This window comes from Scatophagus argus, chromosome 1, assembly GCF_020382885.2.
Source record: "Scatophagus argus isolate fScaArg1 chromosome 1, fScaArg1.pri, whole genome shotgun sequence".
Lineage (NCBI taxonomy): Eukaryota > Metazoa > Chordata > Actinopteri > Scatophagidae > Scatophagus > Scatophagus argus.
This window is the reverse complement of record NC_058493.1, coordinates 15,676,805-15,748,893: the sequence shown is the minus strand read 5'-3', so window position 1 is coordinate 15,748,893 and position 72,089 is coordinate 15,676,805. Positions and strand designations below refer to the sequence as shown.

Sequence of the window (72,089 nt, the reverse complement as noted above, 5' to 3'; positions counted from 1 at the left end):
CTCAGGACTCCTTGAACTTCACAGAAGTGGTTCGGTGTTGATGAGTTTGGCAAAAAATTCTTTATACTTACATGTCAGAAATATGTTTTCAATGAAAACGTGACTTAAAAAATCATGGGCTTTAAGAAAGTTGCACAGTAACTTTTTGAGATGCTTCTGTACATTATATCATTTTTTTTAAAATTCAAAATACTGTTTAGAAAGACAAGGACACTAATAATGGATGCTAAAAAGGTAAATTGAGAATTGTACGTGCCTTCCAGAAAAACTGATACATTAAACAAAAGTTTACGGTTAACAGCACTAGGGGGCAATAACTTTATCAAGATTAATTTTTATAAAAATAAAACTTTCCCACGCTTACGCATTATGCTTTATGGTGTTTTTTTTTATCCCTGAAAACTCTTCAAGCCAGGTTTCATTGGATGATTCTTTTAATACGTTGGTGGGAATTGAAAGTTAGATAGATTAAAGTTACTGCCTAGGATTTTTAAACACATTAGTAGTGCATGGGAGTCCGGTGCATGAGGCTGCAGCTAAAACAAGGCTCCCAAAGAACTTTTTTTCTTTCGTTTTTTGAAAGTGCATTTATTCAGAATTGCCAGCGCTGCTCTTTCTACAGGTCTCCAAAAGACCGGTTTTATACTGTCTACACGCATTACTCCCATCGTCTGTTGAAGACTGATCCTGTCACCCACATCTTTCCTGCAGCCGGGCCACCCAGCCTGGATGTGCCTCCAACATGTCATCCCTCTGTGTGGTCCTTAACAAAAGAGAAACAGAGAGACAGAGGGAAGCACAGCAGTGCCAACCAAGAGAGAGATGTTTCAAAATATGACAGTGTCATCTCTTGGAAGGGAACGCAGAGAAGAGAAAAGGGAAACAAAGTGACAAGTGTGTGAAGAAAAGCAATAAACCAAGTGAAGCCTGAGGTAAGTTCAGTGCTGCTATAAGGCGAATTATGACCTTTTTACAGATTACAGCAAGAGAAGAGGGGTTCAATTTTATTTATGACCTGTGGTCTTATTGTTTCTTATGCAAAAACACAGTGATAAAGAAACAAAAAAATAGCATTACCTAACATGTGTTGGTGAGATAATCACATTTTGCTTTCAAAACAAACAAAAGCAACTAAGAAGAAGTGTGCGCCAATAAAGATATGAAACATGACTTTTTACTAAATGCCAAAAACAGTTTTGGAACCGGTTTTTCTTATGCAGTTGTTATTCATCATGAATTTATTACTGATTCTAAGCCAAAGAACAACAAAGACTCCTCTAAAAGTTTATGACAGAATGCTACAATTATATTACAACATATTTACAGTCACAAATTGTCAGAAAGACAAAAAACAGAAAGTGACCAGTGCTGTGAGCACTATGTAAAATTTGTGGTACCCTGTTGTACTCTTTCAATAGATTTACTGTTTTTGTGGTGAGTCCAGTGCATTTTGTGGTCCTTTGTGGTTGTTTCTGGTTGATTTATTTGCCAGTTGATGGATATTAAATAACTTTCACTGCCATCAGGCTTATTTGTAATTTGCAAGATAAAGATCTCCAGGTTGCAAGACAGATATCCAATGTCCTGAACATGTATTGCACTAGGGAACTGTTTTCTGGGCTGATTGATACCAGCCCACTTCTGTGATTTATATAATGCTACACTATAGGATGGAAAGATAAGAGTGGCGGAAACAAGTGATTTGCAGGGCATGTTGATTGTCCAGCTCACCATCTGAGTGGTAAGTCCATTGAATAACATATACACATGACATTCCTAACTATTACCAGTCCTCATTGCCTCATTTGGCCTTAGTTGAGCATTTGTTGTCAGCCATACCATTACTTAAATTAATAGTTTAGCACAACTATATTTCAAATTATTTAAAATGTATGATATTTTTTTATATTAATGTAACACCTAGGAAAAATATTTCAGAAATTATTTAATCAAATTTATTTCAGCTAACTCTTTGTGAGCACTTCACTCCAGTAAATCAGTGCTTTATATAACACAGATTTTGAGTAATTTTGTGGGGTGAAAAGGGGTCTGTCTGGAGGAAGAAGGTGTATAAAGTTTTGGTTTAGTGCAATTTATTTTTCTCAGGGCAAGGGGGCAGATTTTCTTGCCAAAGATGAAAAACAACATCTGACACATGACTTTGGATGAGGGGATGGAGTATCTGACAGGCTGGGTTGTCTCTTAATTCAGGAGTCAGCATAGGAAATAGACAACAGATAGTCTGTGTTGCACTCTATGGATGATATCAGCATCATTTTTAAGGCATCAGTGTACTTCAGAGACTCCTTCTCCTCAAACCACTCTGATGTCAGAGCAGGGAGATTGTGTCCAACAAATTTTGTTACTTTCCAAAAGCTCCCCAGTTTAATGAAATGAACATGACTTAATAATAAAAAAAAATAATATAATGTGCAGTTAGGAGGGTTATAAGTAAACTAGGAAAAGTTACCATCAATGACTGACAGTGTTAGCTTTAACGTCACAACACTAACTGGATCAGTTGTAGAACACAATGCAATTAATTTTCTGTGATAATGAAATAATGAAATAAAGGTGTGTTCTGTTGTAGCAATCAAACAGTTTCCACATGTCAACATGTCATTCAAATACAGTTTAAAATTTGTCTTCTTGACGTAAAGCATTGTACGGGCTATACATTTATTCTTCAATTATATGTTACTGTTATGTTCTATGTATGCACCAATCACCAAGACAAATTCCTAGTAATGTGAAACCTCTTCACTTACATGGCAATAAAGTCTTTTCTGATTCTGATTCTGATTCTGATATGTTACTGACAATGAAAACCACAACACCTGTTGCACACCTGGTCGGATTTAATATTGGCAACACAGAATATTATTACATACAGTATGTGGCAGGAGTTCATTCATCCATTTTAAGTTTCTTTTTTGCTCATCTCTGGAACTATACATTTGTGGCTGGCAGCACAGTATGGTTTTGAATCACATATTAATAACAGTATTCTTTTGTCTAGCACTGACAATGTTCTGCAGGACAGCAAAAGTGATCTCAGCTGTAACTGCATCAGGCTAGAAAACAGTAGCCTACATCATAGCCCTTTGTGAAAGCTTCTGTATGTTACAGCTTGATGGACTTAAGGTAAGATTTTCTATAGTTGTACACTGAATGAAATAGATAAAGAAGCACATCATCTGCATAGAACAATATTCTTGTCTTCTTTCTGACTGGCATTTATGCCACAGATGCCTCTATCTTCTGTTATGAGCCAGAGGCTTCCTTGATAAAATTTACCAGAGCTCAATACGATAATATTGTAATATCATCACACGCAAGATATTAAAAGTATTTATTTTTATGAGATTACAGTGTAATTCAACTCCCTGTCCACAACATCTTTCTCACTTCTTAGTATTTAGCCATGCACAGTTTTGGTTTTATCCATCCATGTTTTGAGATATTTGTTTCTTACTGGACTTGTCTGTGTCTGTTTCTCTGCACTCCACAGCTCAAAGTCTTGATGTGTAGAGTGTTTCATATAGAGGGTTTCATATGTTGTAAGTTGTTGTGTGTTGACATGTGATGGTTTTTGGAGCAGATAGGTTTTAAGGAGCTTGCAGCATGTGTGCCACACAATGAGCTAAGGATAGCTAGTACACTCCACAGGTGGCGATGCCTCTGGAACCCAAGGGTCTCACTTTCAGCTCGTTCTTTGCACCACACCTCCCTCGTTCGAGAGCACTGAGGGGCAAAGAAAAGGTATGTGATGTGTTTTTCTGGGCAGACTTGGAGGAGTCACTGTAACGGTTGGGGATTACTGTTAAATGGCACTCTGCTGAGAGAGAGGGAAGCTCTTAATTCAGTTTGTTGTCAGTGTGTTTTTGTTTGTTCTATTGTTGACATTTTTCTGATTTAATTGGATGAAAAATGCAATTTAAAGAGCACACCAAACATAATGATATTTTCATCATCTTCATAATAGGGCAGAAAATTAATCATGTTAGATGAGTAACTCGTTTATGATTTCAATGAGGCACTGATCTAGAGTATCCTAGTAGTGTACTGGCAACAATAAAATAATTTCACAGCTTGAAATTTCTTCACCTTTAAGTCCTTGCAGTCTTAGGGAATAACTTTGTTTGTAATGTGCAGGCGCAAACTACACAATTTGTTTACGCAGGACAACTCAGCCAAAGCCTTGCACCATATGTGAACAGCGTTTGTCACAGATAATTACTGCTGCTACATTACACAAAACAACACATTCAGTATGCCCAGGCCTAAAGTAATTCAGCATGTGGCAAACTCACACACAAGTAAGGACATGACAAAGTGTAATCATTACCATAATATGAAGACATTATGTTGAGCAGCTGGGCGACTTTGAGCCACTAAACAGAGCTGCTCTGGTCTGCAGAGATCCTGCTAATGATCATTCATGTGAACTCCACATCCTGTCCCCAAACATCCAGCCTATTTATCTCTCACACACACACACACACAGAGAGAGAGAGAGAGAGAGAGAGAGAAAGAGAGAGTCGTGTTTCCATCACTTTTGGGGACATTGCATAGACTTATATTCACTAACAATAAACATTTCTTGCCTAGTCCTAACCTAACCTAACCTTAAAGCGAGTCTTCACCCGAATATATAATGGTTTACATTGTGTGTAAGTAAGGTAAGCAGAATTTTGTCCCCACAACTACAGGAATATGTACACACACACAGACGAGAAAGTAAGTGAATACATAATTACAAGATGCATTCATAGAGTCCATTTAGAAGTCTATTTTCAGTCAATGCTTTCATTGTCAGAATAACGCAATCCACACATTTGTGAACAACTAACTACAAATGCCCAGCCTGCAAGAAACAACAGTGTGTTCCTCATCATTTGCTGTGACAACAGTCCCTCTGGTGGCCTCCCTGCCCCCAGCCTGCATTTTCGACACTGTAAATCATGATGAAATGGCTTGCAGGTGTCAGGATTAAAGAATATTCTCAAAGGACTTTGGGCCACAGACACAGTCACAGCTGCTTCTTTCCTTTTGCCAGGTCCTTTACTGCCATTTGTTTTCTGTTTAGTGTGATGGTCTTGTAGTACCAGACTGAGGTTGCACGAAGGGCCATCCTCCAAAGGGTTGAGACTACACGTGGATGGAGCTTTGCCAAAACTGCTCTGATATATATAGAGTCCTTAAAGCAAATAAATAAATAAAAAAACATCCAGTCATCCCAGAGTGTTTAGCATGTGGAAAGAGAGGAGGAAATGAAAAATGGATCATTGTTGTCTATGTGATTATGGTAGCCCATGTACTGATTGTCATAATTGAGAACGAACCTTAAAGTCTCCCCTAAGCATCTGCCTTCTCCTCTCTCAACATCAGTGGCAGAGAGAAAAGCGCAACCTTTTCTTTAAATGCTAAATTCTTAAAAGAAAACTATCATCAGGGCATCATAAACTAACATCATTTCTGTCATTTACGATAACAATGTACTCATTCAGTAAGTTTTAAGATCTGGAAAAGTGGCATCAATCTCTAAAAACAAGTCAGACTTGACTGAAAAAACAAACAAGCTGTTAAACCATAATACAGAGAAAACGAAGACACAGTTCTCTGTAAACATCGGCCATAGTTTACAGAACAACTTCCTGGTTCAGCTGTAACCTACCCTACTTGCCGTAGTTGTGCACAGTGATGGTTTATCTGTGTAATAAGAAACTATTGGCAACATTATGGAATCACTCACTTTTGGAGATATGTTTACAACCTTTATGGCCACTTGTGACAGCAGAAACACGCTGTGAACACTACACTGACCTATACTAGCCTGCTTTTTATGGTACACATCCAGCAAAAGAGGGCAACATTAGCATTCATTTTAAGCTGTGTCTGGCCACCTGATGACGTTAAATTTTCAGTCTTCTTACAGTTCTTTTCAGTTGCTGTGGAGCAACTGAATTTGTCTATTTCTTGTCTAATCTCATATGAGAAATAAGACACTTTTGGTCATATGGGTATCGACTTCATGGAAATACCTAAACCAGTGCATGAAAAAGAAAAAAAATCTACCTGATCGCACAGTGAGCACACATCTCCAACTGGAAATGATCAGAGCCGCTAATATAGATCTTTCTCACAGCATTCACTTTGTTTGTCAGGTGTAACTAATGACATTAATGGTGGCTCTGTTCCATTTAGGTGCCCCAGTAAGCCATGCCAGTGAGCCAGCATGCATAATAGAGGAACCCTGGCACTGCTGCAGCTAAATGGAACAGAGCCACAATTAATGTTATTCACTATACCTGTGTTTAACAAGTCAAAGTGCTGTGAGAAAGATCTATTAAAAACCATTAGTGATTAACTGAATGAAGAATTATACTATGAGATCTCTGAATAGCATGGTGAAAACAAAATCACCATGTATCAATGAGACTTGAAGGAATGTTTCCTTCAAAACCTCTCTAACACCAAAGTAGAGAGGAAATATATTAATACGCTGAAGGAATTTGGGTTAATATGTGGGTGTGTGCCAGTGAAATGAGAGTGTGCAGATCAGACTGCTGAGTGCAGTTTGTTGGACCATTTGTATATAGTGTAGAGCTGTTCCAAGCACGTACCAGCTACACTTCACATGCAAGTTTGACGTAAATTGAGTGTTTAGAGGGCCAGCCTTAGTTTTTATCATTGGGCAGCATATAGTTATAATTGCAATTACCTTGCACCTTGAGTCCAAAACCACTATGAGGTATTATGCTCTGAGGCTGCTGAGCACTGATGAGCACCACTTCTGCAAGGCCAGAGGGAAACTGGATACCCAGTGGGATTAGATAGGGTGAGCCTGAGGTTTCCTTCAGAATGCATTCCTCCAACAGCTCAGTCACCACAATAAAATGTTGGCACTGCACGTTTCTGGATGCCGCAGATATGTTAGTTTTGTACATTTCATACAGATCACATGGACATTTTTGCAATGTGTGTCATAACACACTCAGATTACATTGATATGAGATGACTTTCTAGTCTGGAGGAGGAGCGTGACAGCTGGCCGCCAAACAAGAGGTCGAGATCACTTCAACCAACAAACTGACTCATTTTAGTAACCACTGGGACATATTGTAGCCATCTTTGTGGCATCTAACATACATTATCCACAATGCAACATTACCACAGATTGTTTGGTCGGAGACTTGGCTGTGTTAAGTTAGTAGCAGCGTAAGCAGCTTGGGCTGCTACCCTCAAGAACAGATGAGTTATAAGTTACAAGTTACCATTACAAATATTAGGGAAACATGGAGATTTGAGTTGTACTTCATTAAGATTAGCCATAGTAACAATATGGGAAACATGGATAAGGTTATGGAATGATCATGGTCAAATAAAAATAAAAACACTGCTGACTAACAGTGTTTTGTTCACCCATTCATCCACCTGTTAGCTCTCATGTAAATGCCATCACGGCTTCAAACCTGAGCAGAGGTCCAATCAGCCCCCTGTGTGGGCCTTTAAAGCATTTCACACACAGAAAATCATTAGACCTTTCATACCTGTATTATATTTATACTGTATGGGTTGTTATAGGAATTGACAGAGGATTTAGTAAAAGATGATATTCAGCCTTCATGCAATCTGAATCAATGATATATATATCTTTCACAATGTGTTACGACAAATGAAACCCCCACTTTGGAGAACTAATTCCCAAGACATATTTATGACCAGTGACTCAGTGTGTGAGGTATAAAGGATGAACAAAATAATTTAAAAACTAAAACTTTGAAGTAGGTTACATTAAAATTACAAAGCCGATGACACAGCTGAGTCATGTTACATTCACTGTCTGGCATTCCCAGGATGTGCCAGAGCTGACAGTCATCATCCCCAGATCCGCAGGTTCAAAAACACAGACAAAACGTACTGGCACACAGTACACAGCACCTGCTGTGAGACGAAACTCACGCAAAAAACAAGGACTTCAGAGTAATCATGATATCAGTCTAACGCATCCATAACAAATTATAACACACTTCATTAATGCGGTTTGTCATAAGCAGGTTTTTATGATTTTCACTTGAAAAACCTCATGCATGCAATGGGAGATGACAGTGACAACGTGAGCAACGTGAGAAAACATCAGCTACCAAAGATCATCATCCAGCATAATGAACAAGATTTTTACAAAAATAACAGCCATTTCATTGGGTACACCTTCACTCTAATGTGGTCTGACACAGCAGCTCTGCCATGATTTCTGCTTACACAGAACTTCTACATTTTCAGTTTTTATTGAAGAATTACATTTACATACATGGGCAGATCTGATTTGATTCTGACAGGTTTGCATTATATTGTACATTCGTACCTAATAAAATGGCTACTGAGTGCAAATAAATGAAACATTTTTTGCCTGTTTAGTATTTGTATGCCAGTAACTCGGTTTCCATAATTGTCAGTCACCACATGTGATTAATTCCTAATGGAAGGAAGATTTCCTGATGTGATGCCCAGTATCTTTGGGCTGCAAAAATTCCTGTTTGACTGGCAGACACAAAGTCAGTGGCATATTAGTGTCAGCATGACATTTATATTTATGTATGTATATCATGAGTACAAGCATTTTAAAGGTATAATATGAAGGATTTTTGCATTAAAAATGATTCCACTTGTGTTTTTTTTTTTCTTGAGTTGTGTACTTATTCCATATACTTCCAACAAATATTTAAACCCAGAGAAATCTGTGATTTTGTTCATGATTTTGGTGCAATTCATTTGGTCAATGGTGGCATGTCTGCTTCCAACGAAACATGAGATGATACAGCAGAGAACCCTGTTGTTTATTATTGTGTGTATTGTTCACTCATGATTATTGATCGGCATTGGACGTAGACAAAGCTGCCCTCTTAAAATGCAATCATCCAGGTGAACCAAACGAGCTAAGAAGATTATGGGACAAGATGAGAAGGGAAACAAGGGAAAATGTTGCCGTGGCATTTCCAAAATGGCGAGAGCATCATGACAAACTCATGTGACAAAGACACGCTCATCTCAATGTGTGTTCTGTGAGACAGGTAAGTACCCATTTGGCAAATGTTACCCAAATAATTATGGTTGTTAAACAATGAAGACAACACTTCCCATGACCCCATTGCACTTCACAAAACATCAGACTCCATCTCTTGTTATTGTTTTGAATGAAAGATCTCTAGCAGGCAGAAACTGCATACTGCGCGTTTAAAAAACGAGTATTAAAAAAACATTTTAAAAGCGTTGTGTGTTTGATGCAATGTGTTTTCCAAATCTGTACATCCCAGGTACTAATAAATGTTAAAAAGAGACTGAATAAGGGCATGAATGTTATAGCTGCATTCAGACTCTCAGCACTTTCCTGAAGAAACGCTCAATGCTGCATGTAAAACACGTCACACAGGAGCACCATCTTATTCCCTCCTCCACCTCTTACTGCATCCATGACTACTCCACCCTGTGCTTTTTTATTACTCTGTGCGACAGCACCTGCAGGGCCTGAGACATGGAGGTATACACATGTCTGGACCAGGAACATCTGCAGCCTGTAAACGCTTGCCAGAGTGTGATACATTCTTCATTGGTCATGGCCTTCGTTATAATGTTGTTATGTTTTATGCTGACAGAGGAGAAGAAGGAACAGGAAGACAAACAGCTTTTATGAATTTAGTTGAGTGACAGCATTGATGACACTGTACCCTAAATAAAAATGAATAATCCTCTGCACGCCATCACACATATGTTTTCATAATGTTGTGATGTCTGCAGAAATGTAAACGATGTCGATTTGTTTCGAATTTCAGTATTTGATTGTTAACTTGGTGGGACATTTATGATGTAAAGAGATTTTTTGTTTTTCATTTCAAATATCACAAATACATTGATCTTTGCACGCTTTACTTTAGGCTGTTACTGTACTTTGGATGACAGTACCACTGACAGTTAAATGTTACTTGTAGCGTGGTACATACTACATACAGGCCTAATTGTTTTGTGGCTGAACTTTGTACATTGCTAGTTTTTCAGTGAATTCAGTGAAATCAGTGAAAGATTAAGCCAGGTATTTCACAAACTTTGGCTTTATGTGTAAATCAGTGGTTTAGATATAATAAAAACTGGGAGCTTGTATGATTGGGTTATTTTTTCTCAATTTGACTCTAACGGTGTTATTGCAACCTTACACATCTGCAAAACTTGGCAAATAAATTGTTGTTATAATATATAGGAATGTAGATAAGACCGAGGATTTTTTTTTTTTTTTTTTACTCTGTCCTGGCTATTGAAATACTACATGAGATTTGCAATTCTCTAGCTAAAAATATATGTAGGGTTTATACAACTTCTCTCTGAAGTAGAAAGATAACCACCAGAGGGCGACACTTTCGCATTGTCTCCCAACAGCTAACGCTTTCTCTTAATCATTCACTGAATCTTTTTAATTTTGTACAATGCTTAGAGGGGGATTTTGACTGCAGTGTGGTGTAGTCTGTCACCAGTCAGTCTGACATCTTAGGGAACAAAAACCAGCACAGGGAAGTATGTTGGACAACCGCTGAGAGGGAAATTCTAAGGTGTGGGCATACACAGCAACAATCATAACTGAAACATACAGAAAAAAATTATAGATTGTTTAATATGGAGTGAGAGTGAAGTCACTGCTGTGTCTACTCTGTTATGTTTATCCCTCTGAAACAATGATTACACTCTTTCTACCATAAATAAAATCCTGTGAAATAAAATCCCATATTGTCCTAGACTGCAGTCTATCCAAAACACTTTACACAGTGAAATGTTGAATCTCAGCTGGAATATATTTACACAGTGAAGGAAGTCATCAAATAAGAGGGTGTAGCTGCCTGTCTGTCTGACAGCTTCTCTCAGAGAAAACAAAACATTAATAAATAAATAAGAAAAACAGTCTGGGCCTCCCACTCCCACTCAGTCTCCTCTGGGTTATCATACTCGTATCCAACCATCCTGTGGGGCCAGAGCTGTGCTGCAGAGTCTGCGCTCCAACGTGCTATACTGCAATCAAAAACACCTGGCCTCGGGGCTTGGAATGGTCAAAACATTACAGCATATAAACGAGCCAAATACTCTATATAGAGGCCCCATAATTGTTGGACTGGAGAGGATTTCTGCTTTTTTTTTCTACTGCACGTTTTTACTATTGTTGTAAGACACAAGACCCAGAGCCAAACTGTGCAATACAGACTTTATGAGCAGAATTCTACAAACAAATAGAAATTACCCAGAAAGCTGTACCACGCTGATCACCAGCACTCTGACATTTTGCCTGGCATGGAAAATAAACCAAACTGTCCTTCAGTTTTAAGTGATTTTCAATCCCACACATTTCTGTTTCACACCTGCAACACACACACACACACAAAAGGATTTGGCACCAACACTTTATTTATTTATTTTTTTGGATAGTTTAGTTTGTAGTAAGTTTGATTTGGCAGGACACCAAGTAGCTGAATTTACAGTTCCAGTGCTTGTTATTTGATGTGTTCTCAAATCAAGGGCCATGATTTCACTCAAGCAGTGATGAAAAACATCATTATGTTGTTTTCTTCTGCTCTTGTTTCTGGACAGCTTTAGATTGATGTCACAAACAACACTGGCCAAGAAATTATACCTCAACACACTAGTGCTCTGCTTGATTGCCACAGCAACATTACCCTGAGTGTTACAGTCTTTCAATCAGGTGATTATGGAGCAGGCATGCAATACACTGAGACAATCAACTGCGTTTGTGCATCAGCTAACAGGAAGTGATGGAAGGATGTATCAAAACATGTAACTTTAATTTGTACAAGAGGTACTTCTATGACAACGTGGAAGCTTTTGAGGTAATTTACAATTATCTAGGGCTCAAATTTCACCAGACACAAAATGAGGGGTGAAAACAAACAAAACACGTGTGTAAAAATGCTACAGGAATGAAAAAAAAAAAAGTTGGACAAAAGTGGGTTGTCGTTGTTACATTAATGGGGATACAAGAATAAGAATTTTCCCCCTCATTATGACCAAGCTGCCGGGCAGGGTCTCTGGTTTCTCCCCCCTGCCGTGCCCTGGCACCCTCGCAGCATCCCCACAGAGACGGCTTCCTTGCCGTGATGAGCTTTTGACAGGCCCCAAAACAGCCTGCTTAATGCTGTGCCAGGCCAGACATGGAGCGGCTGGGATGCTGGCAGCTTCTTGGCCCGCGCCATGCATCACGGGCCTCAACCCATTTTACCCCTAGTTTCCCTCCCCTCTCTCTCTTCCTCTCTCTCTCCCCACCCTTTCTTTCTAGTGCCCCGCGATTGTTATGCAAAGCTTTCCAAGCAGAGATGTGGGAGTTCTTTCGAGCACAGATGTATCCAAATCATATTTGTACAATCTCCTGCTGTATTGCGAGAGCTGTAGGTCTGATCTGAGAGCTGCTGTTATCTGGGCTGAGCAGCCAGGTGCGAGGCTGTTGCCTCACCTGGGACGTGTACCGCACCTCTGAAACACAGAGACTCACTGTCTGGTACCAAAGATTAATTTTAGCTCATTGTTGAAAATAACAGCTGAGCTGTTGATCTTTCACATCTCCTGAGAGGAGGTGATCCTTGTCCAACAATCTAATCGTTTGGTTGATGTACGGCTGCATGGCTATTCATAACATGCACAATGCCAAATTACAAACATCCACTGAAGAGAGAAACAGCCTTGATGATGTCTCTTGTATCAGTAAAACAACTGCTGCAAACACAAAAAAACAAAGATACACTCCTGCCATCCAGTGTTGAAGTACAAGTACTACCTGCAGAGAGTAAAAAGGAACATGTAGTCCATCTGCTGCAGGATGTGAGTACACAAGGATAGTTCATTGCAGGTATACCACGCCTTTTCCATTTGTGGTCATTTTTATGGTTTTTGAACTGTAAACATTGTTACAAGGAAAAGAAAACACATAAGGCTTGTGTTGGAACACTGAGGGTTGCTGTGCGTACATTAAACAGAGTCTGTTAACTATTGGGGGGAAAAGTGTTGGTGGAAAAATAAGATGTAAACTCTGTCTCGTAATCAGAACAGCAGAGTGTAAAATAAAATAACAGCATGTGCGCTTTTTATTGTGCTTTTCAGATTATTGGAAGCACATGTACTCTTTCCAAAACAGAGAAAATCAACTTAAAGCTGTAATTCCTTACTGATTACACCTATTATATCCAATTCATTATAAGCGGATGGAGAGGAAGACAATTCTTTTGAGGATGTGAGACTGTGGGCCTTTACTTGAAGTAAAGCTACTGAGGCTTTCACTCAACAGTTTACCACGTGTAACAACAAACACACACACACACACACACACACAATGGAAATGGCTGCAACTTTGACTGTGTTCACAGTCTCTGCGTCAGTCTGATGGAAATGGAGGGACTTTGACGAACTAGGACAACAGAAAACTACTAACCTTATGTACACTTTAATTTATAGTAATTAATCTGTTTATGATACATCACATGTAAGGTACAAATATGATATGTGCAACTTTTCCTTATCCAGATGTGGAACAAAGTGCATTTACTGAACTGCTATACTTGAACACAATTTTGTACTACCTTGGTGGCTGCCTTTGTTTTTCTGAGACCTGAACTACTATGAGCTGGTAACAATGATGAAAAGAATAAAATAGCAGGTACTGCACAGCAGGATGTTATAGTGAAGAGTGAGTCTGTCTGGCTGGTTTGGGTGATCATCTGTTCTGCTACTGGAAGACCATTTGCAATTTAGCAAATTTCTGTATCAAACTTTCCACACAGACATCTTAGTGAAGAGGAATCGACAAGATAAAAATTGTTAGCATCCTTTCTGTGGAGAGCATCCACACCGACATGCACGAAATGTCTGTGAAACAGCTGCTACAGTTCTGCTCCTAATAGGATGTAACGTATTGTACAAGCACAGTCTTTAACAGACAAGCAATCACAGAAAATAGCTGCACTCTAACCACACTCATAGGCCATAAACGTGCCCTGCCTGGTGAACATTAAATAAAAAATAAAAAAAACCCCTTAATCTTAAGAATGTGAAAATGCAGTAAATCATTCCCACGACCATGTTTTCGAACAGACACTCAGTTCAGGACACCTCTGTGAGACTCACCCACCAGTCAGGGAATTCTCTCCTATCTACACGGTGAGACAGCTGCAGGACTCCCATGAATCTTGAAGCCACATATCACGCTTCCTCAGGCAGTCGAGAGTCATGACACGAACGGCGTGCGAGCTTCCTCTCTCTCACAGACGCTTCACAGTGAGATAACTGGAGACCTCAGCGCAGTCCTGTCAAAAAACTATTACGACGGTACGTTCTTTGTCGTCATGTCAGGAGAGCACAAAACATCCACGTGCTGAAGTCACACGAGTTGTTTGTTTCTCGTTCACGGCTTCTTTGCACATAAAACATTTGTTCAGCAAAACACATCTCAAAATATCAATGAATTACTTGTATTTTACTTCTATTTTGACTCCACTGTATTTCACAAGAAAACACTGTGCTTTTTACTTCATTACGTTCATCTATATAGTTATTAACTACTTTTCAGATTAAAGGAATAGTTCTCCCACTTACTTACCCCTTAGTTTCTTAGTCCAAAAAACATTTTTGAAGCTTCACAGTATTCTCCCAAACAACTGAAGAAAAAAAAAACAAAAAAAAACAACAGAAATAAAAATGGCTCTATACAGCTTGTTTGGTGCAACACGAGTTTCTCCCCAAGATCCCAAATTAATTTGAAAAGATGTTATTTACACCCTTGTTGGAGCCAAGACTTTACTTGAGCTGCTCAGCTAAAAGTCAATCTCATATTGCAGCACATGTTCATCATAGGGGATGATACATTGCTGATATTAGATAATTTAAATACATTTAGAGGGAAATACATTTCATACTTTTACTTTACATAAGGAAATTCTACATTCCTTTTATTTAGTAAAGGATCCAAGTGCTTCTTCCACCACTGGTTCTGGTTCTGGTTCTGATTGGGATGAGGAGATAGGCTGCAACCTTATCTGCAGAAAGCTGCTGCATTATTTCATTCCTTCATGTGCCCTGAAAAAAAATATGACAAAAACATCAGAGAATGGAAAAAGCATGACCTCAGACTTTGTAACCTGGCAGATATAATCCAATCATTGTGCTGAGGGCCTTACTCGTGTTTAACGCCAGTCTATACATCATACTGTATATCTAATTTAGGCTGGGCTGACTGCTCTTTGAAGAGGCAGTTTTGAAATCACATTCCAGTTTCCCCTCCCAAACAGCAAATTATTTCTACTCCCGCGAGACGTGTGATTTCGGACTCAGAGTTGGAGCAAATCACTTGCAGACTACTTCATGAGGAGCTTATTAATCTGAGACAAGGGGTCTGGGATTCAAGTTGAAGTATAAACAACCTCATCATCAATGGACAACACAAAAAAGCTTTGACTACAGAGTGTGTGTGCTTGGTTCCACCTCAACAACATCAACATACGTTCAGAGTTAGGTTTGAACGCCAGATACCACAGAGAAAAGCTAAGGCAAAAATGTGCCCCTTAATTGGTAACAGTCTCTGAATTTCTCTAAGCAAGGTAGGTTGTAATTAATCCCAGCACAATGAGGATCCTCTGTGGAGCGTGCTCATGGATCTGTTATTGGAAGTCACCACAGGGCCACTCTGGAGCCGATCAGATACAGTGTCTAAATACACAGCAATCAGATGGCTTAAAAACTCTCTCACCAGTGCCTCAACAAAAATTACCAAAGGTTATCAAGGAGCATCTACCACCAGACTCTGACCTTCATGAACCCACCCTCATTTCCTCCAAATCGTGCCTGAGCGCCTTCTGTCATCCTCATTACAGGGCTCTTACACATTTTCCATTTTGAAATTCCACACTTTTCCAGACTCAAATTTCCAAACGTATCAGTAGATTTTTCAGAAATATCCATCTCGGAACAAATAGCCAGACATTTATTATGTAAGTAAATGATCTTAAAATCCGACATTTTATGTGGACTTAATGCTGCACACTCACTGCTCTATTTTTAAAAAACGTTTGTATTTTAGAAAATAATGGCAAAAGTCTGGAAACATAAATATTTTTTTCATATTTATCCAGATCTGCAAATTACTAAAACCAAATTCCATATAGGAACGTTGTCATCAAAATCCCTGCATCAGGCTGTTTAAATTAAGTGTGGCCTGCAGTCTCCTGTGAGAGCTGGCAGAGAGATGATGGGAAAGGCTGTTTGGAAAGATGCTGAACTTAGCTGGCACTTCTTATCTACCGCATATCGGCAAAGTTGAGAAATGGTATTTGCCATGTTGCATTAGCCTGCTGCCATCCCATCATCGCCTTCCTTTCCCAGCAACAACACGAGCCAAATGCAGTCCAGATGTCTCAGCCATCAAGCTCCAATATTTCACGAACCCTGCATTAATCTTATCAAGTGTGTCACAGATCCCTGCTTGATAACATCTCACAGGATTTTAGAGAATCAGTGCCTGCAGCTGACCACAGCTTCACTACAAGATGAAATTGGTGTCAACTTGCAGAAATATTTCGCACAGAAATAAACTTTAAAAAAAAAAGCTGGACTCAAGAATGAAATAGTTTGCATCCATTTGATACAACCGCATGAGAGAAACAGTGCATAACTCAAGTGCTGTACTTCAAGTACGATTTTGTGGTGCATTAGACCTTACATTCAAGCTCACTCCTTAATGTAAACTGTTATATTTCAAGGGGGTTTCAAGTCTATTTAATATAACATAGTGCATACTATAATAATTCAAATAGTACACAGTATCCCTTCTCATTATCAAAACCAATATATATAGATAACAACAAATCAGTACTCACAGATAAAGTATCAGTGCAGTAACTGTAGATTACACACTGTATGATTTGTATTTTTGACCAGGTTCAGTTCGGCCCTCATATTCCCGTCTGCTCATGGGTCAGTGCTGCATTTAAACTTTCTCTTGATGATACATCTCCACAACACCGCTAGAAGCACCAGCCCTCTGGTAACAGCCGAGTACAGCAGAGTACAACGTGTAAGATACACAGACGGAGGTTGTGCTAAATAAACTACATCAGGGCAGGTAAGCTTAACACTTGGATAACCAAAACCACTTTCCTGATGCTCTCACTTGTGAGCAGTTATAGTTCTAGAGCATACAAGTGAACAGAACTCGCAGAATATCATTTAGAGGCTCATTTTCATCCATACCGAAAAAGCTGAAGAGGTTATTCACAACAGCTCTAATCTGGGGGAAAAATAGATTGACATTTTACACAAACACGGCCATTTGGGAAATCAGGTCTATTTATTCAGTTGTGTTAGGCCTTCTTCTGTACCGACTGAATGTGACACAACTACCTGCAGTGTCATGTTTATTTTACAGACATAACTGTTAACATAGTTGTGCCAAAACAGTCCGCATCACAACCTGATGAGTTTTCAATGCACATAATGATTAACACATCATCATCGGTTTCAGCAAACATTTCTCTTGTGATACATGCTTAAATTTTTTCATTTAAAACTCCTATTCAGCAACTGAATTAAATGAACCCAGTACGATCTGAATGACAAATAAGTAAGCTAGTTTCTCAACCATTCAGTTTCCTGAGCTGAGTCTGGGCTACCAACTATGCCTTCACTCCGTGCAAAGACCCCTTTTCCTCTCTCAAGAATTCTTGTCCTTGGAATGAAAATCCTGTTTGATGGGTCCTGATTGCGAGGTCCAAAGCCTGCTTCCCTCAGGGCCAAGGTCACACTGGTTTCCCCAGCTTTGGCCTTCCAGGATCAGTCTTCCTCTGAGGAGAGCTGGGCTCCTTCATCATGAACCTCTCTGTAGGCTGCCATGGGGCCACAGTCAGGAGTGTAGCTCCCCATAGAGACCTTCAATCCCTCAGACAGTTTCTGGGCTGCCAGCTTGGCCTGCACCTCCTGAAATTAAGCACAACACAGAGACAAAGTTGACATGAATAGGCTGGTAAACAGAAAACTAGCACATTATCATAAAGCAGCACAGCCATAGCTGTTAAACCCTCAACAAAAGTAGGACTGATAATAAGCTTAACAGTCCTCTGCAAGTCGACAGCACACTGTTTGACGTTTGGCTCTGCAATCATTACTTTGGATGTGAAGTGATAAATGGTGCCTACACTGCCTCAACGCTGCCCTCCAGAGCTGATGGTGGATATGACGTGTAAAATTCATCTCTGGAGTCAATATCAATTAATTCCACAATTTTGCATCTAGCTAAAATATGAACACCACACTCAGTACTACGAATCAAATTAATTTGCTGTAATCATACCCCAGTAGGAACAGAGTTGCCATTTTCATCTATTACATTACAAATTGTGATTGTGGCTGGAATAATTTACACAGCTCAGCACACAAAGAAAATAAAGAAGTAAAACTTCTGGTCAAAAACTGTTCAAATAAATAAAAATCTTTACTGTTACAGTAGGATATCACCTTACGTGTGTGAAGTATGTCATTTACCATATAAATTTAAAGGCCCACTGAGAATCACTGTGGCAACAGCAGACCTCTTGTTCATTTAAATTAGGTCAGTCCAGGGGTGCACCTAGGCTGGGTCACCCAGCAAAATAGGGGAACCTGCCACGCTTTTGTTAGACCACAATGCATCCTCATTCGGCAAAGAGCTATGGCAGCCAATCAAAAACACCCAAGAGCACATTCTGGCAATTACCTTCTAACATGAATACTGCATTTCCACACTTACGATAGCTGCAGTGAAAAATGAAATGATGCTGATACTACAGCGAGTGAGCAACAGAGTAGTAACATCCTTTTCTCTTAATATGAACACTGTGTACTGTTTTGCTGTCCAGTAAGTTCTCAACATGCATCTGCCACTCAAACTGGATTTTCTGGATTATCATTTTATGTGTCAGCAGCACCTGTAGGATACTTAAACCCGGGACCGTTTTCGGTCTGAAGAGCCACCAAGAGTTGAAGAGCCTTACTCATTTAGCTTGCAAAAAAGGCTAAATTTGCTTTGAGCAAGTGGAAATTTCTGAACCTTTCAGTCTGTCTACAATTCAATGCATGCAACATATGTAAAAAACAAGTCTGTGGAGGACTTAGTTGCACTTACTTGTTGCTTCTTAGTTTGTTCCTTCAGGAGGATGGCTGACTCTTCCAGAGACAGAAGCTTAGCCGGACTGTGATGAAGAGGAGGGAGTTTGGCTGCAGTGATGTCATCCAGGTGTTTTCTGTCCCGCTCTCTCCTGGCTTGTGCCGAAAGTGGCGATGAGCCTTCAGAAGACTGGCTGGGAGATGAGGATCCTGATGAAGAGATCTCAGTTCCGTGGGGCAGCCTGAAAACACAGTTGAAGAGATGTCATTTACAAATAAATGAATGAAATCTATATAATTATCAAAGTATTTTTTGTTATAAATGTGTACAATCATATCATTAAACAAAGCCCACTTACTGATTTGGTTTGAATTTTTGTTTCCTGGGAGCTGGAGTCTTCTCTGTTCTTTCCAGAACAGTTACATAGCGGGGCTTTTTTGGTATCTGCTTTCTGAAAAAGTAATTGTCTCTTGCTGTGCTGTTTAATGGGCCTTTGGACTCACTATTGAAACCAGTACTAGTTTCAGACAGTCTGACCCTTCCCAAGGCCTCCACAAGGTCTCCCTCTTTTGTCTCATCAGAGTTCAGAGAGGCCCCAGCAGCAGATGTCTCCATGGTTTCACCAGCAGCCACTCTGGAGACAAGCTGGTCCTGCTGCTCGTCCAAAGTGTTGTTTTCCTGCACATGTGCGGCAGGTGAGGTCTCCCTCTCCTGCATCACATCGCTTGCAGCACCCTCACTTTGCCTGTTTTGGTATGATGCTACTGGTGTGATGGGGACAGCACGTCGCTGCTGCACGGTGAAAGCCTGCTGGTACTTGGACTGTAACTCTGTCCTGGCAGCAGACACCAGGCTCTGTCTCCTCTCCTCTTCATCATGGTGTTCAACGGCAAGGCGAACTTTCTCAGCAAATTCTTTGATCTTTTTCCCTTTGTCAGGAAGAGTCTGTACTAACTTCCTGAAAACAACACAAATCCATTATTTCATGCTATATTAAAAAAGATCAGTCAAGATACAGATGACATACATTAAATTAAAGCAGCATTAAATGTCTTGGACAGATGTTGTAGATAAGGGTAGTCAAGGGTGGATACCATTCTTCCAAAAGTTCCTCACTAATGTGGTGTTGTGATTATGATGGTGCATTCACGCCAAGAAGAATCAGCTTTATTGACAGTATATATATTTTTATATACACACACTGAATTCGCCTTCTGCATTTGACCCATCCTTAGTTGAACACACACATGCAGTGAAACACACACAGGAGCAGTGGGCACCATCAAGCGTCCGGGGAGCATATTGGGGGGGTTGCTCAAGGTCACATCAGCCGGCTAATGGAGCGGGGGGAAGCAATTTTCGCAATAGTCACTACACCACACCCAAATTTTTCCTGCCCGTTGGGGCAATTGACCCTCCGATCACAAGGATCTGTATTTGTTATGTTTCTCCATTCATGATTTCTGGTTTTGTTTTTTTGTGGCCTAAATAATTCCAAATGCTACAGCCATCATTGCATGAAAACAATAAACAAATATATTCTATTGGTGTCTAATGTACCACTACTACACCATAAGCATAGCAGCTGCATAGTAGTTAAATGCATAACTATTTTCACCACATTCTACTTTGTCTATTTTAAAATGTTTGAATGGCTTGACATATTATTCACTCTTGAATTTCCCTCGGGATCAATAAAGTATCTATCTATCTATCTATCTCTTGATGGCTTGGGGGCCGACATCTATGTAATAAAACTAAATCATCCTAACTGTATAGCACATTGAACAAAAAGTCTATTTATATAAAAAGTTTTTTGTACAGTTAGAGTTAAGTGTTGTATAGCTGCAATCTGATCATTTTACAGCATGGTAGTACAGACTCATGATGAAAATCGTAACGTTCTGTAATATTTTCCTTTTAGAAACATTTTTACCATCATTTGGTCTAAAACTGACTTGGGCTAGACTAGCAGTCACTTTGTTATGAACATTGTAAATGTTACGTAGCTGTGGCCTTATGCTTAGATACAGCAGTGTTTTAGTTCACATGGTGGAGTGTAAAGATGATTTGCTCATTGCAGAGGAAAGCCAGACCTCCTGTAAGCTCTGTGCTCTTTTAACTCAGTCACGGCGGAGTCACCATGGCTCTCCTGTGTAACTATTACCAAGGTTTCAAAAGAAGCTATTTTGACAGTGAGTCCACGCCAGGAAGTGCCACACTGACACACGTACGAACATGCCCACAGTTTGTAGCCTCCGCCTCAAGTAGAGAAACTGTGGCTAATACTGTGAACTTACTTGTTGGAGAGTATCTTCTCCTGTCGCACGAGAAGTTCTTGGAGCTCTTCTTTGCTCTGGTTTCTCAGGTCTCCCACCTGCCCCTGACGCTCAGTCCACGACGAGAACATCACTGTTAGCTAGTGACAGCTAGCTTCAAATAGCTGTACAGCCATTCACAAACAGCAATAACGTCTCAGTTTAGCATTGTACATTAAAAACTATTTTCACACGTTAACAAGCTCAAAACGCCATCTGTTAACTGACTCTTTAATCGTTAAGAAACTTCGGAAACCTAGAAGGCGGCAGGTTCACTTTTTCAACATGAGACAACAACATTTCAAAGTGGGATTCATCGTCTTCTTCTGCGGAAATCAATCATGTAAGGGTTGCTCTAGCGCCCCCACTGTATAGACTTGTGAATTGCACATCTTCCTTTGTCTCAACCAATGAAGGTGCTTTGCTGCCCTCTTCAGGTCAAATGTGGTTATCGGCACTAAGTTTACATTCCAGGGTTTCCGTCAGAAAACTCACGCCCCTGACAGTTCTTTATATAGGATATTTATTTCTTTTCCTTTAACCGGTGCAGTCAGTCTAAACAGGCTTCACAGTCTCAGATTTTCCGTAGCTGCATTTCCCATGCAGATGTTTCCCAAACCCTGTGCCAACCAGTTTCTCACACAGCTCAATGAACAATGACCCAGCTTCAACCATGAGGTTACAGCTGTGTCCTTTCCGTTCCCTCTTAGAGTTCAAAGACAGTTTAACTTTTGGCTGTAGCTGTACAGCTGGAAAACAATCTCTACAGACTTTATCCAAAAATATATTTTTCTTTTGATTCATAAGGTTGCAACTTTCTCTTCCTTATTACATGCATAGATGTGCTTTGATTAATATGACTTATGAACTTGTGACTGCACACTCTAGATGTTCAAGTTCTTCAAATCCTGATCATAATTTTGTCAAATGTCCAATTTCACCTTTTTGTCTTAATGATTGCCAACTTTGGAGACACTGAAAACTTATTGGCAAATCTACAGATTTGTTTGCATCATCACTGTTACCAACAATTGCCTTAACACCATGTATTGCCTTACTCTGCACATATGAAAATTTCAAGAAATGTAACAAATATACAATTCAGTGAAAAAGCTGAGTTATTTCTTGTCAGCTAGAGGTTTGCATAATCAAACCTACATAAAAATAGTGTAAACGCAATGCAACACCAGATCTGAGAATTCACTGAACCCACACCCCGCAGTAGTAGTGAAGTAGACACACGGCTTCAGGCTTTAGAAAATGTTGCTCATCCAGTGAAGTCTTTATTATCCAAACATATGCTGGCCGTTGTGTCGTAGTATGATATGTATCGATAAGGAAAAGGCACCTCATAAAGGTTTTTCAAACACAGTTGTGGCAGTGCAGACAACAGCTGGATAATACTTGCGCCTGTGGCTCAGGAATGGCAGTCACCCTAACGAGGTCGTTACATTTAAAGTGATTGAACAGTTTTACCACAGATCATCACAGCAATGTGCTTTATATTATATTATTATATTACCCTGTTGCCAATTTAAAGAGATTAATTTCCATCACCAGTATCAAATATACTGTTTACAAAGGCACAAAGCGTGTAAATAAATATTTTGTACATCATGTGACGATAAGAAAATAATATTCATTAAAATTGTACAGAGCCAATATAAAATAATAGGAAAATAAAAACAATAACCTCATCGGCCTCATATAGGACTGATTGCAAATAGCTCACTGAGCAACATAAATGGGCTATATCACCTGTAAACAAAACAAATATAATCCTTCAGCATATTATTTACAATTATTTTACAGAGCATCAGATTATTTACACCCAAGAGCAAGAAACATTTTCTCATCATGAATAGTGCTACATGCAAACACAGGATGAAAAACTCCAAAAAACCTTTAACATCATAAACCAGAATCATATTCTGCAACACATAACTGATGTGCATGTGCCAATTTTGATTGTTCAAAAAATGAGATAATAATGGAAACCACCAGCAGTAAATAGGTATAAGACTGAAGACAACAGAGTTTTAAAGGAATACTTCAACATCGTAGGAGCTGTTCTTGCTGGTTATAATAAATGATAAATGCCACTCTCAGGACTGGATTGTAAATATGTAACTTCATATTTACAACCAAAAATGACAGTGACTCCATAAAATTCTAACTTCAGGATGGATCTATGTTTATCTTTGCTGTTAATTCCATAAGCTTCATAAACGGCGAATAAACTTGAGGGGCTCTTGATCTTGGCTGGGCAGAGGAAAGGGATGAAGCGAATTCCTCTGCACCTGATTGCGTGTCTGTACTTGTTTCTCCATCCACCTCATCTCTCCCAGATTGGGCTGCGCTCGCAGGAGGGTCAGATTCAGATGAAGGGGTGCAGGAGAGCACCCCGCTCTGCGCTAAGGGGCTGGAGTGCAGGATGCGGCTGTATTCGAGAGGAGTGTACCTCAGTAAACTGGACTCCAGCCTGCTGGGTGGAGGGTTACTAGCCTTAAATGTCCTTGGTTGGGTGGGTAAGGTCAGGTACAGGAATGGATTTTGAGAAGGAGATGTGGGCGATGAGGATTGTATGGGGGATGAAGGTTGTGTTGGAGATGAAGGTTGTACAGGGGAAAGAGGTCGTGGGGGGGATGGAGGCTGAGTGGGTGATGGAGGTTTCACTAGTGATGGTGGATGAAGGGGTGGTGGGGGGTGTTGTATGGGATGGAGATGACTTGGTTCACATTGAGGTTCAACATCATGCCTTTGTGCTTCACTTCTGCAGATGCACAGTCAGACAACAGAGTGAGAAACCACCTCCAAAGGAAGCACCAGCTATAACCTTATGCTATTAAATGTGTTCCTCTGACTTTGCTTCTTACCTGGGGAGCAGATCACAGCCCACTCCTATCTCCCTGGTTTTTAAAACCTCTCGCGGCCTATTCTGTATGGACATAAAATAGTTGAGCTTGTCTTCTAATTCATTATTCTAGGAAAAGGAAAAGAGGAAACAACACTGTCAGGTCAGATACATGCAGAAGACTGAAGTCACTTGAAAGTGATTTGATAGGCGCAGTGACACAGACATTCCTGCGAGTTCAGCACTCAGAAGCCCAGGCAATGACGTTCAGACATGCAGCAGATTACCACACCACGCCATGATCAAAACAAGCCGTAAACGCACGGCGACACATTTTTCTTACCTCACACTCCACTATTGCAATTCTGTCCAGAAGCTCCGAGATGAACATGTCTTTCTGAGCGACTTGAGCTCGCAGTGATTCAACCTTCACAATTACAAGAAGACAACACTTAATTAAAATCAATTATTAGGTGTTTTCAGTCACGTATTTCCTCTAGACTATTTTAAGTAATATTGTTATCTTAGTGAGTCTGTAATTTCCTGATTACTTTCTCAGAAGGTTCCTGGAAATAACTATAATGTGTGATTAATTTCACATTGTTACAAGCTGACCTGCTGTGCACTTACTGCACGACTGTTCAAGACACACCAGCAATTCCTTATTAACTAGAAGTGTACTAATTGAACACTGCCTGTACTTTCCCTACATATACTATATAATCACATGGTTATTTTCGGGAACATTCTTGGAAATAAGTCATAAATTACAGACCTTTGATTTAAAGCATCACTGTTGGCAAAAAATCATCCGTGCAACACAAGAATTAGATGATGGAGATGGAGGGAGTATGAACACAAGGAATAACTTTTTTTGGGAAAAGATGGGCTACGTAAAATAACAATAATAATACACTCTAATTTCTTTAATTTATCTTCAAATTATCAGTATGCATTTTAAGCACTAGCCCAGCACAACATGCCATCCTTTACTGACTCTGGGTGGGGTAAGTTATATAATCTTTGTGCACAACTCATCCATACTACTAAACAAAGTTCTGTCACTTCAGCTGACATATGTGTCTCATCCACACCCACAACCAAAACACTAGTGGGACAGAAGACCTGAATGCACGTGAGTGGACGGTATTTACACACAGAAAAAGCAAACTCTCCTCACCTCTTCGATCATTCCTTTGACCTTCCTCTGCTGGCAGAACACCATGTCGTTCAAGTGCTTGATCCTCTCACGGAGATCCACAGATTCAGACTGCAGATCTTTGGACCTTAACAGGAGAAACAACCACTAAATCCGTTAAGTCCCTTGAAATGGAGCTCTTCTTGCTTATTCCAGCCAGGACAAGGATAGCAAGCATTAGAGAGACAAGGGACTGCAGCGCACTGACTGATTTGCAGCCTTTGTCATTGCAAATTCTTGGACACTGCTGTGAGTCAGAATGTCAGAATCATTGCTCTAGCTTCTGTACTGGACTTCCATCAAAACAAAGTAATGATTTTTTTGGAAGGATGAAAATGTACTCTTGACCATGGAAAACAATTTCAATTCCATGAAAATCCTGCACTCCAACAGCTGATGAAGTCTGTGTGATGCACCTGAGAAAAGCTAGGAAGTAGACTTTGTGTTTGGAATTGTTTTGTCGTACAGGTGCTTGCTTATGTGAAAATCCTTTCTGTACCTTTTGGCTACAGTTGCATCGGTCGTGTCTGTCAGCTCCAACAAGCGTAGACGCTGTTCACATTCCTGCAGCTTCTTTTGGAGTTGACTCTTTTCCTGCAAAAATATTTTTCCTTACAAAGTTTATCTGCAAAAAGTACAGCTAGCTTGATATTTGTCACATTAAAATTTGCCTTACCTTTCCCATGCAGTCCAGCAGACGCTCCACTTCAACGATCCTCTGGTCCCTCTCAGCAATCTTGGCCTCCGCAGTCCTGATGTTTCTCTCTGCTTCCTCTAACCTCCTGATGTACTCATCGAGTTGGGCCTGTGTGAACGGAAAGACACTTCAGTTTAGATAGTTTTACTGCTTTTATGGGACATCAAATTATAAAGAGTGCAGTCATTCATCTGCATTGTTGGCCAAATATTAAACTGAATATGCTTCAGGAAACATTTTGCTGTCACACATCTATCCTTTTGTTGACACACGTGATTTGATTTCTACTGGCGCTGAAACTGTGTGTGATGGTGAGTTGATGAAAAGGGGTGAAGCATGCAGACCTGCAGTTTTTCAATCTCCTCTCTGTGTTTCCGTTGTTCCTCCTGCAGTTTTTCCTCGTACTCCTGCTGTAGTTTAGCTGACAGCTCCTGCAGCGCCTGAGTGTGGGCCTCCTGTGAAGACTCCACCTGGACAATTGAAAGCACAGCAGAAATTAAGAGTCCTAACTTTCACCACTATTTTGATCACCACTTCAGTTTTATGTTTAACCGTTGATTTTATTCTAGCCTACTGCTGAAATTGCAGAGACGGAAGACAGCTGAGGTGTCAGGTAGAGACTATTCATTTCTACATGTTTCTTTCTTTGGTAGCCACACGTCTCCACTCATCAGACCACTTTGCAACAGGCCATTTGAGCACACTCTTGTCGCACTAGCTGGGTGACCAGTATCTACAAAGTGCCAGATCACTTCTGTACTGCTCTGAAATTTGTGGATGCATAAGGGTGTGAGAAAGAGATGTGACTGCAGGACTACCTGTAGTCTCAAAGTCTGGTTTTCAGCCTGGGCAGCAGCCAGCTCCAGCTCCGTATCTCTGAGTTTTTCTTGTGCTTTCTCACAGGTGCCCCTCAACGTCTTCAGTTCTTCTCTCCTGTCCACTCTGCTCTGACAGTTCGCCAGAAGGGATTTCTGCAAAGGAAACATCATTTACTCATCCTGCCAACCTTTTCTGCAATGGCATGCAGTCTCCAATGAGCAGATTTTCACAAGTTCAGTGACACTGATTTTGTTACCTGCAGACCAATGTTGGCAGCTATCAGAGAGCTGTTCATCTGATCAAAGCTCTCCATGGCTGACGTCCGGATCCTCACCTCCGACTCCAGACTCCTCTGATGTGCATTGGCAGCCTGCAGACGCACACGTTACATTGCATTTTCAGATCTGTTCACAGCCTCACAGTCTGGAGTTTGAAGAGCACACACGTAGTGATACATAATTCATTACCACGAGTTCTTGCGAAAGCTTCTGCATTGATTGCTGCATTCCTCCAAACTGCCCGTACATCCGCTCTCTCACCTTTTCCAAAGAGTCTCTCACCTGAAACACAGAACGTACAGACAGTGTCTCCATAGCATCCCGCACAGGCGTGCATACAGTAGACAACGTGATGCTGAAACAATGATGTGTTGTGTTGAAGGCCCGGCTGCTTGTTGTGTTAGTTTCCACTCACCTCCCTGATGTACTTCATCTCATCCTGAAGGTGACTGACCGTCCACTCACGAGCCATCACCTGCTGCTGTCTGTCCGAGCCCGTCCTCTGCACAATGCCGTACACTTTAGGCCCATGATGCTGCAGAGAGGTCTCTGGCGCCCCATTGGTTATGTCTCCGAGGTGCTGAGGGAGACAAGATCGCCCCGGTCAGGTTTCTGTAGCCACCCTCCACTGAGGCTGACTTAGGCTTTCACAGAGTTTGTGTTTGTTTGTGTGCAGACATGTAGACTCGCAGGTGCATCACACGTGTTTGTGCGTGTGCGGATGAAAATGCCTACATATTTACACTCTATCAGGTATTTCCAGCACGGCTGCTGCTGAGCACTGGAAACAGGAGGCTGGGAACGAAGGACTAAAAAAAGTGCAGGGTGTATAGAGGGTGTCAAGTTTCTGCAACCCAGTACACGAGCTGCTGCCGTTCCTGCCTATTGTACCACTAACAGACGGGTGCCTGCACAGGCAGAGAAGTGCAGCACTTTAAACAAGGCAATAACTGAATAACAATTACAATAATAGCCATGGGTACAGATAAACTACAGCACGGAAACTTAGAGATTCAGTTTCTATAAATGTTTCAGTAGTGCAGTGAGCCTACATATACATACCCTCTCTCTCTCTCTCTCTCTCTCTCTCTCTCTCTCTCTCTCTCTATGTATATATATATATATATATATATATATGAGACATATATATATATGTATACAGTGTATGTCAGGCACACATTTTGTTATTGTCATCTACAAGTATTTGCTCTTGTTGAGTCCCTGAATACATTATTAATGACAGCCTGAGGGCGTATGCACAGAAACGTGTTTTACAGGAGGATGTCAGTGACACACATGCTGAAGCAGGCATGTGCGTGGCAGTGTCATGCCTATTACTCATGCCGTGGATGTGGATGTCTACCTGCTGAGGTGACTCCCTGCCAGCTGGCCTCTCTCTTTGGATGAGTCCATTCTTCTTCTTCCATGCCCCGCTGACATCTTTCTCGCTCTCAGTCTACAGGAGAAAAAAAAAATTCAAGTTTGTTGCTGTGGACGATTCACTTAATTCCAAGAGTAAATGTTGAAAATTCAAAAAAAAAAAAAAAAAAAAAATGTTCAAACATTTGTATTGCAAACATTTACCAGCACCTTCTGGTTAGTAACATTCCTGCTGCAATAATGTCCTCCACTCTGTCATTGTTGCTGATTATATGTAGAAGCAAGAGAAAAGGCAAGAAAACAAACCCTTGCATTTTTTTTCTATTTTATAACATTTCTCTTTACTTGTTTGTTTCATTCTGTCTTGCTCTGAATATGTTTGCAAACTAAACGAATTATCTCAATTCACAAGTGGAAGTGAATCCTGCTTCTACATGGTGTGTGTGCAGCTGTGCACAATGGTGTGTTCACGTACAAAACGAATAAAGTCTTTCCACTTTTGTACTGGATTACATAAAAAGGCCAAGATGCTGGGCCACAATAATGAATCAAATACGCAAAATTCAAATTATGCGCATTATTCATGTCATTCGACTGAGCTTAGGATATTTGAAGAGTGTTTTCTGGTGAAGACAAGTCTGGGGACAGCTGGGGGGACAGGCAGGGGAATTAAGAAAGATGGGAGTAAACGGGAATCTCTTGTGCGTGTTGACTTCAAACACATGTACAGTAATCCACTGAAAACAAATAATTCCACAATCAAACTCGCACCAGTAACCCAAGGCAAAAATTCACTTTGCTCTCTATGTGAACACACTACGGGATAACTAAGTGGCTCAAAGCACAAGCCCACCGACTGAGGCCAGGAGGCCAATTCAGACTGAAAGATTCACAAAATGTATGTCTGTGAGTCTGATGTGCTATTTTTGTTTGGGTTTAAAAAAAGTTAAAAACAAATGTTGTAGATAGATAGATAGATAGATAGATAGATGACAGACTAAACATTCAGTCAGGACCTATTACCCAGAGAAAGGGGCGTCAGTCTCTCACAGAGATAAGAGTGAGGAGGAAGCAGAACAAAGATCCCAGTGTTGTCTTGAGAACAGAGCTGAGCCTCACATTTCTCCACCATCTCATCTGCAGAGGACATGCTGTTGAGAAGCAGTGAAGGCTAATAGGCGGATGCGAATTCCAGCAAATGGGAGGGGAGAACAGCCGACATCTTTATGTTTTAACAATGCTGCGGCCTCCTTCTCTGACAGCTCAGAATAACAACGCTCTTTGTGCAGCTTTGATTTTACAATACCAATGTTTGACCACACCAGAGGACGGTGTTTACTCGCTCCTTGTAGCTCAAAGTGCAGAAGGGTTTGTTTGGTTCTGCTGTTGTGAGGGGGCCTGACCTCACTGATGTCGCTGGCTGATTATGTAAACATGTAAAAACAACTTCAAGACACTGCTTTGAAATAATTACAGGTCAGTGCGTTGTCAGGCATTTTACTGTGCAATTTGTTGCATGTGAACTGACTGCTCTATCGCATGAAGGCATTGTGAAGTACTCGACTGGCTCCTTATTTCCGACACCAGCATCAAAGTAGTATTTGAAGTCAGAGCACAAAGATCCTCTCATGTAGCTTGTTGGACTTTGAAGAAACTTCAGGCCATTGTGAAGATGAAATCAATGTTGTAGGTGTAGAAACCTCTAAAAGTAGCAACTGTGTCCAAGTCTTTTGGGTGTGTCATGGTGCACATGTATTATTTCTCATGTAGGCCATCATGTAGTCAGTGGTTGGATTCTGTCCGTGGTGTGTCAGGTTGCAGGATACACCCTTTCTAATTTTATGGCGAACTACTTTAACCAGGCCTTCTACTTAAACATAACATCAGTTAGAGGATGTTTCCCTCATTTCCTTCCTCCTTGATAAGCTTCATGTCTTCCCTTTTTTCCCTTTTTTATTTTTTCATCACAAAGTCACAAAAATATGTGCTCAAACAGATGCAGCTGACCTACATCTGGTCTTGCCAACGGATTACACCTAGGATCAAATAATGAAGAACTTCAGGGAGAATTTGTTTCTGCACATGTAATAAAAATTCCACTGGATCGAGCCTCCTCAGCACACATGTCACTTTTTGTCCCTGTGCTTGAATTTGAATTAAATGTTGTGTTAGTTGTGTGTCACAGCATTTACAGCAGCACCTGCACAGAGCTCTGCGCTCAGCACTGAATACACAATGAGCAGACTCAGAGGACACAGAGAGGTGAGTCTTTAACCTTTTCAACTGGCCAGAGTTTGAGTTTGAGTTTTAAACACTATGCTAATGTTATATACAGTGTGGTAGTGATAATATGAAAGTGTTTTCAGGCCAGCACTGGAAACCACTGCTGTCCATTTTAGTCTGGTTCTGTGCAAAATCTGTTCTTCTAAAGTTGAATGATTATGAATAATCCTGCCATAAAACAGCAAATTATTATTCTTAGTTTACAGCATCTATGGATTAAACAAACAAGATACACCCTGCTCATTTAAAATGCTGATAAGCTGATTTTGTTACCTTTGGACGGTTTGTGCTAAGCCAGGCTAACAAGCTGCTGGCTGTAGCTTCATATTTACCGTACAGACTTATCGATCTTTCTATCTAACTGTCCGGCAAGAAAGTGAATGAGGTCATTTCACAAAATGTTTTTCTTCCCTTATTTTATTTTATTTATTTATTTTTGCCACTGTCACTCTGCTGTCAGAGCTGCTGCTGTCTGCCCCATGAGAGTGAGCTGCAGGAGTGCAGAGTCCTGCCTCTTCTCTGAACACACACCGAGGTACACGTCATCACAGAGCACATGTGTGTCTTACTCTGTGTTAACTCCTGACCACCCTGTCCTCCGTCATCAGGTCCAATAGTCACGGTCGCACCCTCCCCAAGGGAGGGACATTCAGAGATTAGCAGTGTGCTATCAGTATGAGGAGAACTAGGGACACCACACTCCTCAGCCAAAGATCATAGAAAACATACCACCATGGCTGTTTGTACACAAGGAAAAAGATCAAAAAGCCTCTTTGTGCCAACAATAAGTGAAGTCACACTCAGTTCTCACACTCCTACTATCAATCTCTGGGATCAGCCTCTGGACCACAAATCCTGAACACAAACAAAGACAGGGGCAGAGCCACTTACAGCTAACACGTACACACAGCCTGCAGCGTACAATAATAATTCACACGGCCACAACGTGCACTAACACACACTGATGCTGTACAGAGTGTGATTCTGCTCTTCAACAAGCGACTGCCCTTTCATGAGCCCTGTTTGTTTGGTTACCGGGGTTGGTACTGTTTTAACTAAGCTCCCAGGTGTCTCAGGTGTCTGTTCAGCAAAAGTATTCGAAATATGTTCTATTGTAAGGAATAGATTTACAATACAGAGCCGGAGCTAAGCTTTGAAGTAAATGTGAAACAGCTGCATGTGCATTATCACCCGCACACACCCTCCTGTCATGATTGTGTAACTGGTCAAGATGATAAAAAACAGATAAATCTCAGCAGCTCCACCACCTTTCTTTCTAATTATTTGTATTTTATGATGAATGAATCTTGTACTTTCAGTGCCTATTAATTCTCCCACATTGCTATTTTTAAGAGTACATCAGTGGTTAAAGTGAGATGCACACACACACACAAATTCAGTGGGCTTGTTGAATCAAAGAGGGAATTTAAAGTTTAATTGAACTCTTTTTATCAAACCTTTACCTGTCTAAATAGAGCTGTCAAGGAAGACTTATAGGCAGGATGTAGCAGGGTCAATTGCATGAATTTCAATGAGAGACTTACTGTGTCTGAGTCTGCAGTTTTTGGCTCCTTGTTTTCATTGTCCCCAGCATGTAGAGTTAACCTGAGGCGCCTGATCCTCCTCTGTGAAAAACAAACAAGCAAAAGGCAAATAATTGATGTTCTGCTGTAGGCAAATGATTTTTGTGTGTGTTATGTCATCATGAGAAAAGATAGGGAAGAGTTGACATGAACGCATCACTGAAACTGAGGGGGTGGACAAATCTCACAGACCTCAACAGTCCACCAACAAGTGTTTATTTATGGACCCCAGCAACAGGACTGCAAAGTTTATTCAAATACTGTGCTGCAGTTACATCCATTGTGAGATTTACACCACAGTGACTGCTTTGTTCGGTTGCATAGCAAACATTGTGTAAAATCAGGTTTTATCTTGCGATATTATTCCCTGCAGTAATGAACCCATGTCATATCCAGTTTACATATTCTGTCTTCCCTAGAAAACAATAACTTTAAAGGCCTGGGGAGTACAATGGCCTGTTTTATCAGGGAGCTGTTCAAATAAACATGACAGTCCAGCCTGATGCACACTCAGCTCCCATTACACACTCTCGTGAGTGAACACATCCTACAACACACTCTCAGAGGATCAGGGGAAAGAAGATGATCAATATATATATATATATATATATATATATATATAAGCAGTTATGAAACAAGTGGCTGCAGAGTTAACGCAACAAGGGACAAACAGACGATGGAGGGAAGGAAAAAACACAGGATTCCTTGCAAAGCAGAAAGAAGAAAGGAGAGAGCAAAGAGGTGGGGGGCAGAGGGAGGGTTTCAGTGTTCCTCACTTCTCTGGGACTTCTTACCTCACTTGAAGACTCTGGGGAGTCCTCTGTTGTTGTGGTGGCAGTGGTGGTGGCAACAGTTCGTCCTGAACCGTAGCGACGCATGTCTCCGCTTCTGTCCACTCCTCGCTTCTCTTCCTCTCCCTCTCTGGACCTCCTCCCACCCTTCCTCTCACTCTCCTTCCTGAGTTCTGCTCAAACTCTCAGAGCGACCATCTGCCCGCGGCTCCAGCCAGAGAAGAGGAGGGGAAATTCCACCCTGTCACGTCTGCTGTCGCTGGTGGTGGTGGTGGTGGTGGGAGTCCACAGGAGCCCCTGAGGTTTCCTCCTCGGCCAGTGAAATGATGAGGTGTAAACCAGTTCCCTACTCAGCAACACAAACACAACTATGTCATTGTTTTAATTCTGGCCAGACTGCTTCTAAATACACCTGGCTGACAGGCTTGTCTGTCACTCAGCAACCTCCCAGGCTCTCTCTCACTCTCTCTGTGTGTCTCTGAGTTCCCATCAGACCTGTCGGGCCACATTTCAGCTGCCGCCCTGATCGGTGCCTCCTGCACTGAGAGCAGCTCTTTCACAGGGCGGGGCTTACTGGGGCTGGGACAGGTGGAGCACTTTTGATCAACCCAAGGTGGCTACTAGGAGGAGCCGGTTCTTACTGCTCGCTGCACAGTTGAGGAGTTTATCTTAGTCAAACCTGTTTACGTGCAAATATTTAGACTAATGACTGCTACATGTATTTCTGCTTTAATATAACATGGATCTGTTTATGGTTTGGATTAGCAGTAGGCCTGTGTTTCTGTTTTGTCTTGTTTTTTGTTTTTTTTTCTTTTATTAAAGGTTTGGTCATAAGGTGGTATTTCTACTTTTACTTAAAACTTAACTTAGTATGTGGGAGTGAAAACTTTCGGTTAAATAGAGTCAGAAACTGGTTTATAGTAAAGCTAGGAGAGGTGTAACTTTAAGTCAGTAAATTATTGATACTGTTGGCAGTTGATAGGGAAAAGTAAGAACCCAGCGAGCATTATTTTTTAATGTCATTGTTAACTTCTGTCTCAGAACTACAACATCACTTGGTTTAATGAACCGATGTTCGTCAGTTTGCACTTTGTCATCAGGTTTAAGCATCTTTAAGGAACAGGCAGACAATCATCATGACAGCCAGATCACATTCCTAGTATGAATGGCCTTCAGGCCCTCCCTTTTAATTCAAACCAGAGACGCAGAAGAATGGAGAATCAAGTTTAAAGTCTGAAGCTGTATTGTCAAAATACATCAGTAAATATGAAAAGAACATTTTTCAGAACAATATAAGAGGCTTTTCCACACACTGGAGTTGTTAATTAGTAACCAGACATTAAACAAAGGGTGTGGCTTCTGCAATCAGAGAGCCAGTCACACAACCAGACCTCTGTTCAAATCCAATGTCACGTGGAGACCCATGTGGAAATCCTCTCCCGTAAACATATCACATGCACTTCCTGTCGTGATTGTGCTCTCACAGTTTTGTGATTAGATGTCAACTTAGCGTTGGATTGATTCCACAGGGCCGGTCTGTCAAGAACATCTACATGTCCATGGAGCACATATGACGGAAACAGAGCAATTTGTTGGCCTCGTTCATTTAAAAATACATTTTCTACAGTTCAAAGGAAAGTATTGTACTTTTTATCCCTTCACAGCATCTGACAGCTATAGTTACTAGTAAAACATATGAAGAGTTTGTAAAACATGAAGCACTGTGATAGATTAAACTGTCTGTTAGATCTGAAATGATTATTCAATTAATCGTCATTCCAGCCTCTTGAATGTGATGATGTGTTGCTTTTATTTGTCTTAAATTACTGCAAACTGAGTACTTTGGAGTTTTGCAGTAGCGTGTGAACAAATCATCAGCATTGTGATGTTGCCAGTTTGGGAACTGTTTTATGACTTTTAACAGACCAAACAAATTCTCCAGAAAATAGCTCAAAGTTGGCTCCAGTTCAACCAGCTACAGCAATTAAACTGCTGCTACTTCAAATACACTTGACAGACTTTAAGAACAACACCTAATCAAAAGTAGCAACGCCAAACAATAAAATAACCCCATTACATGTAAAATCAGGCACTGAAAGTGTGACTGACTGGTTCAGTCAGGAGTTTGCTGTGCCTCGTGGGTTGTGTGTATCGTTTGTTGCTGCAGGTTGCAGTGCAGGTGTTTCTTATGTGGCAGCAGTCGCTTATGCAGGATTTTACTGTTGCAACCACCAACAATAGCTGTTATCTGTGAAACATCCCTGCAGCTGTGGAAGTCAGGCTGATTTGTGCTTTAGTGATTGCTCGATGGAAAAGAACCATTTCAAGTGTCGACAGACAAATGTGCTGTCTGTGATAAGGTGACACAGCTTCACAATGATGCACTGTTTTCAGAAATGTGCGGCAACCTCAGGGAGAAGCTGACCGTCTGAGGTGTGGTTCATGAATTATTTCAGGGCTTTTACTCATATGGATCGATGCTGCGAAGAGCACTGGGGTCACATTTTCTCAAGTCTGTCTTAAAGCAGCACTAATATGTTCATGTGTACAATGAAAGTGTCAACCAGTTCCCTAACATGAAGCTGTAACAGTTCAGTTCAGTTCAATTCAATTTATTTATATGGTGCCAAATCACAACAAAAGTTGTCTCGTGACACTTTCCAATTAGAGCAAGTCTGGACCAAACTGGACCAAAGTTACAATAAACAGTGGTGGAGGGACGGTAACACAAAGAGAGTAACTGGTACTACTAACAGTACACCTGGAGGAGCTCTACTTGATTGTCTTCACCGTGGCATTATTGTTTGCACAACATGAGAACTTTTGGATTTTGCCACTGCTTCAGGAAGGCAGACAGGATGAGCAGAAATAACAATTACAGCAACCATTTGCTCTTTCAGTGTGTATCCAGGTCACATTCGGTTTATTCAAATTTGAAAAGAAACACACACTTGAAAAACCTTTTACTGTAGCAGAGAGAGAAATTACAGTTCACAACAGCAACAACAGCTCAGTGGATTTACGACAGTCTGTGATAAGTCACTTGTTGAGCGAGTGATTTAAGTGACTTAATTCAAAGAGGAGGGACATGTTGGACGGGCTGGCTGCTGCCGTTTCTGTGTCACACATGTTACGAGTGGATTTATATGTTTACAACAGTAACTGAGTGACAGTGAACTTTTCAAGACCTCATTCTGCCTCTCTGTTATCTTTTTTCATAGCTCAGACTGAAGATAACTGAGACTGTGATAACGCCGTGTTCAATATTTGTAAGATAATAAGAATAATCCCATCATTTTTGAGGTTGCTTGATTTGAATCTATGTCGCAAGTTTCTGTGCTGGAAGAAGTCCTTCACATAACTCTCTGAACGATATCTTTCTTTGTTACTTTACAGAAATGGACTGTGTGTAAAATACACGAGTTCAATAGTAAAACCATGAGATGATCTTTCAGGAACTGAGATATTTTATTTTTGTAATGCCAAACAAACAAGCCCTTAAAGCAGGTCTGACCTGCTGTGCTGTATATACTGTCTGAGGCATCTACCTGAGTAATACTACTAGTATTATGTAAAAGTACCCTGAGGCAAAGTCCAATTCATGCTACTGATCTCTATAAATCAAAAAGAGACTTGACTTACTTACAAACATGACAAGATGTTATGTGTGTTAACCTGAAAATAAGGTCTGGATAATGTCAACTGCCGTTTATCTATATGCTTCATTCAGTGCATCGCGCTGCGTACATCAGCCATGAATTTACATGTCTTATAGTGAGCTATTCATCAACAAGATGGAAGTATTTGGGAGTTATGTGGGTTGTTTGAGTGGGAGACTTCCCCCTTTAGTCTCTCTGGGTCTGCAGAGGTCTGACAGCTCAGCCTGGTGATAAAAACCAGCCACCACTCCCACTTAGAAAGCATTTGCTGTTTACCGCCTCATTGTTAAAGCTCATACCTGTGGGAACATGATGAAACACAGAAATAAACCTTTCAGCTGTGAGCACCTGAGTTTAATGATGAAAAAAAAAAAGTTTCATTTCATTTATTTTGGTTTATTCCTGATCTTCTATCACGTCTCAGTGAAAGCTCTAATCTCTTCCATCACCACAGCTAGGGGGCAGCATGGCACTGTGTATTTTTACAGAAATGATCACAAGATGTTTCACTTTGTTTTTTCAGCCTGCCTACACTGAACCACCAGAGTTGTTTCCAGCTCCCTGTAAGACTTGAAAAACTCGTATGCTTCATATTTACACCTGTGAAATAGCGAGATCCGTGTGACAGAGCTCTAAATCCACCACTTTGCATTAGAAAACACCCACAGCTCCCCACGTGGCATCTAATACTGTCTCATTTGTCCACCTCCTCGTTACCGTGCAGGTTGAAGTCACTCGAGCACATAAAGGAATCCCAAGAATGATCACCTTGTTAAGCATACACAACTTTCTCCTTTTAAGCCGTCCAGCCTGCAGCCCCTATTAGTTTACTGCTTGGCTTGACACAAGAGGGGGAGAGATAATGCAGTGGCACTCAAAAGGTTGATTTGCTTGTTCCACGCAGAATAGCAGCACATGAAGGTCATGCCCTGCCAACAATAGCCTGACAGCCAAAGAGAGTAAGAAAACCCAGTCTGTTCACCTCCTTGTTCTGCTGTAGACTGGGACAGACTGGTGCACACACCACTCCAGTTTTCTACATAAAAGTAGATCTAATGTTGGGTTTTTTGACAGGGATGGACAGCAAGGAAAAAAAAACACTTTTAAACATCAATGTAAGAAGAGATCTCTATGAAACATGCTGGGCTGTGTTCTACAGCAGCTCCACACCAGGAATCGTTTTTTTGTTTGTGTGTTTTTTTCAAAGCTGAGACTGAAGGAGGTCAAAACTCTGCACTGAAAGGTGATTAGAACTAAACACAGGATTCATGTGCTTCATTTGTTCCAGCAGGAAAAATACCGACCTGCTGAGCACGAAATTAAAGATAAAGAGCTGCTGTTGACACAGCTGCTTTGACCCCGCGGAGAATTTGTCAGAGGACGAGAAGTCAAAAACCTCATCCAAAAGTCAAAACCAGCAGTGGGAAATATGTTTACACAAGTATTGTACTTAAGTATAAAGTAGTAGAAAGCGGAAAGATTCAAGGCACAGTTACCTCAGAATCATACTGCAGTCCAGTACATTTCAAAAGAAATATGGCCTTTTTTACTCACTCAATGTATCTGACTGCTGTAGTTACTTTGTAATTTACATTTTGCTTGGTACATGCTAATGGTATCTCTTGAGTCCTTAAAGTTATTTTCTTAAAAGTGAAAAAAGAAAGCCACTGAGGTGAGCTCTTTAAACCTGACTGAACAGTTAGAATAAGGTAACATTTTTCTTCTATAGCAGCACAATGTCTTATTCTGTTTTCTTTCAAGATTTTGTCACTCATTTCTAAAACAGCTTTGAAGATTATTATACAAAATTATCATATTAGACACAAATTATTATTCAAAGCAGAGTATGTTATATGTCTGGCAGAGGATATTTAAAGGTTAACATTAGTTGCCAGGAATTATTCAACAAGGACAAGGCAAGTGAGAGTAACTGGAAGTAACTTTATTTTAGTCTCAGCAGGATTTCTGAACATACAAATGTGTACAGAGAGGTAGCGGCAGGAATTTGTCTCAATCCATCCTCCCTCCACAGGCTTCGGATTTGGGAATATTCAGCACAGAGCCAACAGAGAGTGCAAAATATCACAGTGTAGCAGAAAACATCAACTTCCACTGTAAATTCCCTCATGCAGTTCAAGGAAAATTACAGATCTACATCTTCTTTGACAGGCATTATAAGGCCTCAGTATGTACATGCCAACACACTTCATATCCACAGGTATGAGGTTAAACAAAAAGACTTAACCGCATTCAGGATCAACCCTGCCCCATTCGCAAAGAGAGAAATCACCAGAGAGTGAAGTTAAATCAAAGTGTTTCCAGTATAATAATTATCTTCAGAGGTGAAATGGTTGTTTGGTTTACTAACTGCTGGAAGTCTGATTCAGAATCAGTAATCACAGAAGAGGCTGAAGAGAGTTCACTTAGATATTTTCCCATGATTGCATAAAGCAGCCTCTTCCAAGGGCACAAGCAATACTGTGATGTCACTAATATTTGGAGTAACATGTGTGATAAGATTACAACAAATGCCTGCTGAAAACATTTTCATGGATTTGTCATCAAACCTTATAAAACTGTATAAAAATGAATGTGTACAAAGTCCCTCATTTACTGTTCCCTAAACCCTCACTGAGCCAGGAGTTTGTAAAGTCGACTGAATAAATTAAAAAAACAACAAAAACATTCTCGCACTCCTCACTTCATAAATTCGGATTTGATCTTCATTCTTTAAAAAGGTAAATATATTTTATTGGAATGAATGATGTAAAAATTAATATTCAGATACTGTGTGAAAATATAACATATTTGATAGGTATAAAAAGTCAGGATTAATAACTTCATGTTATCCACAAAAGGCAGTACTGGTTGTCTTGTTCTACAGTGCATTTAAGAGTGTGTTTCTAAGTTCACTACTATCAGAAAAATCATTGACAAGCAAGTGTGATCCATTTGTTAACAAAGGAAAATACACAAATTTACATAAGACCACATATGCGAATGTAAAATTATTCAATTAAACAGCATATACATTTAATTTCTACGGGACAGGCTAAATCATTTCAGAGCTGCTCAAATAATACTGAGTGAATTTAGGAACATTAAGATTGTACCCAGAAATAATCCTGGAAGAATTATGTGAGCTCTGCTGAAGTATGGATTTTCCTAAAAATACTTCAAATTGTCTGAATATTAGCTTGAAAGATGTTTCTGTGCAGAATCTCCAGTTTGGTTCAAATGCACAAGGCACGAGCCTCTAGCCGTCTGGTCCACCACCGATGAATTTACAGCAGCTTCATCCTCGACCTCTGGCTTGGTTTACAAAGTAAAGGTGGACAGGATGTTGTCCTGACTCGAGGAGCGCTTGTAGCCTGATGATGAGCTGAAGTACGTCTCCCCATCGGTGCTGACGTCATCATCGTCATCGTCATCGTCGTCGTGCAGAGTGCTGAGCAGCGGGGCAGAGCTGCTCTTACGCCTGGATCAGACACAGCCGTGTTACAACTAGGACACTCACAGTGTCAGTGTTTTATTTTTAAGTCTTTTCTTTTTTTGTTTTGGCTGTTTACCTGATCTCACTTCGCAGGGCTTTGAGCTGGCTCTGGAGCTGCTCGTTGGCTTCCTGCTGCTCATCCAGGTCTCTCTGCAGCTTCTTTTTGCTGTGCTCCAGTCGGTCAATCTCCTCCTCGGCCTCATCCATCTGCCGTTTCAAGGCCTTGAGACGCAGGTTCAACTTCAAGAAGAATCAACACGCGCAGTATTAAAAGGGTTCGACAAACAGTGACCAACAATCATTTACACACAATGACTGAGTGACAAACTATTAATTTAATTAAAAGTTTAATGAGCATGTCTGAATGTGAGAGTCTTTTATTACATACTTGGTCCTTTTGATCTTGCATCGAGTGATGTTCTTCTTCACCCTGCATCATCATCTCTTTTACCTTCCTCTCTAGCCTGCGGTTCACCAGCTGTAGGTTGGCACGCTCCCTAAAACACATGCAGCACGATGCATCATCACGCATGCATCCTGCAGACTAAGCCATAGACTGTATAAAACACGGACACAGTCTCAGTCGAGCCACTGCTAAGCTCAGGGTGGTGGCTCTGGCTGTTGCCATCTTGGCACTGCGTGACTCCACTCAACTTCTGACTAATACAACAATGGGGAAAGGAGTGGAGCAGGTTCCTTGGACTGTCTGTCCGGACAGTTAACCACACAGTGAGCCAAATTATTTGGATGATATTTGGATGAAATGGCACTAACAACACAAACACGTCCAGGAGGTCAAGTTCAGTGCTTCAAGTTAGCTCAGGTGATGCGCAGCAGACAGATAACAGCTAGTTGTCACTCAAAGTAGCCAAGCAGCCCCCCCTCCCGAGAAATTAGTTGTAGCAGGCCATAAACATGTTTATTTCTGTTGTAAAGTTAGGCATCTTAACATATTGGTCTGGTCTCACTTTTGGAGCCAGCATCAAGCTTGGCATAAACTTTAGAACTAAAAGAATGATGAAATGGTCAGAGTCTCTGCAAGGTCTGAATATCCAGAGAATACCCTCTGTATAACGCTGTGATCTAAAAACTCTAACTTTCATCTGAAACCAAGAACTCAGTACCTGGCTGTCATACCCAACCTATTGAACTGCTCTAATTTTCAGTCAACCTTTCCCCTAAAGCTTTGCTCTTCCATCACTTTAACCACAGAACACCTCATCTCTACTCCCAGCCGGAGCCTTCATCTCACCTTTCCTCCCCCTCCAGCCGCTCCTCGAGCTCCTGTATGCGCTCCTCCAGCTGGGCTACCAGGCCCTCTTTGTTGGACTTCTGGGAGCCCTCTAGATGAGACACTCTGCTCTTCAGGTCTCTGTTCTGCCAAGGTCAGGGAGAAGTAATGAGGTGATTAACTGGGCTAATCTTCGTTTATATCAAAATCATGTCAGTGTATCAAAAACGAAGTGGAAATTGATGTGAGAAAGGACACAATCAAATGAAAATGGCAGAATGATATATGGATGAAATGAGCTGGTGTTTTGTCGTGCGTTTGTTGAGTACCACTGTGTGTGTAGTTGTTTTCCTCCAGACAGGAGAGTGTGTACCTGTCTCTCCAGTGCAATCTTGTCACACTCCAGGTCCTGTCTGCTAGCCCTCTCCTGCAGGAGTTCATTCCTCATCTGCTCCACCTGTCAAGCCGAGTCCAGAAACTGTCATCGCTGCAGTCCCACACAGTCTGATGACAATTATTATCAGATACTGCCTGAGTCTCACTTGGCAACAGAAACCACCACAGCGCGCAGTGAGTCAAAATGCTAAACAATAGAAGACTTAATGCTCAAAGGGCCTCACTTAATTGGTGAACTGGATTTTCCTGTTTGGCTGCATTCCACTTTTCGAGACCTTCATGTAAATTCTGTGACACCAGGTTTCATTGGAAAAATAAAACCTAATGACAGTAGCTTCTGTAAATAAAATATGACTGTGTGTGTCAGAGGGTATATAAAATATTTTTTAAATAGTTTTTAAACCTGGGGACACTTTTGTCTGTGTGGCTGATTTACATCATTAAAGGAACAGTCTAACATTTCACTTAATTCACTTATTTTATTTCTTGCTGAAAGCCAAGCTCAATACCATAAATACAAGGTTATGAACAGCAGGCAGTTAGCTTAGCTTAATATTAATAAATAAAAAGGGGGTGGGGTAGCAAGTCTGGATAACAGAATCCACCCACCAGCACCTCTAAAGTTCTCTGATTAACATCTTACAGGTACAACAGCTGAAGAACATTAAAAGTTGGGTTACACTGTTATATGAACAAGCTTTGGAAGTACTAGCAGGCAGATTTGGTTACCAAGCCAGCCATTTCCCCCTGTATCTGACCTTTACGCTAAAATAGATGGATAATAGCCTTATATTCAAGGGACAGCTATGAGAGCAGTATAGATGACCTCATCCAACTCCTGACATGAAAGTGTATAATTGTACATCCCCAAGTCTCAAACTACTCCTTTAACAGTAATCTGGTGTCATCATATATCCATTCAGTGAACATGAAATCAACTCACAGAGGCCTAACTGCGTGAACACGACTGCTCAGAGATAGCCTACTTCAAAAGAAGCAGGGATGAAAACTAATCGATACAGTGGTGATGGTTCTTTCTTTGTGAGGGGAGCTTAGAATTGGTGATATTTTATGCCAATTAGTGGGTGACAGTGGGCTGCTCCGATGAACGATGGCCCCTATAACTGGTGCACCCAGCACAGTGCTTGAGGGAGCTGAATCAGCGGACTGGAACATACAGCGAAACTAATCTGCTTTGTGAAAGACGGCAGGAGAGGAGAGGGGAGATTACTCTCATTTAGACAGGAGAGGAGCACCTGGTGCCAGGAGAGACGCAGGTGTTCTTCCTGCTGCCTCTGCTGCAACCCCACCACCCCTCCACCCCATAGCCATAGATCCCCACACCCCCACCCTTCTTCTCCCCACAGACATTATAGTACACACACCAGCACGCACCGGCACGCATGCAAGTGTGTGCGTACATGCTCTCTCTCCCACCCAGACACACACACACACACACACACACACACACACACACACCACAAGCTCTCAACCGACTCGACTCTGACTGCACAAAGCTCAAGTGTTGCCTTGTCAGTCAACCTCAGCCTCACACTGAACCAATGCCGCTCTTCTCTCACCGACAGGAATTTTTGAAAAGGGAAACCATTTAAAGCAAATTTTAATACTCTACTCAGCCACAATAAGCCTCTCTTAATGTCGCTACACTCATTAGTTTAAAATTTTGGCTACAGCCTTTGAATGTATGTCAGTTCCAGACTGAGAGGAACCTGCAAACGAAGCCAAATCTCACAGGTCTGTCTTTGGGAGCTCATAGTTTGGAGTTGCAAAGGTGCCACCGTACTATAAATATAAAGTATTAAATCAGTAGGGTTGCAATAAAATGCAGTGTTATTTCAAAAAGTCTAGCACAGACATCCTCTCTCTGATTACTAAGCACTCCCCCATAAACAAACAACAATCCTTAAAGCACATGTACTTTATCTAAATCTTGCTTTACAGTGCCTCCGTCAGCAGCTTTATCAGCGAGGAAGAAAAACTGGAGCATTTGCTTGCGAGAATATAAAAACTGACTTCAAGCACAAGAGCTGGATTTGTTCTTGAGATGAAGTTACTGAGCATAATTTCTAAGTGAACCCGGCAACCTGAAAACTTGAGGCATTTGGCAGCATGCATATTTTGGCTCGGGTGGTGCATTAAGAAGGGCCTTTTGTGGCTGATGCATGAAAATTGGATAGACGCTCTCAGACCACGCCGGCAGGCCGCCAACTTGAATGATTATGCAAGATCATCTTACAAAGCAATAACCCGTCGGCTTTACTCCGACCAGAAATAAACTGGGAATTTGTGGAGTGTGCGTATTATATATAAAGATGCACATGCACACACACACACACATACACACTCACACTCACCTGAGAGAGCATTAATACAACCCACCAATCCGCATGTGAATCATGTGAATTGAGTCTTTCAGGAGTGTATTTCAGACCTGAGATTGTTTTGTGGAGATCACATGTTGGTTTCATTCAGAGATTAGTGATTGCGGTCATGATGTTAGAGGCGGAAGACAAAGCAAACAGGAGATCTGGTTATCATTTACAAGTTGAGATGGAACAGAGACACGTCTGTGTGAACTGAAGTGAACATGGACAGCAGGTCACTGACACAGGTGAACACCAATAATGAGAATGTGTTGTGTTGAGAATGTGTGTGTGTGTGCAAGCATTGTACCTGCTCCCTTCCTCGGTCTATCCTGTCTATCATCTGGTCTCCGTTTTGACGCTCTTCTTCCAGGTCCAACTCCAGCTGAGCAATCCTGTCCTGCAAAACCAAGAGTGGTTACATCTGTACAGTTAGTGAGTGTCGATATCCTAATCAACTTTCTATCAATATGCAGGAGAACCACTGACAACTGAGGTTTAAAAATGTTCACATATCCTAAATGATTGTCATGAGGTCTCTTATCATGTCTGCTAATCACAAAACCTGCACAAATGGCTTTACTTCAATCATGATGTACCTCCATGAGTTTGATCTGTCGAGCTTTGTCATCTTTAGCACTGGCCTTTGCCTCAGCCTCCACCTCCAGATCGTGGACCTTTTCCTCCAGTGCCTTCTCCCTGAGCAGAGCCTCGTCTCGTTCCCTCTGACAGCGCCGCATGTCCTCCTCCTGGTGTGATAACTAAAACGAAACACAACATCAACATAATTCAACACCTGAAAAACTTAAACGTCATTGCTTATTACGAACACATTTTATTGTCCTGTATGCTGTAAATATTTAGACCACAGAGAATATTTTTTGATGCATGCAGGAGCCCTAAAGATCAATGAAACAGGTCTAGCGTCCTATTAACGGACTCAGCGTGTTACAATACGTCTGCATTATGTGTGGATTAAACCCTGCCTTCCTGATGAAAAGTCCATCTCCTTTTTCAGTATGTCAAATTGTTTCTTATCAAGTAGTTGCTGCTTAGGGAAATTATTATATGGTTCCCTGAGTGACTAATGAATCCAGTGCAGCTAGTGTTTTCCCCCCTCTGTTCATTCAGCAGCAGTGCCCCCCACAGCTGGAAAATTGCCCCCACTGCTTAATGCTCAGACAATGAAAATTCATCATCTGCCTTTATTTCTCACCCAGAACATATTTGGCCATTAGTGCAGAACTGTTCCATATTTCATCATGTAAATACTTAAGTAAGACCTAATTTAAGCCATGGAGCTGAAGCTGAACATACAAAGACATAGTAATAGGTGTAATGGGGTAATCGTGCATCCTCTCTAAGGCCTCAAATAACAACAACACCAGTTTAGATATGAATAATTTACTGAATTAACAAATGAATAAAGCAGATCTACTTAATGAAACCTACTATGGTTTACTGCTGTTTGGTTTCTGGCTTCTTGGCCAGGTGGCTCTTGAAAGGAAAGGCTTTTAAAAAAAAAGAAGCACGTATGTGGCCTACACCTGTAATTTTAGTGATAGTCCTCCAAGTTCACATGGGTGGAGATGAACGGGGCATTTGAGAGCAGCTGGAAAAGTGGACTCACTAGGCCCAGTCCGGAGCAATCACTTTCTCGGGAGATGGAGGGGGAGTAGGAGGAGGATATGAATCCTGCCAGCACAGCTTTCACAACAATGATATCACAACCCTGACATCCTCCTCTTCCTGTACACCAGCTGCACAAAGATACACCACCATGGATGAAGGCAGGAAAAAGGATGCTGACCTTATCCCTACATATATTCTTTAGTCACGAGCACATGTCCAGCTAAAAATCCATATCAGGAACATCCTGATCAGTAAAAGTGGCAGCATGTTAAGCCTGTCAAATAAGGTGCCCAAAGGTTAGAGTAGAAAATTCATCTCAGCGAAGAAAATGTTAATTCTCTTTCCTTTGCTAGGAAGCCTCTTGGCTCAAAATCTCAAAACAGCCTGCCAAAACCTCTATTAAAAAGGTACCCAGTGGACTTTTCATTATAAACAGACACGATTTTGTTTACAGGGTTAGAGTTAGGGTACATTGTGTGTATCCCTAAGGCATAACAAACATGCTGCATGCATTTCCTACCTCATGCAAACCCTTTATTTTATAAATCTGCACTGTTTGCATGTGCTTGTTAACAGTCATCGTCTTGTCTTTCTTAACTGGAAGCTTCCTTTAAGGGGACATTCCATCAACAACTCCCTGTCAAGTCAACAGAAACCTGCATCACATCAACCCTGTGATTTTGTCCAAGCGTGCAAGTCTAAACATTGTTTCATAGCACCACTAGTGGTCACCCACATATGGTTGACTTATTATACAGTATATTCTTTGTTTTTACAGGACCACATCCCACATCAGCACTCTAAATTCACTCAAACAGAAAGTTTCGGGTTTATATTTGAAAAAAACAGCAAAATATATTCTTGCTACATATCAGTATCATAACATCGGTCCATCACTCACAGAAGAGTCAAAACACACCTTCAAAGACATTTAGCGTTTTACACTTGCTGCTTTTGGGTCTGAATAAGCATAAAAACTGACAGTAAGACAGTGAATTATAACCCTGTAACTCACACGGTCTCAGGAAACTGCAGATGGATGCTAACGTGAAAAAGGAGCACTGCTCTTTTAAGTGCTGTTGTCATTACAACTGCTTGTTTTTGCTTGTGGCCTTACTTCCCTCAGTGACAATATATCTAAATGTCCTGAAGAATTTCTGCTTTTGCTGAACGATTAAACTGTTTCTGTGTGGTCACCATAAATACAATCTTAACTGCCACACCTTGTTAGATAAATGTTTGATAGATAAATAAAGGAAAATAAGTCACCCTCGTTCTAACATAAATTATTCACATTCATCTATTTCTTTCTTCTTCCTTCAACAAAAAACATGCCTCACATTCCAAAGTGCTGACAGAGAGGGGTTAGCTGAATACAAACAATGCAGAGTGACCACAAGTTTCACCATTATGGTGTTACGGCCACACATCAAAGCATTATAAAGAAATTCTCCACATTTCCATTTTAATTCTCACTCCGAGCGTAAACATTCATTTTCATAAAGAACAGAGGTCTTCTGCGGCTTCACTCAGCCCAGTGCCCTCACTTTAATATTATATTTTGGGTCTGAGAGGGCAGCAGGGAGCAGAAATACCTAAGCGATGACATCTCTCTCTGAAAGGAGAGTATGATGTTGAAAAGAGGGGGTTAAACTGGTTGAGTCAGAACAATGGCTCATCATCTGCTATTCTGCATGGGAGGCCTCGGCTGGCCTGACTAATGATGGCCCTGAGCTGACCACTCGCTTCATGAAAGCAGTGTCAGCATTCAAATCTGTGCCCATTACATTAGACGGGTCTCATGGAGCCAACTGTACCTCTTCTTGCAGGGTTTTGGTAGCCAGAAGGTATTTCTCCAGCTCCTGTCCTCGCTCCTTCAGAAGTCTCTGCAGCTCCGTCAGCTCCCGACGGTTCTTCTCTTTGTAAATGTCAATCTGCTCCTGCAGCTCCAGGGTGGATGACTGTGACGCATCCACAATATCATTCATCTGCAGACACATTGAGATGAGGCACAGGTCAAAGACAGAAGGATGGAAAAAAAAAGAACTTGGAAAGGAACCTTTCAAATCTCTTAATTCTAAAAAACAGAAGTGAAATCCTTCAATGGTGAAAAGAAAATGTTCTTCAAGCATCCTTGTTTTTACTAATTCTCCCAGTTGGTATTTTAAATCAACAAGCCCAACTTAATTAAGCTTTTAACGTACCCTTTCTGCATGCTCAACAGTTGCTGAAGAGCATTTTCTTTTCTTCCAGAGAAAAATAACATTCTCTGGACTGGAGCAGTTGGCCTCTTCACTGTTAAAATAACTTATTACTAAATAACTACAACTCAGATTTTTACTGAAAAAAGGGGAAAAATGGTGAGCATTTGGTGAAATGTATTTCTGTCTTATATACTCAAGTGCACTCACCTCCCTTTGGAGTTTCTCCACTGTGCGGTCCAGCAACCTCCTCTCTTCCTCTATGTCATTCTTCATGTTCTTGAACTGCTCCTTCTGAGCCCTCTCCTCTTGTAACCTCTCCTCCAACTCCTTGTGTTCACTGCTCAGTTTGCTCAAGTTTCTCTATGGAAGGACAAGATATTAGGGATGTCAAACTGTGCTTGTGAAAGGGATCCACATTTTTGCACATGCAGCGTTGAACAGCTTTGCTAGTTTCACCTGCACATCCTCCAATCGAACGGTCAACGCTCGATTGGCACGTGACATCTCCTCCTCTTGCTCCTTAATTTCAGCCAAAGATTCTTCCAGCTGTTTTTTCTCTCGCTGTTAAGTAGACACATAAGTCTTTAACGCTGTGTAATATGCAACAGCAGTTTAATAAAACTAGTATCAGCTGTATTTTTTGTGACCTTATAGACATAAACCCCACACCTCCAGTCGGCCGACTCTGTCCCCCAGTCTGCTCTCCTGTAGTTTGGCCTCGTCGATGATGCGGTTGAGTTTGGCCACCTCATTTTCCAGCTCTTGTGCCCGCCTGCGCAGCCGCTCAGCCTCTTGAGAAAGCCGTCCTACTTGGCCCTCCACTGTACCCTTGGCTGCCTCGACTTCAGCCTTCTCACGGACCGCTGCTGCGCTGCTCTGCAGATCAGAACAGGACACGAGGATTCAGTACAAAAGAGGCAGGAGTCTGTGACACTCAACAGAAAGCGGAACAAAATGCACGATGGAACGTTTGAGACTCATGCAACAAAAAGCTGTTTGAAGTGCTGAGTTTTTCACTGGAATTTTGTTGCTGTGGAGACCTAGAGTAACAATGTACTCCTTTCATTCTCTCACACTTTATAACAAACCACAAATGAAGGCAATTAAATCTGAGCTCGTTAACATCTGCTTACTGAGGGCCACACAATGTGAACAGGTCATTAAGGCAGATCTGACAGTCTCCTGTGTCACTACAGTTACAGTTAGTCCACTTCATATACTGCTGTGAAGGGACGTGTCTACCGGTGCGCAAATTTGTGAATGAACAGATTGCTGACATTTCAAGGTGCAGTGCTGTGCAAAAGAGGACGAACGGGAGACAGACAAAAACACATGTCTGTGTGGGAGGGGGAGATGGAGTGAAAGAAAACTGACAACAACCACATGACTCAATCCATACGACTGATAACAGGTTTCAGTTGTGATGGCAACCCTCTAACGAGTGACAGCACTTGACAAATGTCTCGCAAATGTTTCTTTGAAAACAAGATTTTTACATGGAATGTTAGGAAACTGGTTTGTCAATTTCCTGTTCATCTCAGTCTCAGTACAGTGAGGTATGCTCGCACCTCACCTATGGTTACTGTTTCACAGTGTATGTGTATACGTGTGTGTGTGTGTGTGTGTGTGGACTGATATTGACATTGATATGTCAGCAGAAAACCTACATGTGCCCCGTTTAAAAAGCACATGAAAGAAACAAGGACGGATTTTAACTATCATGAGATTTTAACTCCAGCAAGCAAAAGGAGGTAACTTATTTACAAATGTAAATTTTAATTTCTGCAGCAATCCAAAGTCTACTACTCCTCACCCCTTGACACTCTTTGTGACTAAGGTGAAAGGCACTCGCCGGTCACCTCGTTATGTCGTCACTGTGCGTGAACAGAGGAACCTCCTGCACTGGAAAGGTGACAGATGCCTCCCTGCTTCAGTGGTAGCAGGCCAGTCAGACCTGTTTCCCCTGTCACCACAGAGCCACCCTCATGTCTGCCTCGCTGGGTCATTTCATTTAGTGACAGGAGCAAGAAGCTCTGTACAGACTGAACACTGCCATACCTGAAACCTTTCACCTGAGAATTCATGTTTGATGACAAACCGTAGAAAAAGAAAACTTCACAGATTTTATAGTAATGAAAAACTGCGACCAGAGAGTTAGAACCAACTCTCTGTAAATGCAGCTCTACTTCTCAGCACCTCTCCAAAAATCAATCAACACTTCTCTAAAACAGTTTCAACACAAACTGAACTTTATTATTCCCCTGAAGGTAAATAAATTTACGGTTGCATCTGCCGTTTGGGCCCAGACAATCTGGTTCCGTGAGTTATATTGTGTTACAGCAATTTCCTCACATTGCATTGAAAATTCACTTATTAAAGTGTCTGTTTTAGCAAACAAATTCTGCTAACTGGCCTTCAAACTAAAATGACTGAAATCTGCATCATTATTGTTATTAAGTAACCTTTGCAATAAAGTCTTTTTTTAGATGTTTCACATTAACATTTGTGTAATAATAACTGTGAAATATTCTGCAATCCATGTTATTGCACCATGTCATTGTGTCGAGGGTGGAGGCTCAGGAATGGAAAAATGGGTTGGGTGGGATGTGGGGATAAACAGCTTTCACTACAATAATAAAAGCATTGATAAGATGTGTCAGTGCTCCATTTTAACAACATACACAGCAAATTCAGCCTTCGCACGTCTTAGGCCTGTCCCACTTCCCACACTGGGTCATAGGAGTTAAAAACATGGGCAAAGTCGCAGAGGGAGGGAGAGGCTGCAGCTGTCTGTGAGAGGAAGCAGCAGGGGATGCAGTGTGTTGACTTGTTGAAAAAGCTTGTGAAAAGACTGTAAGACAAAATGTCACCTTTACAAAAACCATTAATATTACCAACTGGAAGACTAGCTCTTCAGTTTCTCTTTTCAGTTTGTCTTTTCTTATTCACTACTACAAAAAGTTAATCATTCATCAGAAGTGTTTAAGCACGTGTAACAATCATTGAAGGATTAATACTAACAAAACAACCATTTTATCAGCTATCTGACAATGATTTGTTTACACTGTCTATTTAGTGCAATTCTTTACCACCTCTTTAAATACTCATTTAATAAAGAGACTGACGCACAAGCTGACTTCAGAGTACTTATATAATATCACAGGAAAATATGTACTAATATCAAACCACTAGTCCTCTTTTAACTTCATCTACCAAAACTCAAAGTTTGAAGAGGGTGCTCGTGTGTGCTCAAATTGTTTGTTTAAAGTTGCACATTAACTGACTTTGTGCAGTCTTTGAAGAATAGCACAAATGCTGGAAGTGAGGAATGCGTCCCAGGTCGTGTGCTGTGGTGAAATCTTGGCTCTGCCGGTTATTCCTAACAAATCTGCTTGCAGCAGAACAAAAGAGCTCATAGTCTAAAAATAAATATGGCTGCAAGAGACCAGCAATGGACATCCACAACCAAGCATAATGAACTAAAAACAGTAACTTTAATAAATGTCAGCAAGATTAATCACTTAAATAATACAAGTATAACACGTAACAATCTCAAATGCAACACTATGAGTAGTGCAGTAAAGTAGCTAGGACATTTTTAAATATTCAGAATGACTTTGTACAGAGAGCTAGTGTCCACAAAAGCAGCTGCTAACATATTGTAATTTCTCTCTCCTCTTCTGATGTTGCTCTACACTTGTTTTCTTTTGTTCTTTCAAGGCAAACATTTTGGAACTGTTTTTCCACGTGTTCTTGTCCCACTTCAACCATCTGGTTAACTCTCAAACCATTTTTTTCTCTCTAACCAAACAGAGCAGCAATTAACATAACAAAAAATAAAATGTTGAGAAAAACAAAAAAACAGGAAAATAATCTCTCTTCTCAAGCTTCATGTAATGCATGATACAATATACTCACTATTTAAATTGGATTTAATTGATATCATTTTGGAAGCAGCCGTCACAAGCCCACTAGACAACTCTCTGCTCATGTATGTTGCAACAAACAACAGTTCACACACACAGTCAGTATTCTCCCAGATGTGGACAGATGCATTATGCTCTGTCAAGTGAAAAGCTGCTTCTGATTGCACTTGTGCACTCAGCTGCACATATTCAAAACCAGAATGCATTGAAACACATGACTTCCTCCTACAGCAGCTGCAAAAACACTCTAAATCTGATTTCCTTTACAAAAACTGGCCCACAGCAACAACGACAAATTGGCTGGCTAATACCAAAAGAGGCGTCTCCAAATGTTCCATAAGCAGTATTTGCTCTGACATTTCCTCTTTCTTTTACTACTGGTGGATTCCCTCTCTTTTCGCTGCTCTTCCTGTTGTCAATCTTCAGTCACACATTCACAGCCTCTTGGTTGTTCCATCTTCCCCGTGTGGTAAGACTGCACCTCATTCACACATTTCATATATTGCTTTCATCTTTTCGTTTAACTTTCTGGTTTTACAAACCAATATGTGTGTCTCTATGATTTCAAGCCAGTCGTTGCAAAACCATAACCTCCAGCTCACCATCACCTGCACGCTGTTCTCCTGATACAAGATAGTTTTAACAGCCACCTGCTGTTTCTGCACTATCACAAATGTTTATAGTTGCCAATAGAAATCCTAAATCTTACATTCATCAGCTGCATGCTACAAAGTTGTTACACATTCACGCTTTTAAAAAAGTAAGCGGAGATGATTATTTTTAATGATCGGTTTCTAATTGGCTTCTCAGAGAAAAGTTATTACTTCCCGCCCTGACAGGTCCAGTCATAACAAAGAGATTAGAGCTTTGCAAGGATGCTAAAAAAATGCATAGCAATCTACAATAAGCCTTTTAACTCCTGTTAAATCTGTCTATAGACAAACCAGAAACACAGTGACTTTTTAGATAGTTTTTCCTTATTGTGGGTTTTGGCAGCTGAAGCATTTTAACAAATATAAAACGCCTTTGTTGCCCTTGAAAACGAGTCACATGTCCAAACATGACTTAATAACATAAAACTGTTCAAGGCCATTCAGAGTACAAATTGTTTAGTGTAAGGTGTCAAATTACATGAATGTAACACTTGTATCAAGAAAACTTCAGTGGAGAAGCCTGAACAGGATTCCACATAAAAGAAGGTACCAAGAACTGAGGTTAACTGGAACAGAAGGCCTGTCATGGACTGAAAGGAAGGATTGAAGTAGAAATTAAAACGTGACAGCTGAGAAGATTTGGCATCTCTTTGGTCAAAAAGGACGGTAATCAAATCTTGTCATGTCCTTGGAGAAATGGAAACTGAATCCTGCTTTTAAAAGAGTCTCTGTGCACTGCCAATTTGCAAGCTTGCCGCCGTGATTGGCTCTACCTGGGATTTAAAGAGGACAGCGAGACTGTAACCATGCAGGTGCTCCAAGAGACACTGATCGTTTAAAATAAATAAAAAAATCATTTAATAGAATAGCTTCCTAAATAAATAAATAAATCACCTTTTCGTAAGTCCTCCTTAAGTGTCAGCTGCAACAGCACCAACACTATTTGCTGACAACTACGCCCACAACTGTAATCATCATATAAACATATGAATAAGACATAGCATTGTTTGATGTGCTTCATCAGAGCACAGATAGCTTGCAAAATAAGAGAAACCACAAATTCAAAAAAAAAAGGAAAAAAAAAAGAAACTGAACACACTACCACCTGAAAGGACTTGGAGCTGCAGAGAGGGGTTCTCCAAGGTCTCAGGGCTGCCAAAAAACAACATGAAATAGGACACTTGCTGTAGTCAGTGCACAATTATATCTAAAAGAAATTTCTGAGTTTCCTGGGATTTGATCAAACTGTAGCTCGTGACCTCATGTCATGTTTTTAAAAAAGTCTTCTCACCTCGGCTTTGAACTCATTTCTCAGATGTAAAACTGGATCGTGCAGAACATATGGAGTGAAGCACTGTACAAGATGTACCACCTCATAAACATAATAACAGTAATTACAATGTGTGATGTGTGTGACTCAGACTTGAGCTAGGTCTCGCAGTGCCAAAATTGAAATCAAAGATACAGTAAAGAGAGCACAAAGACAATGAGGGGAGGCCAGTTTCCCAGGCCAAACAAGATTTGAGGACAAGGTTTAAATAAAGCTGAGAATGAGAGAGAAAGTAATGCCCAAAATCCAAATCTAACACAACAGTTAGTTAGTCTGAACACTAAACAAACACATTTACAATAAAGTCCAAATTCATGTACTGAACCAGTCAGCTAGCATAATGACAAGATCAAAATGTAATTTCAAACGCAAGCCGCTTGTCATATCCTGATTCACTGTTCATGTTCATGTGGATTAGAAGAATCCAGAACACCAAAACAATGGAAAATGAACAATCACCTGCAACTTCAGTTCACTTCACAGTGACTGTCTTTATAAGCACTGTTAGATGAAGGGAAATTCTCAAGTTCTACCACTAGTACCACTCTCAAATGTTCTTGTCACCTCAAGAGGAGATGTGTATTTAAACTGACTCCTGCAGGTTCTTTTGGCAGATTAGGCTACCGCCACATCAACAACAAACATGAAAAATCCAGACCACTGACGGCTTTCACTCAAACACGACCCTCACACGGCTGCGAAGCAACATTTACAGAACGGAATTATAAAGTATTTAGCTCCCGTTTTTGGGGTGTTTAATGCCATCAATCTACAAAGTTATCATTAAAGCTGTCTGAAGACCCCATATTTCAGCAAGGATAAACAGCTAATTCCTTCCTTGCCTTCTCTGTCAAGATCCAGAAACTCTCCATCATTTCCTTCCTCATTCGCTGCCCTGCGTCTCCTTCCTCCATCAGCTCCTAAAGCTACGCCAGAAAATGTAATGCTATCATCAAACACACAGACTCATGCAGGAGTCTTTACTTTCAAAACAAGCCCGGGGGGGAACTCTTCTCTGGGCAACGTAAGTTTGATGATCAGACAGTGAGACTTCAGTTCACACACTGGCATAGATTACTTGAAAGGCACGCAGAGATATGGACGAGAATGACAGAGACCTGAAAATGAACTGCATTTAGTTGAGTGGGAGATCACTGCGGAGTCTTGTGTGGAAACTGTGGAGTTGGGAAATGAAAAAATGCAGCATTTGGGATTGAGGTTACTGATGAGAGCGTGATAAAAACATGGCTATGCTACACACTGTGCTCTGGCCTGTAGGTGAAACATAACAAGAGCTGGAAGTGGTGTGATAAGCACAAGGCTCTGTCTTTACAGTTAGGAAGGGAGAGTATGGCTGAGACCTATTAAAGTCTCTAACACTGAGAATCTGGAGCGCTGCAGAGACAGAGATGCAACAGCAGCACCCTGAAGAGGTAGAAATGAAAAGATCTGAGCCTCTCCCGCAGGTTGGAGCGGGTAAACTGTAACAGAGCTGAAACTGGGTGAAAAAGGAGGTCTGCAGGGTGCACATTCTCCACTGTGACCCCAACATTCCTGGAAACAAACCCGTCTCTCAACTCACCGCACCTCATCTTTCCACATTTTTTGCATACCAGCACATGGCTGACATGAAATCAAATCAAATCCACTTCCAGATGCACAGCAATCTTTTGTTGCTGAACGTTACGAAGTTCTGCTCAAAATAAGCAATTCATACCATTTCAAGAGGGTGTGGCCAAATTCCACAGATTTCACCTCATTGACAACAACAATGCAGCTTTCAATTTAAGACACAAAACAGGCCCCCCGCTCCTTTCAGGGGGTCAGCCACGCATCCCCTTTTTCTTCAGCATACTGACCTACTTATTCAGCATGTCCCAACCCCCGCTGCTATTATTGTGTGAAACAAACTCATCATTCATCATCGACTGAGGTCCGCAATTACTCTCACTCGTTCAGAGCGCAGAAAGAAGAGGGGACAACACAACACAACTCAGGAACGGCAGTTCATTAGATTAGTGATGGCTTGCCACTGCAATTAACCAGTATACAGAGCAATTTAGTGCTCCAATTTGCAGCATTCTTCTTCGCATGGGCCACTCTGGTCACTGTCAGGGCCACTGAAAGGGGGGAGGCAGTATTTTGGTTGGACATGGGGACAGAAAAATAAAAAGATGCACAGTTCCCTATAGCCTCACACAAAGTGTACATGAGATAACACTTTTCCCTTTAAATGTATGACTTTCTCAACCTGAAGCACAGGCTACTGCCAGCATATGCATAAATGGTGCCATTGTGCAAATAAATTTGAGTTAATGATTATGAATAATAATTAATAGGTCACAGTACTCTCATTTGCAAATGCATCACAGATCTGAGAACAGAGCGTTAATTTGAGGATGCAAATGAAAGGCTCTGTTGAGTGATAACCCTGTTATCTTAAAAGAAACACAAACAATGACTTCATCTTGCCATGTGTTTACAAAACACAGAAGGTAAACCGCTGAAGACACACTCCCTTGGGGCAGCAGTACCTCTGTTTGACAAAAGGAAATGTGCTCATAGATGTTAGCAGCAGAGCGCTGCTGTGGACCCCCACCAGGTCTGCAGGAAGCCGAGAACAAGGACAACTTCCAGTCTTTGAGACAAACAGGACACACGTGAGTCACTCAGCAACCCACTGAAAACAATGTGTCTTCAGTCCTTTCAGTGTCCTGTCTCCTACCAAGCAAGCTTCATCTTAACTCTCCTTCCTCTATTTCTGAAACAATAGTTGATAAATTCTCTGTTCTGCACAGAAAATGTCCTAATCTTTCACTTTTGGTTGGTTCATCACTGGTACTGGTCTCCTAATGGTGCAGAAAAACACTGATTTCCAGAAAGGAGGGTACCAGCAGATAAAATGCTGAGGTGCAGCTTTTCAGAAGTTTAAGTCTTTAACTAGGACTTGCTACTACGCTACAATAATGACCTTGCCAGTAAGGCAACTCCTAACATTTTAATAGACTGATAAATGTCTAAATTTTATCATCTAACATCACTCTTCATGTAGAATTTTCCTCTCAAGAGTAACAAGCTGAGATAAGAAAACGCCGCCACACTTGACTGGCAAGATAGATTTCCCATGAAAAAAGATGACTAGCCACAAAACAGTGTAACATAGTGTTTCATTTTCCTTTTAACAGTTTGTTCTGTTGACACAGCGCAACTTTGTGAACTTTGGCTGAACTTAGTTTCCATGTCTGTCATTTGAAAATACGTATGGCAACTTATGACCGCCAAGTTAATACCGTATCCTGTGTTGAAACGTGTATTAACTACCTTATTTATGCAGTACATTACATCACTATTAAAAACTGGAAAGTTTGCGCTCTTTAACATTAATTTCTCTGCAAGCCACGATTAACTCTAATACGTAGACAAGCATAACTGGAAGTGTGGGAGGAACTCTGTAAATATTGAAAAGTCAACTGCTCGCTCTTTCAACATGTGCATAAGGCTACAGTGACAGCACTGAGGTAACAGATACTGAAGGAGACTAAAGTGTAGTGTGCTAAGTGCAGGACTGTGGAATTTTGTTGTCAAATGATGTAACTCTAAAACAAGATTTTTACTTGCTCTCTTTTCACTGCCATGCAAATTGTATGTTGACATCTTGTATTCAATTCAATTTCAAATCCTATGGAGACGGCCAATGAAACAAGACCTCTTTTCCTCCTATTCCTGCTCTTCCTGCACATCTGTTCTACATATATACAGTGATACCAATTTGAAGTGCCAAGCTTATTCTGGATAAAGTACATCCTGTCTGTTTTAAAACCAGTGACTCAATATTCTGATACTCAGTGTCACAGATGTGAAACTCATGATCATGGTGTAAATATAGTTCTTCTATGCGATGCACCATCTTATGATGACAAATAACTTGCAATGGAAAACACACACAAACACAGTTGCAGCTCCCCAGATCTGGTGCTTATCTCCACCCTCCTCTGTGACAGGGTGTGTTTCAGAAATGAGGGGAGGGCAAGAGCAAAGGAAATGAGGGAAGGAGGGAACACAAACCAGAGGAAAGTGGGAGGGAAGGAGGGAGGGAGGGGAAACAAATGGAGGCCGATTACCTGCTTGGCCTCCTCCAAAGATGTCTGCAGCCTGCTTATTTCCTTCTCATACTGCTCCTTCATTTTGTCCAACTCCTGATCATGAGCGGCCACTTCCTCCTTCAAGGCTCCTTTTAGAGCTGTCAGCTCCCTCTCTCGCCTCCTCAGCACCTCTTCCTGCTCCTCCTTGGCCAGGAGAACTTCCTGCATTTCCAGCTTCAGCTGCATCAGGTCCTGTGAAAAAAATTGGCAGCTTTTCATAACTTTAGAATTTGCAAAATTTGCAGTAAAGTTACATTTGACCCTATAGTTTACAGAGACGTTTCTCACTGCAAACTTCTTAATTAAACTGTTAAAAAGAAACAAGCAATCTTTAATTTTCCTCAGGATCAATGAAGTATCTATCTATCTATTTATCTACCTACCTAGCACTTGTATCTCCTTGCTTGTTTTTTCATTTAGTTTATTAAGTATTTGTAGGCAAAATAAAATAAAATGCACTCTGTGTTATTTTGAAACTTTTTTTTTTGAAACATCAAATGTTGTCACAATACAGTACAATACTGTGGGATAACACGTAACAAACCAATGAGCCTCCTCCAGACAGGCTTATTTCTACACTGGATGCAATAAAGTTTAAACTTTTTAATAAAGTGTGAAACAGCACCTTAATCTTAACTCACTCCAGAGATACACTTGACCATATTGTTTTACGCACAAGGTTTTACTATTCAATACACAGAATACAAAATAAATTCTTTTCTAGAGCAATGAACACTGCACATTACCGCCATAATGGCGTCTTTCTCTCCATCAGTGGCTGACTTCTTGGCCGAGTCAAGCTCATCATGCATCTCTGACAGCTGGTCCTGCAGGTCTCTGATCTCTGTCTGGTATTGCTCCCTCTCCATCTTCACCTGGAACAGCCTGACAAACCACACAACATGTCAAAACACAGCACAGGCACTCAGCATACTGTAGATATGCACATACACACCGGCACACCTGCAGCTTAATTCGCACATACAAATGGCTGCACCTGTGCTGGGTCTGAATGTGAGGCCCACGGAGTGCACAGGTTCAAATGAATACCCGAACGATGGCAAACCAATAATGTCTAAACTGCCTCTACACAACAACACTGAGGGGGAGGGTGATAAGTGATGTGAGGCACCTCAAACAAATCACCACACAGTCATGTAGGCTGAAGGGGAACATCTATTCCTGCTGTAAAATTAGACAAAGAGGGAAGCAACCAGTAGTTGAACATATGACAGCAACGTCCCTGATATGATTCCAGCCTGTCCCCCTTGTCTTCTATCTGCCTCTTCACTATCAATGGTGTAATAAAGGCAAAAATGTCCTAAAACTGTGTTAAACAAGAAGAACAGACTCACAGGAGCTAAGTGATGTTTGATATTGGAACATTCATTTCAAGAAATAAACAAAGTAAAGCCGAAACAACAAATGATGATCAACTGAGAAACAAAATTTCAACTTTAAACTTTGATAAGTGGCAGATAGAAAAATTAGTATTCAACAGTCGAATAAAAAAGACGGACAATTGTCCTGCTATTCCCGTCTAAAATATTAAGAACTTAAAATGAAACCAGCAAACTTTGGATAGTGGCAACACTCTGGATATCAGTCTGAAATGAGGACAATAACAGTAGTTGTTTAATAGGTAAAGGAGTTGGAAATGGAGCTGGAAACTTAGTGTTGTCAGAATGAAAAGTAAATCAGTCACCATGCACACATTACAATGGATAATGAAAGATAAACCCAACAAACCAGAGGAGAGTCAATGGGCTGTATAATAAGACAAGGGAACTGACATGGTAACCACTTCAGTACCTGTCAACACTGAGACATCCAACACTGGATTCAGCGTGACAGTATATTGAAATGTCAAGTTTGCTATGATGAAGCTAATGACTAACAGATCAAGCTAATTATTATCATTCATTACTGATTATTATGACCTGGGAAAGGACTTCACTTCACCTCCCACAACAACAACAGGGGGATTCAACCGGGTTTATGCTACTATCCCTCCCTGTTATCACCTTCCTCTGTGCAGAATCCCCAACAAACCAGTAGGGCTCAATGGTGCTGCGATAAGAACGTGATCCCTCAGCAGCTTCCCACCAGAAACAACACTGGTTGTGTACACTGGAGTGTATGTGTACACACAAGTTTAACACAAGTAAATACAAGAATGCCTACGTGTACCAGTCAAGTTGTAGTTTACATCCATGTCCATCCAGAGTTACATGTTGTGTGTAGTGACTGATTAAGACTTCATCACACAGTGCAGCGACAATCACCTGAAGATAAATGTCATCAAAACCAGCTTCTCAGCTTGTGGTGGACTACAGTGCTTCACACACCTCTTCAACCCAGCAGCACAGAGGATTCGTACAGTCAAGGTGTTGAATAATGAACAAAAAAAAATGCTTTAACAGAACATCATGTCACCGTTAAGTTGAATTGTTGCTGTAAATATTATGCCATCACATGATCATTTTGTCCTATTAAACATTTGTATGAACTTTTGTTAAATTTAGAATATGAGCTCTTGAATTATGGTTAAATCATGATTTCTGAGGTCACAGCAACCTTTGACCATCACAGTCTATTCAGTTCATCCTCCCAAGTGGACATCTGTATCAAATCTGAAGAAACTTGCTGTGTGGGAGGCATAAAAATTCTTACAATGACCATTAAAACAGTCAACACAACATTCTGGAAATGCTAAGTAAAGCTTAGCTACTTGATTCATTTAGGTTGATCACTGCACTTACTCTTCGACTGTGGTCTGGAGCTCGCCCTCTGTTTTGGCTAGTTTTTCCTTCAGACGCTTACACTCCTCGGCGCTCCGCTCCAGCTCCTGCTGCAGCTCCTTCAAACCCGCTACTGTCCTCTTGTCAGCCTGATTCTTCTTATGATGACACACACAAATATTACACACAGTTAATTAACTTTTAATGCAAAGCAAACAACAGTGTTTTTAATTCCTGCACCCAAACAACACAGAAATACAGGTTTCAAGAAGACTAGCCTGTTTATTCTCTTTGTCTGTCCATGAAAATATGCACTTCTGCATAAAGCTTTAACAATTCAATAGTCTAGAAAATATGTCTATAAAGTCAACAAGATGAACAGTAATCCCTTCAATCCATTTTCCACACAAACCCTTGATTAAAGAATATTCTCAAAAAACAACAGCTTCAGCAATAAACTGACATGCAAACTAAAACTGGCTGGTGTCAAAGGCACAACTGCAGTTACCTCAAGTTGACTTTTCAGGTCTGCCATTTCTTTCTCCATTTCAGCATTTTGCTCCTGCAGAGCTTTGGCCTGTGCAGCAAAGTCCAGGGACTGGCAGAAGACAGAGGTTTTGGCATTGGTTATTTCTTATTGATATGTGGAGAGTAAATATTCAATACCTGACAGTGTCTGCCGTGCAAAGTAAAACAGGGCCTGAAATAATATGCACACAAGTTTAAATGTTCCCATTTAGTGGCTTTGGCAACGTTCTTCAGCAGTTTCAATCAAACAGGATATTAAGGGAGAATTTAATGTTTACTGAAAATGTTATCATGTTTGCACACATTGGCACAAATATGTTTTTGGCAGGTTTCATCCCCTTCAAAATCAATTTATATGGGTCAATTTGGCTTCACTTTGGGAAGCTGAAATCCAAACCCACATTTCTCACCCATTTACTGATGGTCAGCTAAAGCATGAATGTGGAACAAAAAAACACATAAAGATGCCCCTTTGCCACAGGGCTGACATATTAAAACAGATAACAAACAGGACCTATTTCATCTAGTTTCATTTCATTCTTTAACAAATGCACGGTTACAAAGATATAACAATGTCTCACTTTGCTGTCGCCTTGTGAACTTGCTGTGGCCCGAGACTTCAACGTCTGTATCTTCTCAAAGACGAGGTTGACCTTTCTCTTCGTCGTTTCATCGTTGTCATTGCTTCTGCAGACACACAGACACACAGGTCTGTTAACACACTGAGGTTATCAGAAGACTTTTTTAAAAAAAACTCTGTGTTTGGGGGGATCAGGACTTAATTCCAGACTGTTCTGGGAACAGTGTAATTCATTCCAAGCTTACAAAGGGTCAGGAAGGATCATACTGCTTTGATGTGTCACCTCACAGCAAAAGCAGCTTCATTACACCCATGAGGCACATGAGCAGAAGAATTAATTAGTAGGAACCAGAGGTAAAATGTTGCAGCAACCACGCAGTAGTTAAGACATACTACCATTTCTAATGCTTTCAGATATAAACATCTCTCATTGCGAGAGACCATAGGAAAAAAAAATATTATGGGCTCTTGGCATTTAGATAATATATTATACTATATGATACAGTAAACATTAACAGTCAAACAGAATTTTTGTTCACATTATTTATTATTGAAACAAAAACATAACTTTAAGAAGCCCAGATTTTCACCAAGTTTCTACCTCTGGCCTTTTCTCTGTGATGGCATCACTGCTATGTCCAGGGATTAAAAAAGTAAAACTGTCAACAACAGCATATTTCTGGTCAGTAAAAACCTTAAATTTCCTAAACGTCAACTTCTCCAAAGAAAAAAAAAAAGCTGCTTCTGTCTGTAGCATTTAAAACCAAGAATTTCTGAATTTATCGCCAGATGTTTGAAAGACTGAAGACTGAGGATTTTCTCAACTCACAGAGCAACATTTGTCCTTTGGTTAAAGTGAAAACTTCAGAATGCAAAAAACTTTACTTACAGCACTTTTATCATTCCACTGTACCATTTCAATAAATTACAAGGCTGACACACAAAGCCACCCTCCCACACACACACTCAAAAATCTCTTCTTCTCATACAGATGATTTTCATTAAACCTTTATAACCCCTCTTGGTGAATGTTTGTCTTCTGGGTCTTGGGAATATAGCTCAGTTTCAGCTCTAGGACTTCCATCTGTGTTTCCTTTTCTTTGTCCTGTGACTCCTGACCTGTGGCCCGACACACCCAAGCAGTTTCCTGCTCTCATTCTATGTTACCACAAGTCTGTAGCACATGCAAAAAAAAAAAACTGCAGAAATATGAAAAGTGTTTCTCACTGCAACGACTAAAGCAACTGCTCCAGAGTATGGACTAACTGGCATTTGTCTGCTCCTCCAAAAACAATTCCTGACGTCGACTTGCTACCTTAATTAACAGATTGCAAAGAATGCATAAACCTCATTAGATTTTATCTCCTTTAAAACCTGAAATGCAGTTAACCTTTTAACCCAGCATGCCTTTGCCTGACAGGGTGTAAGTATCTGATTACACAAGCATATAGAACATCTTCCCCTCATTCCCCAAACTGCAGCAAAGAGAAAGCAGAGACAGAAAGTGGGATTCTGCATGAAAACAAACTCTAGACAGCTGAATCACTCGCAGCTTGGATGGGAGGGTAAGATGAGAACATTCCTTCATTTTTATCACAAACAGTCCAAGTCTGATAAAAACCATTTGTGCTCTGTGTCTCTGCCTCCATGATGCATTGCCTTATGGTGTAACATGTTGGATTTGGGCTTTAGGGTGAACAATACACTCCGTTCATCATTCAAACAACAGCCCTGGATTAAAACCAGAACATTTTCAAAAACATTTGATGACAATCTTTTATTAATTTGAGCAAATAAAACTAAAACAAAAAGCTAGAACAAAAAAAGTCATATATACATAACTTACCCATCCTTTAGGTAACTGAACAAAATTTGTTTTGCTGTCTCTTCATGTGTTTGTTGTGAAAGCTCCTGTTGACCTTTCAGAAGATCAGGTGTCGCCTAGAAATGACAGAAAATTAAGTGGGAGATATTAATGAGGTGTTCTTCTTTAACTGATCCACATTTTGATAAAACTGTGCAAATGGTCATCTGTTGGACAATATACTGATATTAAGTCAGGCAAATGAAACAAAAGTTAAAACAAAGACGTTTCAGGTTGCAAGAGTAAGATCCAATTATAGTGCTACAGTTCTCTGGCTTTTTACCTGAGCATCCGTCTCTGTGCTGGGCTTTTTGTCCACAGTGGAAGAAGGCTTAGATAATGACGTTGACAGCAATGTTGTTGAAACCTTTCCAGCTGAAGAGGCACCATCCTCATTCTCTTTTCTCTTGAATGGTACTGCAGAGGAGCAAGTCTGTGGCTTTTTGTAAGGCTGTATGGAGCCCACACCTTTAGAGATGGTACTCTGGGGGGAGCCAGGTGCGCTGGTGGCATGAGACATAGCCTTACCATCTACAGCCATGAGACAAGAGTCCTGAGCGCTGGCTGTTTTCTGCAGCCGTAGCTGTGAGGGCCGCAGGACATGCTCCATCGATGTGCCTCTCTGCCGGCCAAACTCGTTCAGGTAGCTAGAGCAATCTTGCAGACCGAGGGCACTATCCACGCTGCGTGAGCGCTTTCTGTCTTCTGGATTGATCCTGTTCCTGCGCCCCGACCTGCCCCTGCGCTGGTGGCTGCCATCTTTGCCATCAAACTTCTCGATTAGTTCATCAACACCAGGAATGGAGCCTGTGTCAATGTCTCTGCCTGAACCGGGGAGGAAAGGGATGTAGCGACGGTTCTCATGGCGGTTGATGGTGTCTGCATACAGGGCATCCATCTGTTCATCCATAGTTTTAGGGATGGAAGAGGAGGAGGAGTGGCGTGAGCGGGAGGATGATTGAAGAACTGGCCCACTGGAGTCAGTCCTGCGTAGAGGAAGGACATCAGGCTCACGACGGGTGCGCTCCAGGCTGGAGTTGGCACTGCTCATAGAGCTGGGGGATCTGCATGAAGTCTTGCTTTGCTCACTTGTGGGACTTGACACAGTGGAGGGCTGTAGCTGAGCTGGAGGCACTGGCTGCTGCTGAGTTTTAGAGCCTGGCCTGGTCTGAGGTGGACTCAGGTTGGTGATACGAGGTTTGGATTGTGGCTCTGCCACTTGTGATTGTGTCCTGGTCAAGACTGGAGGCTGTGACTTCGGCTTGGGGGGAGCCATCTCACTCTGGCTAAGGGACGGCATTTGCCTTTTCTCTTGTTGCACAGGAGCTTTATTCTGGTCCAGGCTTGATGACTTGCTGTGGAAAGGTGGTACAGACTTAGCTGAGGAACTCTGGTGCCCAGACTCAATTACAGGCCGAGGATCTGAAGGCAAACTGTGGAAGCCATCAAGGTTCAGGGAGTTGGTTTCTGGATCATATGGCTGCAGTATCTCAGGGTGCTTCTGAAAGTTCAGAAGGGTGGATGGTTTCCTTCCTTGTGAATCTGCAACACCATTTTGAGTGTAATGCATCATCTTCTGAGACCTGTACTCCATGAAGGGGCTGTTGGATCCAGCCTCCTTTCCTCCCCTGAAATCATACTCCTCATAGTTCTCAATAAAAGAGCCCTCTGTGTCGATGTACCCATTAGTGTTCGGGTCAACATAAGGTTGAGGACCCCTGTCTTGGTTGTTGAGAACTACATAGGGGTGTCCATCTATACCCTGGACACGGATGCTGAGACCGTATGTACCAGCTCCATTACTGTGGGTCCTCGAGGGGCGGGATGGCTGATTATGTCCCCGCTGTGGTCCACTGTTAGGAATGCCAGTCACTCTGTACGACTCCATCAGGAATGCAGAAGGAAAATAAATCCCTCTCCCTAAAAACGGCGACCCACCTCTGTAACCAAAGGTTTAGACAGGCAGTATTAGTCAGAGATGAGACACAGCATAATTCAGTTTTAAGTAAATGTTTCCCAGTTCAACACTCAGCCTTGCTGCATTTATTTATGTCATCCATTTTCATTTTTCCTTCTTGTTTTAGTGAGCTTAATGTTCTGTTTTCTCCTCACTGAGTTATTTTCAGGCAAACTGCTTGACTAATGTGCTCTTACCAAATGAGACAATGAGCTCCCTGCTTTGCCTTCACTATCTCAGAACCTATAACATCTCTGAAAATATGAGTCAATATTAGCCACATTCTTTTTAACAGCAAAAACAAGCCGGCAGTGTTGAGAAAGGCCTTACAGGCGTGTGTCTAAAAGGTATAACAAAATGACTGTTTACCAAGCATGACAAAGGATATAGGTTAAACAGGTTAAGAGAAAGGGACTGAAAGATAACACCATAATATGAGTCAGTCGGCCTTGAGAAAAATGCGTTAGCTCTGTGATCACTGCACAACTTTGGAGGGAAACAGATAAAGAGTGAATGTGTGTGTGTGTGTGTGTGTGTGTGTGTGTGTGTGTGTGTGTGTGTATGAATACACAGCAGAGTAGATCCTTGTAAATGACACTGTAAAATGGAAAACAAGCTTATGGGAAATTCCATGAAAAGAGAACAACAGAATCTTATTAGGCTCAATTTTTGTCACATTTATAATAATGGGAGGCTTGTCGCAGTTGACAGATTTGCAGCACGGTCGTGAGAACACAGCTGGCAATAAATATCAAACTGTGTACAAATATTAAAGTAAGCTGCTAAATGTTCTTCAGACACATTTATGCCTGGGAAGCTGGTGAAGACAAAGCCATCAGCAGCCACCATATGTTTCACTGGACAAAGGGTTTTAACAGGTTTCTGTTTGCCTTGCTAATGGCATCCCATTCTACCTGATGCTAAAATACAAAGAAACACAAAGATGGGATCCTGGAGGAAGGACACTGATAAGACAGACAACAAAGGAAAAAGCAGGATATAGCACATTAGCATGAAATGGGTAGAGATAGTCCTATGGACTACACAAGCCCCTTTAGAAAAAATGAGGCATCATTTAGATTTGGAAGATGTGACGATATGTAACTTAAGAAGATACACATTTATTAACGGATGCAGACTTTGTCATACTGTTTGTCCCGTTTTGCATTAGACCACTGCTCTTTTCAAAGTTTCAAAGCAAAAATCAGCTTTACGACAATATTGGATGTTGGGTTTAGAATTTTTGCATCAATATTTTTCAGCAAATTGATTTCAGGTCATGTATTTATTCTACCAACGACAGACATCCTTGTTTGATTATTATATGACAGTTTCCAAATGGTAGTCTAATAGAAGATTTCAGGGCTTTCCCCAGGAAACTGGTTCGCCAATGTGGTAAGCCACTCAATCCTGCATCTTGTTAAATATATACACAGTATTTGCTGCATGTAATGGCAGGGTAATGTTTTATTTCTTAAAAATGTATTCACCAAATGTCATATGATGTTAGCAAAGGTTCTCTTTATTTTAGGTATGGTGGCCTGCCTCTGCAACAAGTCATACATGTCTGCTGTTCCTAGCACCACGAGAATAATTTAGCTCGACTTGGTTTTGACAGGTCGATGAGTACGATGAATGGCTGTTCCTGGTGCTTCAGTTAGACAGTGTTAGTCAGCTTCACGCCTTATAGGCTTCACAGGAGGAAAGAAAATAAAGGTAGGGTGTCCTGTCCAGCAGGAAGTGTGTTGTCGAGGACAGATGAAAAGCAAAGATGACACAACAGACTCTATCATCCTGAGTATCACGTGTATCCAAAACCAATTATATGTTTAACTGCGAAAGGAGTTGCCCCACTGTCTTTCATAGAGGCTGTGGTGCTTTCACTGACCTCTGCGCTGCATAGCAGAAAGGTCAGCACTGAGCACAGGTTGGATGTCAAGGCCCCGACTTTGATCTGTGAGGGCGTTCATTCTATGTCCAGGTTTAACAAAGCAGATGTTTATCTCCTCATGTTAACTGCTTAGTTTTCTGGGACACGGAGAGCCCTGACACTGTTGTGTAGCTGCAGTGACTCACATACTTCATGAAGAAGTCAAATCAGTTCACAGCAGAGCTTTGAAAATGTGAATGTAAAAACTGAAAGAGCTTAAGTCACTCAAAACAGCGAGGATTTACATTGTGGGAAAATATTAGAAAGTTACGTAACAGACGGGGAGTTAACTGCTCTGGAGCGTCAGGTAAATCCAACAGGAGCGTACAGGAGCTACTGTAAACACAACTAAATCATAACACTACAGTGTAAATCACAAACAACAAACAGAGCTTTGGAGGAAAATGTTAAAGTAGCTTAATTAGTTAGCTAACACAACCGAAAACACAGCGGCAGTTTGAGTTGACGCAGTTTCTGGACTTTTTACATCGCTGCTAAGTGCAACAGGTGGCATGAAACACACCAGCAGCCTGAGACTTACTGTCAAACTTCACAAAGCTTCACATCTTTATCACATCCATGAGTCGATTAAGTGAGCAGAGTTTGTGGCAGCTGTCATTTCATGGCGTTACAGTTCAGGTTTTTTGCTTCTTCGTGAGTTTAACGGCTGTTAACGTTCCCACAGCAGACAGAACATCAATGAACACTGTTAGCTAGTTTACTCACCGTCGTTTATCGCTCCTGTTCAGTTATCGCAGATTAGAAACGTTTGTTTCAGAAGTTTGTTTTTTTTTTTTCAAAGAAAGATAACCTGTGGAGCAAAGCGCCAGCACCAATTCTCGCTAACTTGTTTAGTCCAGTGTCGCTTTCTAAGATGGGCAGAGCAGCTTGAGAGGGACGCCCGTCCGCCCGGGCCGCTCCGCCTCCTGAAACAAGCGCACAAACCCGCCCACCCATCCTAAACCAGCCCGCTGGTCCAGGAACAGATTTCACACCACGAACCGTCCCCTGGGCCTTTGCAGGACTTCTCCCAGACCCGGCTCAGGTTGGACCGGCCAAGGGCAGCTTGGCTCGGTTCAGTGGGGCCTCAAAAAGCTCAGGGAAACAAGTTAGGTGGGACCCGACACCCACTTAGTTAATTAGTCTTTCTTATGAGCTCATTAGAGAAGTTTTCCTTTTAAACTTTAATAAACTACGCTCAGTAGCCTATTGCTATTTCAGAGAAAGCGACGGATGACCAGTTGCTTGTGCTCAGAAGAAGAAAATGGGCCAGCATAAATAACCTTATCACAAACACTGAATGACCGAGTTCATAAGTTCTGAGGTATGAGTCACTGTTTCGCTATTTGAAACACATCGATAAATAGCCTAGTAATCCTGCTATATCATTTGAGTAAATAGACCTACTATATAGGTAAGAAACACCCTGCTGAAATATTTCAGACGAGTGCTAGGCCTGACAACAAAGTACTCTGTAGTTCATGAGTGAGTATTTTTTTTTCTGGATTATTGAATGCCCCGAAAGAATTATACATCTCTCAAACTTGATGTTTAAGTTTAATTGCACCCCGTACAAATGCAATTTGCTGCTGCATGTCTTTAAAAACCGAGAGCGTCATCTAGTGGATAGAAAGCTGACCTGACTGTGGTTAGCTAATGAGACGCAGTGCCGGTGACACTGGTACATGCATGTAACTGATGCGGACAGTGCAGTGAACGCATCACCATAGATAAACTCGGTGTGACACTCAGGGACGGTGGGAATCCTGCAATACAAGGTAAAAACATGGCATACAGCAGGTATTCTGCTGAGTGGGGTAAATGCATGTTGAAAATAGTTATGAAGAGTGAGTAGTATTTAGTATTTTTATAACGAAGTGTCTGTAGTGTACTTTAAGAGGGAGTGCAGGATTAAGCAAACACCACAGAGCAGTAAAAAAATATCTATCTTGAAGTGAGCAGTAGCAGAATTGGGGCTACATTCAGCGACACTGTAAGTGCACGGAGGGATGTACAAGTATATAAATATCTTCATATTTGCATGGAGAAAACCTCACAGTATATACACTTTTATAAATAAACCATTAAAAAGAAATGGTAAAAATAATAATAATAACAATTTACTTCAACCAGCTTTTACTATTGCAGTATCACAGTAAAGAAAACTTTTTAATGTTGTTGGCCTCAGAAAGAGTCAACTCTGGTAATTTTGGAGGCTGTACTTTGTGGTGTTGTATTTGATTGTGTAATGTTGTGATAAACTGTAAACTGGTTCTGATTGCCTGGTCAGATTTATAATCTTGTTCTTGCGCTTGTGTGGTTGCTTGTGTTCAGATAACATTTACATTTAGGAACTGAAAAAATAGTATTGTTTTGGTACTAAAATGCCAGTATCAGTGGCATGAGTGTGGAAAAAAATATCCAGTCCTACTCTGAACATTTTGGCAACAATTTTCTGGCCATTCACTGGATGTCACATCACACTGGGTAAAATTACCCAAAACAAGTACCTTTAGCTTTTCGAACAGTATTTCATACAATGACAGTTCCCCTACTTTCACAGTCTCTGGCCCAAAAGTCCAGACTCCATGGTGATATAAAATCACCCGTGATGGAAAGCAGTAATACTACAATGTAAAAGCACTTTCCTTCAAGTACTTATACTCAAAGTATTAACAATACAAAAGTAGTCATAGTAAGCAAAATGTACTCAAAATATCAAAAGATAAAGTACTAACATGCACACAACAACCCCTTTCAAGGTTGTACAGCCTACTGTAAGTATTATATGATCCTTATCACTGAAGCAGTAACATCCAAACTACATTTTAATTCTGCTTGCTCTGACTTACACTGAAATTTTCAAAGTTGTTTTTTTCTAAACTTGTTCAGTACAGTATAAACTGCAGTAAATTGGATGCCCAGCTGCCCCTGTGCCTTTGTAGTGACCCACTGTTTATGTTTGTGTCCGCAGAGAGACCACACAGCACCGCAGCCTTTAATCTGAGCTCGGTGCCACTGCGTTGGGTTACTGCAGCACACAATGAGAGTTCTGTTCTCCGCTGAGGCACCACAGCTGGGACTTCTGGGCATGCTCAGTACACAGCCCAGGCTTTGCGTGATCTTAAGACAGCCTGCAGGCTTTACACCCACCAGAGATGTCATAGACCAGCACATTTAGCTTGTCCGATTTCATTTTTTCCATTGTTGATTTTTGACAGGACAAATCTTGGATTTCTGTGGATTTAACCAATGTGACAAGCAAAAACCACCACTGAAGTCAGTGTGGTGGAGGAATGACTGTATTTTCCAGTCCCAGTCTGTTAAGCTGTTTACGTTTGCAGATGACACCACATTAGCGGGTCCTGTTTCTTACAGCTTACTGAAATTAGGTTTCATGTTGTGCAGCCAACAGAGCTGGATGTTTCCAAAACAAAGAAAAAAGTGGTCACCGTGGTCATAAACTATTGGGAAATCCAACAGGTCTAGAAGGACAAATCCTTGGGTCTAACCTCCTCTTCTTTAAAGTGGGGAGTCAACACTACAGTAGTACCAAAAAATGAAAAAAACTCAGCAAAGACTCACTTTTTAAGACAGCTGAAAAGTTTTCCATCTTGCTGGAGGGTGTGATGAATTTTACTGCACTGCTAGTGGGAGCATCCATTCAACAACAGCTCTTACACAGAGACTTTCCCTAACTCATAAACCACCAAGGTGCTGCATTATTCTTGTCAATAAAATGCTGTAAACATAGTATGGACAGATTATAGGCTCCTGGGGACAGACGTGTAAAAGGTACACCCACCTTTCCTATAGAAGAGAACCAGACTCCCTCAGTAACATGTTGCCACGTCTGGCAACTCTGCTGTTGGCCTGAAAACTTCACTTAAGTATTTGGTTCACACTGGAGATGAAGTGAAGCTGTGTGATCCCTGCCCAAAGATTCCTGCAACAACAAATCCACATTGTCACTCCTCCGCACAGATACAACAGCACAATAAACAAAATTTTATACAAAACCATCAAAGAAAGTCTGCAGGCTCTGTTTTCCCAAAACAGAGCTG

The 72,089-nt window shown here is 41.1% G+C and overlaps 3 protein-coding genes across 6 annotated transcripts; all 3 read right to left on the bottom strand.

The window, feature by feature from the left end:
- Positions 1-17,364: 17,364 nt before the first annotated feature.
- Positions 17,365-21,840, bottom strand: polr2m (RNA polymerase II subunit M). Its single transcript, XM_046386456.1, has 4 exons — positions 21,475-21,840; positions 19,533-20,132; positions 19,193-19,415; positions 17,365-18,009 (listed from the first exon to the last, which is right to left on the bottom strand). Exons 1-4 carry the CDS (start codon positions 21,582-21,584, stop codon positions 17,866-17,868), a joined length of 1,077 nt encoding a protein of 358 aa, XP_046242412.1. The 5' UTR covers positions 21,585-21,840; the 3' UTR covers positions 17,365-17,865.
- Positions 21,841-22,083: 243 nt separating this feature from the next.
- LOC124057846 (myocardial zonula adherens protein) lies at positions 22,084-33,920 on the bottom strand. Of its 2 annotated transcripts, none has more exons than XM_046386441.1 (14): positions 33,379-33,920; positions 32,546-32,626; positions 28,702-28,794; positions 27,754-27,918; positions 27,528-27,620; positions 27,317-27,430; positions 27,060-27,212; positions 26,586-26,711; positions 26,221-26,349; positions 26,044-26,138; positions 25,527-25,632; positions 24,690-24,773; positions 24,369-24,430; positions 22,084-24,265 (listed from the first exon to the last, which is right to left on the bottom strand). In XM_046386441.1, the coding sequence occupies exons 1-14, from the start codon at positions 33,460-33,462 to the stop codon at positions 23,671-23,673; spliced, it is 1,980 nt and encodes a 659-aa protein (XP_046242397.1). In that variant the 5' UTR covers positions 33,463-33,920; the 3' UTR covers positions 22,084-23,670. The 2 variants fall into 2 exon arrangements, with proteins under 2 accessions (XP_046242397.1, XP_046242388.1); XM_046386432.1 differs by having other exon boundaries at positions 22,085-24,265; positions 24,369-24,475.
- Positions 33,921-38,955: 5,035 nt separating this feature from the next.
- On the bottom strand, positions 38,956-69,030 carry cgnl1 (cingulin-like 1). 3 transcript variants are annotated; one of them, XM_046386410.1, is made up of 19 exons: positions 68,752-69,030; positions 64,422-66,078; positions 64,121-64,215; positions 62,276-62,381; positions 61,675-61,764; positions 61,188-61,321; positions 59,172-59,310; positions 58,405-58,617; positions 49,044-49,250; positions 48,831-48,935; positions 48,582-48,734; positions 47,988-48,158; positions 45,138-45,299; positions 44,849-44,938; positions 42,132-42,215; positions 41,780-41,904; positions 40,916-41,024; positions 40,604-40,767; positions 38,956-40,512 (listed from the first exon to the last, which is right to left on the bottom strand). In XM_046386410.1, the coding sequence occupies exons 2-19, from the start codon at positions 66,024-66,026 to the stop codon at positions 40,353-40,355; spliced, it is 3,912 nt and encodes a 1,303-aa protein (XP_046242366.1). In that variant the 5' UTR covers positions 66,027-66,078; positions 68,752-69,030; the 3' UTR covers positions 38,956-40,352. The 3 variants fall into 3 exon arrangements, with proteins under 3 accessions (XP_046242366.1, XP_046242374.1, XP_046242357.1); XM_046386418.1 differs by having other exon boundaries at positions 61,188-61,324; positions 62,276-62,378; XM_046386401.1 differs by having other exon boundaries at positions 61,188-61,324; positions 68,752-69,029.
- Positions 69,031-72,089: the final 3,059 nt, after the last annotated feature.

Bases quoted from the DNA above. Each gene is read 5' to 3' on its own strand.
- polr2m (XM_046386456.1), bottom strand. From the start codon at position 21,584: ATGTTCTCGTCGTGGACTGAGCGTCAGGGGCAGGTGGGAGACCTGAGA. The intron at 19,416-19,532 runs GTAAGTGGGCTT...CTGTGTTTTCAG, and splicing joins CAAAAATTCAAACCAAATCA to GCTGCCCCACGGAACTGAGA. The intron at 18,010-19,192 runs GTAAGTGCAACT...GCTTAATTTCAG, and splicing joins AACAAACTAAGAAGCAACAA to GAGGTGCAGGCCAAGCTGGC.
- cgnl1 (XM_046386401.1), bottom strand. From the start codon at position 66,026: ATGGAGTCGTACAGAGTGACTGGCATTCCTAACAGTGGACCACAGCGG. The intron at 44,939-45,137 runs GTACATCATGAT...TTGGTTTTGCAG, and splicing joins GACAGATCAAACTCATGGAG to GACAGGATTGCTCAGCTGGA. The intron at 40,768-40,915 runs GTATGTAATAAA...TTCTTCTTGAAG, and splicing joins TGCAAGATCAAAAGGACCAA to TTGAACCTGCGTCTCAAGGC.
- LOC124057846 (XM_046386432.1), bottom strand. From the start codon at position 33,462: ATGCGTCGCTACGGTTCAGGACGAACTGTTGCCACCACCACTGCCACC. The intron at 26,350-26,585 runs GTCTGCATGCTT...CCGTTCACACAG, and splicing joins AGGAGATTGAAAAACTGCAG to GCCCAACTCGATGAGTACAT. The intron at 24,774-25,526 runs GTGAGGAGAGTT...GTAATTGTGAAG, and splicing joins TCAAAGGAATGATCGAAGAG to GTTGAATCACTGCGAGCTCA.